Raw genomic sequence first — 72089 nt, forward strand, 5'->3', positions numbered from 1 at the left:
TCTATTGAGGTCTAATAAACTTCATATACACAGGTTATAATTTAAGTTTTGCTATACCCGTGAATAGTCATGTGTGGATAGGACTGCTTTTTAATACACTGTCTAGGTTTGTCATAGCTTTGCAAGCTATGACAAACCTAGACAGTGTATCCGTACAGTCAAAGCTATGGTTTTTCCAGTAGCCATGTATGGATGTGAGAGTTGGACCATAAAGAAGGTTGAGCACCGAAGAATTGATGCTTTTAAACTGTGGTGTTGGAGAAGACTCTTGAGAGTGGAAGATCAAATGAGTCAGTCCTAAAGGAAACCAACCCTGAATATTCATCGGAAAAACTGATACTGAAGTTGAAGCTCCAATACTTTGGCCGAGACTGAGCAACTGAACAACAACAAATACCCATGAAACCTTCACCACCATCAAGATAACCTCTTCGAGGCTGAACTGAGAGCCTCCTGCTTTATACTGTTTCATAACTGTTTAATATCCTATGCCAGGCATTGTGCTGGGTGAGAAAGAAACACGGACTTACCTAGGGCAGGACCTCTTTCCTGGGGAGGTGAGTTCCAGGTCTCAGCTGACACAAGGGAGGTGATACTCCTACTTAAGAGGGCTTCGTAGAGAAGAGGAGGGTTAGAGAAAGTTGGTCAGAGGAGATGGTGGTTTAGCTGTTCTAGACAGATGGAGGTGTATGTTAGGCAGTTGAAGGAAAGGGGTGTGTCAAGCGTAGGACACAGCATAGGCCAAAAGTGGAGGCAGAAGGAGGTGGCATGTTTAGGGAGCAGCTGGTGTACCAGTGTTAGTGCACTGCTGGGGAGGGGGCGAGGCATGGGGTGGGCACGGGTGGTAAAGCTAGAGCTGTTGGTGCCAGAGCAGGAGTGATGAAAGGAGCCACAAGGAGTCTGACTGGATTCTCTGAGCTTCATTCTCTCAGGGCAGAGCCCCCGAGAGCCCTAAGTAAGGAAGTGCCATGATCAGACTCACATCTTAGAGAGTTCATTCTGACAGTCCTCTAGTGTTGCAGGTCAGTTAGAAGACCTTTGCAGAAGTCCCAGTGAGCAGACGGAGAAGGCAATGGCAACCCTCTCCAATACTCTTGCCTGGAAACTCCCATAGACAGAGGAGCCTGGTAGGCTGCAGTCCATGGGGTCACTAAGAGTTAGACACGACTGAGCGACTTCACTTTCACTTTTCACTTTCATGCACTGGAGAAGGAAATGGCAACCCACTCCAATATTCTTGCCTGGAGAATCCCAGGGATGGGGGAGCCTGGTGGGCTGCCGTCTATGGGATCACACAGAGTCGGACACGACTGAAGCGACTTAGCAGCAGCAGCAGCAACAGAGAGCAGAAGCAAATGAATTACAGCATATTATATAAGAATCAAAAGAACTTTGGAGGCAAGAGCCATTTTCATAAACATTATACACATATATATTTAGAGCATTATTTTTATTCACACAATAGCAATGAAAGTCTCCCAAGAATGAGTGTACTCTGGTCCGTGAAGCCCAGAGTTTTGAATGTCCCAGGACCTTTGAGAAGTGATGGAAACTGACATAGTGTAGTGAAGAGGAGCATGAGACAGGTGGGACTCTTAAAGAAGAAGTTCAAACAGCCTACTTTTAGCACTAAATCCAGAATCAACTTCAAATGTAAAGGAGGTAACATGTGTGTCAGAACTATAGTCTGTGATGACAAGTTACAGTTGTTCAGTTGCTAAGTCGTGTCTGATTCTCAGCAACTCAATGGACTGCAGCATAGTAGGCTTCCCTGTCCTTCACTATATCCCAGAGTTTGCTCAAACTCATGTCCATTGAGTCAATGATGACATCCAACCATCTCATCCTCTGTCGCCCCCTTCTCCTCTTGCCCCCAATCTTTCCCAGCATCAGGGTCATCTCCATTGAGTCGGTTCTTCACATCAGGCGGTCAAAGTATCGGAGCTTCAGCTTCAGCACTTCTAATGAATATTCAGGGTTGATTTCCTTCAGAATTGACTGGTTTGATCTCCTTGCTGTCCAAGAGACTCTCAAGAGTCTTCTGCAGCACCACAGTTCAAAGGGATCAACTCTTTGGTGCTCAGCCTTCTTTATGGTCCAACTCTCATATCTGTACATGACTACTGGAAAAACCATAGTTTTGACTATACACACCTTTGTGAGCAAAGTGATGTCTCTGCTTTTTAATATCCTGTCTAGGTTTGTCATAGTTTTTCTTCCAGGTAGCAAGCATCTTAGTTTCATGGCTGTAGTCACCATCCGCAGTAATTTTGGAGCCCAAGAAAATAAAGTCTGTCACTTTTTTCATTTCTTCCCCATCTATTTGTCATAACATGATGGGACCAGATGCCATGATCTTCGTTTGTTGAATGTTGAGTTTTAAGCCAGCTTTTTCACTCTCCTCTTTCACCTTCATCAAGAGGTTCTTTAGTTCCTTTTCGCATTCTGCCATTAGGGTGGTATCATCTGCATATCTGAGGTTGTTGATATTTCTCTGGGCAACCTTGATTCCCTCTGTTGATTCATCCAGCCTGGCATTTTGCATAATGTATGCTGCATATAAGTGAAATAAGCAGGGTGACAATATACAGCCTTGATGTACTCCTTTCCCAATTTTGAACCAGTCTGTTGTTCCATGTCCAGTTCTAACTGTTGCTTCTTGACCTGCATACAGATTTCTCAGGAGGCAGGTAAGATGGTCTGGTATTCTCATCTCTTTAAGAATTTTCCCCAGTTTGTTGTGATACACACAGTCAAAGGCTTTAGTGTAGTCAACGAAGCAGATGTTTTTCTGGAATTCTCTTGCTTTTTCTATGATCCAGCGGATGTTGGCAATTTGATCTCTGGTTCCTCTGCCTTTTCTAAATCCAGCTTGAACATCTGGAAGTTCTCCGTTCATGTACTGTTGAAGCCTAGCTTAAAGGATTTTGAGCATTACTTTGCTAGTATGTGAAATGAGCACAATTGTATGGTAGTTTGACAAGTTACAGTGGTCAGTCAATTTTAAGTTATGTCTGCATTAATTCTATCAACTCATTGATTGATAACATATGACTTTACTGTGGGCATTAATAGCTCATATGAATGTGTTTGTTTTATTCTGTTCACCAGTTAGCCTTGAGAACACAAGAGTAAACCCTAGCTGTATTGATTCAGTGAGGCTGCTTTCACCTGCAAGCAGAGAAATAATTTTTCAAACTGGCCTAAAAGTAAAATCTAAAGCCTTCAGATATGGTCTGATCAGAGCACCAGCTCCATTTCCCCATGATTCTCTCAGTTTTGCCCTGTATGTGTCAGTTCAGCAAAACTGAAGCAGTTCAAGGCCTCATACCTCAACCCCTCTCTCCAGAACTCTCTCCTCCCACAAGTCTCCTACCAACATTTAAGCTTTATTCTAATTGTATCCACTTAGGCCGTGTGCTCACTAAGTCGATCACTGTGGCAAGGGGGCATGGGATTCCACCGAAAGGCTTGAGCCAACCAAGGCCTACATTTGAAGCTGAGGGTCGGGGGGTTGGAACAGTCCCATTCAAAATGCTTGGTTGCTTCATAATGGAAGAGTGGTGGGATATGCAGGGGAAGAAGCCAGAAATGTCTACTCTATGATTAAAAAAAAAAAATTACCTTGGGTAGGGACTTCTCTGGTGGTTCAGTGATTAAGAATCTGCCTTCCAATGTAGGGGATGAAGGTTCGATCCCTGGTCGGGGAACCGAAATCCCACACACCACAGTGAAACTAAGCCAGCACACCATAACTACTGGGCCCACATGCTCTAGAGCCCGTGTTCCACAAGAGAAGCCCACATACTGCAATAAAGACCCAGTGCAGCCAAATTTTTTATTTTTAAATTGCCTTGGGTAATGCAACCACACCTAATGACCAGATGTTAATCAATTTGGTTTACCACATGTCAGGTTTGCTATTAAAAGTGAAACTTAACTGCCATTTGCATCATCCCAAGTCCCAAACACAAGGAAGGACACCAGCTATTAAAGACACTTTATTTGTTATCTTTTATAGTTAACAGTCAAGAACAAATAATAATAATAATAAAAAATAACTTGCAAGGAGACAGAACATTAGACAGAAGCAAGGATACTGTTAACATTAAAGAAAGACTGTGCTCGAGGTGACTGTCCCCATTCTTGGCTGTGTGTATGTTGGTGGCCGCTGCTGATCCTCTGAGGGAAGGCTGATGCTTTCGTGAAGTACCTCTGGAATCTGTATCACAAGGCTTGAGGGACATTTTCAGTCCAGGCCTTCTAGTTGACATTAAGAAGGTCCTGGATTGCCAGTAACTGCTCCTCAAAAACTAAGAGACATGTCTCTTTTTCTGTCCCCTGGGTGTGAGGCCAGGTCACAAACTCCCGGCAGGGGAATGAAATCCCTATATTTGAGGAACAGAAGTAGCGTCTCTGTTTTAACTTGCCAGAGAATGAACTTGAGCACCTTGAAGGATGGTATCTCCTCCCATTGCCTGGGACCTCCATAGCTGGTGTGTAAGAGTCTTCCAAAATTAGGCCACTTATCTGCAGTGTATCAACTCCAAGCAACATTCTTGTAGACTCTTCCAGGAGTGAATAATCCTGGGGAGCTTCCTTCTAGATAGGAAATGGTTATTGTTGCCCCACCAGGAAGAAAAACTAACCACTGTCCTGACTGGAGCAAATCAACTATCTTGCAAATGCTCACAGTATCTATATGCATTTAATTTCATAGGTACTTAGTTAGCAAACAAGCTGTATTCATTGTAAATAGTCACAACTTCCATTCGGAGAGGCTAGATGTTGTATGGAAGAGAAGTACTAAAAGCCAGATCTTCAAGGCTGCTCCCTTCTCCATCAGTCTTTTGAACATTCAAAATAAAAGCTCATATGTTAGGTTGAGGGGCTGTGGATGGATCCAAATTCTTACAAAATTCTAGACAAAATGAGAGAGGGGAGGGAAACTCTTAGAAAGGAAGTATTCCAATAGAAATGTATATGAAAATTTAGTTTCATAAGTGATTAACATTGTTTTAAATATTATTGAATAGTATTATTCAAATAGCTCTTTATGCACTTTGGCTTATTTGATCTTTATCCTCTGAAGTAGGCTTCATTTAGTCCATTTCACAGATGAGTAAACTAACCCAGAGAAGTCAAATAACCTGTCAGAGATCACACAGCTCAGAACAGGAAGGGTCAGACTGTGAACCAGGTCTGTCGGATTCTAAATCCCATGCGTACTCAAGCACTAAAGGCCTTTCTTCAGAGGCAATACTTGAAGTAAGCATTCCACCAGTGTGGAGAAAGGGAGGCTTGAAGTGAGTTCAACGGAAGGTTCACCTCAGGTAGGACCAACAGGCGTCTGTGGGACATCCATTCTCGACTACTGCTGACTGGACCCTGTGTCCAACCCCACATGGTGCACTTTGTGCAAATCACCCCTTCATGCATACATGAAACACTTAGAGTCCATGACTAAAGGAAAATCAACCATGAGATTTTAAAATAAAAACAACTCAGATTTTCCCAGAATATTCAAAGTGCATTAAGACTCTCAAAGGATGACCTGCTCACTTGGGCCACCTGCAGAAGCTGAGCTCAAACCTGGGAAGTGGGGATGTTGTGACCCCTTCCCCGGCCCTTTGCCCAACCTCCTAGGTCCTCCTCCGCAGCCTCTTTATTTTTCTTCTCTCCTGGGAGGCCTCACCCCTCCTTCTTCCTCTTTCTCCCCACTCTTCCTCTTTTAAACAAGTCATTTTTCTCCTTGCCTCTTCTGTTTCCCCTTCCTCTTCTCCAGCCCCTTCTCCTTTTCCTTCTGACTTGTCACCCTCCTTGCAGGAGTTTCCTCTGACAAGCTTTCTCCTTTCAGTATTTCATTTGGTCACACTGAGCAATGCCGGCTACAGTTCTCTAATACAGATCTCACGAGGACAAGCTATTTACCTTGAAAGTCCTCCCAAGGGAAAGAAAATATTACCAGCCTCACTTGTTACTTTAGAAATTGACCAAGTTGCCTTGTGGTCTGGGTGGGGAGGAGAGGAGAGATTTGCCTTTATGTGGGCTGTCTGGAAAGGACCCATGTAAATAGAACCATGCTTACATCCAACAGTCCTTCCCAGGCCAGACCTAGGTTGGGTCCTAGGGCCTTCAGCAGTCTAGGAATTATCATCACAACCACTGGAGTTATAGCCCAAGAAATATATAATTTAAAGAGACCTTAAGGGCATCTGAATTAAGCTTCCCTTTTTACAGCTGAGGAAATAGATGGTGAGAGAAATTAAGTGGTATGTCTAAAGTCACATAGATGGTCAGTGTTAGGGACCAATTGGTGGCTAATTATAATAGCTTCCTGATTAAAAATAAAAAGGTCTACGGGGCAGCCAGGGTTGCTGCTGATATAGTAGCCAGGTCCCAAGTCTGCCCTGGGGCATTTCACTCAACAAAGGCAAATAGAAAGCACACAATACTCACCTAATAGTCTGGTCGGGGAATACCCGGCATTGTGTAGGGGTTCTCTGGCTGGTTGTCTCTGGGCAGGTTCACCCTGATCTTAGGGAAGATGCTCCCCTCTGCTCCTAGATTGCTAAAGCCAGTCTCCTTGAGTCTCAGATTTTGCGAGTCCTTCTCAATCAAGGTCTCTTCTTCCCCATTCTTGCCTTTGTTCTTTAACCTATAATTGGTAACAGAAATTAGGATCTGACAGTGGTGACAAGTTCCTTGAAGCAAATGTTAATATTCTTTTTTCAATATTTAAATTTTTTAAATAATTTCAAATTTACATGTAAGTTACAAAAAAAAAAAAAATTACACAAAGCTCCCATACATCTGTCACCCAGAGTCCCCAACTGTTAACATTCCTGAACCATTTAAGAATAAGCTACAGACCTGATGTCCATTACTGGTAATACTTCAGTACTTCATGCAGTGTAGATTCCCTGACTCTCCTCATAAGCTCCATGTAACCATCAAAACCAGAACATTATCCTGATCCAACATTACCATCTATTAATAATTCTGCCTATTATATTACATTTTGCTAGTAATGTTAGTATTCTTCAGTGTGCCTTTGAATTACTTATGGAAATGATAATAAAAGTTAAAGAAAAAGGATGATTTGTGATACAGTTTTTCATTCAAGCAAAGTCAATTCTATAGTAGCACCCCAATGAATAAGATGAGTTCAAGGCATAAAGGTCTTAAGGAGAAATAGAAGTTTCCCAGGATCTGCTGCGAGCCCTCAAGGACCTCAAATGTAAGCATTCAATGCCAAGTGAAAAGATTTGAGGTGAGGGAGGCACTTGCCTCCGCACCAGTTAACTCTGATCATGACCCTTCTTTCCTTCTGGCCCATAGTCACCCACAGTGTTGCTCTGTTAAAGTGGGTGGTAGGGCCAGAGGCACCCGTAAAGGCCACAGGGCAGTCCCAGGGTGACTCTCAGACACTGGGGTGTCGTACAGGAAGACCCACTCATCTGCTGACCCTGATAGCCAGCCTAGCCCACCACAGAGTTCTTCCCTGTGACAACACTCCTGTCTAAGGTGGCTGAGAAGAGGCTCCCTTCCCTCAGGAATGGACAGGACATTCTAATTCTTGGAGGGCTTCAGGAGTAATGAATCCAAGGCTGAACTAAGAGCAAAACCAGGCTCTGTAGCAGGAAGAGGGAACTGAGAACCAAGGCTGTTTTCCAGGACACAAGCTCTATTTCAGCTCCTGAGGGCCCTGAAGACCATGGCAGTGAGCCAGTCCACCATGGAGGAGGCAGCCTTACTCTGGAGCTGAATGTCCTGGCCCCCCCTCCCCCTTGGAAAGGGAAGGCCATGTTCCCAGTTCCCAGCTTGGCATCCTTGCAATCAAGTCTCTGGGGAAGAGTTAATAACAAAATGGACTGAAAGAGAAAAAAAAGAAGAAGAAACAAAATATTTTAGGAATGAAAACTATTTGTCCTCTCATATTACAGTGCAAGAAAACCTATTTGCCAAAATATAAGCTATGAGCCAAATGCTACTTTTAAAAAGTAGCTTTTCATTTTTTTTTTTAAATCAGAGTGACTCCTCACTTGGCATAACTAGAATGGAATAGAAGATAGCATTCCATCTCTGTTAATGGAGGGAACTTTATCTAAGTGTAGAATGAATGAATGGACCCTACTTAAGTTTTTTAAAAGGGTACTTAAGGCACCAAACTGAAAAAACACCATGCAGAGATAATGTTTCTCCTTAAAACCCAGGAGGCTCAGCTGAGGTATCTTTGTCCTTGTGTTAGTCACTCCATCATGTTCAACTCTGTGACCCCATGGACTGTAGCCTGCCAGGCTCCTCTGTCCATAGGATTCTCCAGACAAGAATACTGCAGTGGGTTGCCACGCCCTTCTCCAGGGGATCTTCCTGCCCCAGGGATCAAACCCAGGTCTCCTGCACTGTAGGCATATTCTTTATCATCTGAGCCACCAGGGGTGTTAGGCTATTTGCAGTGAGATTCTGGGCAGGGGTGACTTGATGAAAATTATATTTGACAATATCAATGGAGTTAAATATTGCCAACAAAATAGTTTTTTGGTTTTTTTTTTTTCTGCGCAAATAAAGGTTTCATCGTCGTCATGTCATGAAGTCCTTCAGTCATGTCCGACTCTTTGCGACTCCATGGACTCCTCAGGTGACGGTCCATGTAGGCAACAGTCCATGGAGTTTTTCAGGCAATAGTACTGGAGTGGGCTGCAATTTCCTTCTCCAGGGGATCTTCCCGACCCAGGGACCGAACCTGGGTCTCCTGCATTGCAGGCAGACGCTTTACCATCTGAGCCACAGGGAAGCCCTAAATAAAGGTTTATTGTAGGGCAACCAAGGAGAATGAGTGGCTCATGCTCAAAAAATCCCAAACTACCCAAAGCATTTTTAATGACATCAGAAAATGGTTGTTATGTCACTTTATAGGCTTCCCTGGTGGCTCAGATGGTGAAGAATCTGCCTACAATGCAGGAGACCTGGGTTCAGTCCCAGGCTTGGGAAGATCCCCTGGAGAAGGGAATAGCTACCCACTCCATTATTCTTTCCTGGAGAATCCCATGGACAGAGGAGCCTGGCGGGCTACAGTCCATGGGGTCACAAGGAGTCAGACACTACTGAGCAACTAACACTGATGTCACATTATAGTATTAAGCAAAAACAAACCTCAACAAAAAATTTAAAAGCACAAAAGATACAAAATTCATTTTAAACAGTAGCCAAAAACCTAGAAGGATGTATTCCAAAATGTTGGTTGTTTCAGGGTGGTGAGTTTTGTGGGTGATTTTTTTATTTTGCTCTCCTACACATGTTCTATTTTCTTTAGTGAATCGTGTGTAGCTTATAGAATCAGAAGAAAGTTCTGATGATAAAAGGTCAATGGTATTAGAGAGGTCTCGCCTTATTTTCCTTCTCTTGCCTGGGAAAAGCTGGGTGTGTTTGGAAACCAGAGTGTAGTGCTGGTGGCTGTGACCCAAGAAATGGACACTTTGTCCCATACCTCATTGAGACGATGAGTGTAATCACCATGCCAAGAATGACGATGCCAGCAATGGTGCCCACGATTGTGAGGATCAGCTGAAATGCTGAAAGGGAAAAGAGAAGAGTAGGAACAGCTTCCCCCAAGCAGAGCCCCCCATCTACTGCACAGGTGCCAAGAACACAATGGGGCTCTGGTCTGTGACCCCCCTTCCAGGGCCAGGATGAGTGGGTGGCTCACTTCCTTTAACCCTCTGTCCATCGTCACCCCCAACAGTGTCTTTAGAACTCAGTTAGAAGAGACAAACTTGCCAGACAAAAGAAGACCATAAAGACAAAGGAGGCCATGGTGGCAGGACCTTCCTGGGCTTCATAGGGAGTGGGATCTCACTTGAGGTCCACTCACCTGAGGTCCTTACCTCTGCTGCCTTGCCTGCTGCCATAACTGATTTTGCTGATAAACTTAGGGGAACTATGTTGGAGTTAAATTTGTCACTAATAGAGGAGCCAGGTAAAGGCTGGATGTAATTGGTGAGGGAAGAGTCTGGAGGTTCATTACCACTCAGTCTCCTCTAGATCTGCTCTGTCTAGTGCTCCTGAGCACTTAAAATGTCATCCTGGTGTAGCATGTCAGTGTAATGTACACAGCAGATTTCAAATACATAGTATGAAAAAACTGCAAAATATCTCTAATAATTCTTATATTGATTGCCTGCTGAAATGATACTATTTCCCATATAGTGAGTGAAATAAAATTTTATTAAAAATCAATTTCACCTATTTCTCTTTACTTTTAAAAATTTACATAGAATTTTTAAAATCTGAAATTAAGTCTGAAGCTCATGTTGTATTTTTATTGGTCAGTGCTGCTCTAGATACCTTTGATTCTTCCTGCTCCATGACTGCCCTTTATGTCACCTCTAACTAACCAGGATGCATGGGGCCATTGATCATTAAGTCTTGAAAAAAGCCTCAAAGGTCATCTGATCCAAATTTCTCATGTTATAGGTGGAGACACTGAAAGCTCAGAAGGAAGAAATGACTTATCAAACCCAGGCTCACAAAAAATACAGTAGAAAAGAAAAGCATTTCTAATCACTAACTTTTGTGGCTGGCTGGGAAACGAACAGAAATATTTCCTTCACCTTGGGTCATTGATCGTTTAGTTCATTATATAAAATTTTAAATATAATACAGTTAGTATTGTCCCAGTCTGGTGAGGGTAGGGGATGGGAGGGAACAAAGAACTGAATTTACAACAACATATTCCCAACTTGGAAAAAGGAAAAAAATTGTTAAAAAACACTAGTAAAACAAAAAGATTATTTGAGTATTTAAATGTCTGGTTTCTAGTTTTGCTCCACTATGAACATAAACATTTTTGGATTATACTGGTCTTTACCTTTTCTAGTAGCAGACAATGAATATTTAATCTAATGCAGGAAATGAATACAATGTTGGGACAAACTTCTTTGGCCTGGGACAAGTCCAGGGGTTCCAGCCTGTCTCTTGGGCTGAGTTCTATTGTTTCCCATAACCGAGAGTCTCATGACCTAAGGGTGGGCATGGACTGGCCTGACCCAGAAGACAAACTCCAGGCAGATTTTTCTCTCTCTTTATGAAAAAAGTCAGAGACTTTGGGGGACTGGACAGAATTTTGAATGTGGTCAATGTCTGTTTCTCAGAAGCTTAATAACAAAGCAAGACTTTTCTACTCACAGTCTTTACAATTGATTCCACTGTAGCCAAACGCACACCTAAAATATAAGAAGGAATAGGAAACTGTGGTAAAGAACCTTATGAAAGCAGGTCAGAGTTCCTACCCGACCTCCATGTCTTCCATGCATCCTTCTTTCATTGTCTCCTCCCCGTTCTGTCTCCTCTTTCTCTTTTCTTCCTTCTGCACCCTGATCTTCCAGGTAAGTACCTTTCATGGCTCTCGGGAAGACTGATATGGCATACAATCCTGTGTGGTTCCATTTGCTACCATCTGAGTGCTCCATCTTCAGAGCACTGGGAGGATTCATCGGTTTGGGTGAAGCTGGTTCCCAGAGGCCTAGCACTTAGTGGGACCCCTCAAGCTGTGAGACCACATGGCTCACTCTGCTACTTATTTGCTGCCGTGTGAGCAGGGACTTGCCATTCATATTCTCTGAGCTTTAGTTTTATCACTTGAAAATGGGGGAATGAATACATTCCTGAAGTTGTTATTTGAGAAGCAATACCTATTGTAGTTCCCAGCACACAGATAAATGTTCAAAAATTGATGATGGTGGTGGTGATGCTCTGTACCTTGTGCCAGTGAACCAACTTCCCAAACCTAAACTCATACATACATTACAAGCTCTGTCCTTTTCACCTAGCCTTAGCGATGAAAAGATGAAAAAGGGGTGATTTCTCTTACTTTTGACAAATCCCGTCACTATCTTCCTTGTAGCCTGGCAGGCATACGCAGCCAGCACTCGTGCTGTTCATCACTAGGCATTGCTTCTTGCTCTGTTCATTGCAGGTTTCAGAACACGTTGGAGGCAAAGCTTCAAAAGAGTGATTTCTGGGTAATTTTCAGAAACAGCCTCTTCAACCCCAAAGTGATACATCGCAGAATATAATTTTTTACATTGCTTTTTCTGGGTGAAACTAGGCGCTCAGTGGTTGTGAAGTGGTACGTGGACCTCCTCACCAGCTCTTACCCAAGGCCCCCTCCAGACCCATAGGACAAAAGCCAAAATTCACATCCCTCAGACTCTAAAATGCACATGGAAGCTTGAGCAGGAAAGTGTGTACTTTGTGAGAATGCAGAAGGAAAGGGGAAGGAGGTGAACCATTTGAAGCAGATGGAACACTTACCAACACACGTAAGCATCTGTGGTTTTGGTCTCACCATCCCCTCTTTGCACTCACATAGTGAACCACTGTCACAATCATTTTGGTCATTTGGTTTTTTACAACCATAGTAATCACACAGATCTTGCTCTGAGAGGCACAAATAATTAAAAGACATACTTAGCAAGACAATATGGATAAGGTAACTTGTGAAAACACCCTGTTCCATTGTGGTCATCACTGCCTTTTAACACATTTTGGGATTCAACCAATGAAAATCCAAGGTTCTGAAATTCAGCTCCCCAGTGGGTCTCTTCTGTAAATATTTCCTTATATTATTCAATTAAAATTAATTCAATCCCATGCAGTAGAACTGTGTTCAAATTCTCTTTTGCATCTAGCTCTTTGCTGGGTTCCACAAAGGACACAGTAGCTGCATAAGTTTTGGACCCCATCTTCAGAGAGTTACATGTTTGTACCCATAGAAAGTTGCAACCAGCAACTTGTAGCACAGACTTTAAGTACAATGGGAATTCAGGGGCTCAGATAGCTAAAGATAACATGGAGAAGGTGGAAATTGGGCTAAGTCTTGAAAGAGAGGAAAGATTTTAATAGTCTGAGGCAAAGTCTAAGTGAAGTAAACAAGGGATGAAAAGAAGGAAAGGATTGTGGTCTGGGAGTGATGGGACTGTACTTGGGCAGGAGAGAGGCAGTGAGGTGAGGTGGAAGAAAATAGAATTCTTGGCTCTGCAGTTGATTGTCTGGAGGCTTTTTGTTCAATCATTTGATTTTTGGGGGTTCAATGTCCCTTCCACCTATGAAATGGGGCTAATGCAAGTGTCTACTATAGGAGACTCAACAAATAATCGTTCCTTTGTTCATTCATTGGTATAGCAGAGTTAGAAGGCTAGGTTAAGGTCACTGACTTTTATCCTACAAGTCTAAGAATCCATTGTAGATTCTGAGCAGAAGCATGGCCTTAAGAAAACCATCTTTTAAGAATGTTAGTCTAGAAACAGATTGGAAGGCATTAGGTACAAAAAGATGAATCTGAGAATAGATTAGGGGGAGAGAATAGGAGCAGGTAGAAGATATGTAGTTACTCTCTTCCATACATCCCAAGCCTGTAACTAAACTTCCTTTATCACCCGCTGTTTGAAAATGCCTCTAAATAAAAACCCAGAGAAAGAGATTTTACAACTGTTGACACAGAAGACAGACTCTGTCTTTGCAGCTGAAATGAGAGAGCAGCAAAAGATGTTTTTCTCTAAAAGTTTTGAGCTCTCCCTTCCATGTGCTGGGCAGCTCGTGCTCCTGTGGCCATCTTTAGCTGGTATCATTTGATAATCTGTTAATGTATCTGACAGCACATGCCTGGTGTCAAACTGGAGAGATACCAAGAGGAGTTGTCAAAAAGAGCAGTTCTTAGAGCTGAGGCTGATGGTTTCAAGTCTGCCAGGCTCAGAGCTAAGACAGTTCAAGTAGAGCCAAATGAGAGAACTGCAAAGGGAACCCTAACTTTATTTTGAAGAACACACTGGATATTTTCATTTGATGACCATTATGAGTGGTCAGTCCCCAAGCTGATCAGGACTCTCAACTTCCTCACACTTGCTAGAAATCTCATCTAGCCAAAAGCAAGGTGTACAGTAAGGTTTCGTCTTGCCCTGCTGACAATTTCATCTTCCAGGTGGGTATAGCTATTCTGACTACATGAATTGCTACTCTGGACCAAATTTTGACCCCCAAGGAGAAATTTATTGGCAGGCAGAAGTGACTGGTTCCTTGGAAGACAAGGACCAAGTGATAGCCAGAAACAGGAGTATGTCTTTGAGAGAGTAAATATTGAAATGTTCAGAAATGCTAAGGTATAGTTCCATGGTATGAGACTCTGGAAAATGAAAACAGTTCAGGAAAGTAAGAAGCTTTGAAAATGTAATCCTATGCATGAGACAAGTGCTTGGGCCTGGTGCACTGGGAAGACCCAGAGGAATCGGGTGGAGAGGGAGGTGAGAGGGGGGATCGGGATGGGGAATACATGTAACTCCATGGCTGATTCATGTCAATGTATGACAAAACCCACTGAAATGTTGTGAGGTAATTAGCCTCCAACTAATAAAAATAAATGAAAAAAAAAAAGAAAATGTAATCCTAACTGTGCAGCTGCAAATGACCCCCAATGAGCTATTTAAAAAAAAAAAAAGTGGGAGAAGGCCAGGTAATTTAAGAAACTGGCACGGTTTGCAAAGGAAGTTCTCAGAGGAGAGACATAAACAAAATATAAAAAGAAAGTCCTGAAACCAAAGGTGGAATATTAAAAGTATGACAGTCCAGAGTCCCAAATGAGTTCAGGCTTGTGACAAGCAAAACCCAAAACAACAACAACAAAAATCCAATTACAAAGAGCAAAGGGTTAAAAATAAAAAATGAGCAAATAAAAAGTGTGTGTGTTTTCCATGTCACAGGGGCTCATAGAAAGGCCAGGCCTGGTTGGTGAGTTTATAAAACAGCAAAAGTGAACTGTTACAGCTCTCCTGTGGGCATGTGCATCTGCCTAAAGGGGAAATTGTGTAGGTAAACTTTCTATAAGCATTTGGAAAGCTGTAACTTGGTATAGAGCTCTCTTGTTTTCCTCCTTTCTTCATCTTCCCCAGTCCAGAGGCTATTTATCCAAGGCTACCTTCGAAGAAGAGGAAGAAACTAGTCAGTTTGATGACTTAGGGGATGGTTATAAATGAGCAGAAGTCAAGTGACTGGGGAAAGGGAGGGAGGAAGAAAGGACAGGTTCAGAGAAAACTCAGAGATGTCTGTGGATTCAATTATCCAGTTCTTCTGGCCCCCTTCACAAGTAAAGTAAAAAATTTACTTATAAAAATTTACTTCTATTTATAATAGAAAATGTAGATAGGTCTTCAGGTAAATGTTGAATAAAATTATTTAATACTTACGGTCATATCCTGAAAAGTTACTTGTTTGTGTAGTAATCGCATTTCTAATGGCATCTGATATGGTTGTCTCATTTTCCTTTGTAGTTTCTGTAAAAATATTTACTACTGCTACGTCAACACCCTGGTTACCAGCACGCATTTCAGATCTTGCTGAAGCGGATGTGCTAAAAATGGAATGAATCCATCACTTGATGAACTGAACTAAATCATCATCAAATTGGTCTTCAGACCTCCCAGACTCTCAAATCTCCTGAGTTAGTCCCAACCCATTGTTTTATATCCACAGTTGAGGCTCAAAGAGGGAGGCCTGGGGTTGATAAGATGGCCATTTATAGACTTAGAGATCTCTATTCAATATGCATTCAGAGGAAATCTAGAACTACAGTAAGGTCCTATTGGAAGACACTTAGAAAAATTGTGGACAATCATTTCTAGGTGCCTGCATTGAACCAGAAGTAGAATCAGTGACATGTGAAATAGTAAGCTGCCATTTTCTGTAGAAAATCAAGAGTAGGTCTCCTGATGAGCTGTAAAATCTGATTTGTGCCTTGAGAGAGATAAAGGGGTATGTGTTCCTTTCTGCACACAGAGAGAGCAATAATCAACCATATTGAGTCTGGATCATTCCCAGAAAGGGCCCAGAAAACCAGCAGGCAGCTTCAAAGTGTGTGTGTGTGACTAGGCTTGGGCACACCTGACCCAGAGGAGAACTGATCCCAAGAAAGGAGGGGCCGTGGGAAGCATCAGATGTGCATGCATGCTAAGTTGCTTCAGTTGTGTCCAACTCTTTGTGACCCTATGTACCATAGCCCACCAGGCTCCTCTGTCCATGGGATTCTCCAGGCAAGAATTTTGGAGTGGGTTGCCATTCCCTTCTCCAGGGGAATCTTTCCAACCAAGAGATGGAAATAGCATCTCTTTAGGTCTCCTGCATTGGCAGGCAGGTTCTTTACCACTAACGCCACCTGGGAAGCCCGGGAAGCATCAGAATGTAATACCAAATCACATCACCTTGCTGCAAGACATCATAAGGGTCTTTCCCTCTCTCTAACTAGCACTACAGTTTCGGGTCCTGAGATCGGCTGTGCCAAGTTCTAATTCTTTCATTTATCAAAAAAAAAAAAAAAGAAAATCAAGTGATACAACCACTGAAAGAGAGAAAAAAAAAAGGACTTTAAAAGACTTCTTCCCACTCTGACTTGTGGCCATGTGTTTTTAAGACTCAGGATATTTTTGCAGTCCTATGTTTTCCTATACTCCATTCTGACTTTTGAATAAATACAGAAGTTTGAAAACACAGTCAACCCTACTTAGATAATGTTTGCAGTTATATGGGTTCTGTGGAACAACCCAGAAAATCCAAAACATGAACCAAATTCTGTTTTTAGGAATGATCACCTCAAAAAAAGGAGTCCAAAAAGCAAAGTGGGCTTTACAATCTTAAAGTTTCATGACTTGTTCATGGTAGCACTCAGAGGTAACAGAGGAAGGTACCAGGCAGTAAGAAAGGGGTACCTGGTACAAACTCTTTGTTATCAGTTGAAAGATGACCAGAGATCTATGGTATAATTTTGCAGTGGGGCTAGGAAAGAAATGCCATCCATAATTCATTCATCATCTGAAGAACCCTACTAGCATACAGTTCAGGAGGCAAGACAATACTCATGGAACAGTTCAAGGAAAGGATGGAGTGGCCGTGTACTCAAGTGACAAAAAGTTGTCATGTACAGAACCAGGGGAGAAGGCAATGGCAACCCACTCCAGTACTCTTGCCTGGAAAATCCCATGGACGGAGGAGCCTGGTAGGCTGCAGTCCATGGGGTCGCTAAGAGTCAGATTCGACTGAATGACTTCACTTTCACTTCTCACTTTCATGCATTGGAGAAGGAAATGGCAACCCACTCCAGTGTTCTTGCCTGGAGAAGCCCAGGGATGGGGGAGCCTGGTGGGCTGCCGTCTGTCGCACAGAGTCGGACATGACTGAAGCGACTTAGCAGGAACAGCAGCAGCATACAGAACCAGAGCACTAGCCTCCAAGTTTAAGAACCCAGAGATCTAGACCCAGGGGAGCTGCCATCTTCTGTGGCCCAAGACCAGTCCTAACTTCCCTCAGCCCGAGTATCCTCTGTCCAAAGAGAAATTGGAGTGTAGGAGGAATTCTGGGGACCCTTCCAATTCCAACATTCAGGCAGTAAATTAAGAGCTTGGGGATTCCGAGGAGAGAGCACTGGTCTGGAGCCTGAGAAATGCCTTCTGAAGTGAGACTGAGGTCCATCTGCCCACCACTGCCCTCAAGCTGGGGGAGTTGCTCCTCTCAGGACACTGAGTTCACAGGTAAGGTGTTGTCACCAAACTCCCCTGGCTCCCTTCAGTAACTCCCTAAAAACGGAAGGAGTGCCACAGTTTCAGAGAACCACTCCCCACCAAATGACTTCATGGGACCAGCTCTACCATCACACTTGCAGGGTCCTCTATTCTGGAAGGCAAACAGATGGGAACTAATACATGTAGAAACTGACTACATGCCAGGTACTTTGCACAGGGAAGCTTTCCAACTACTAGTATCTCATTTGCTCCCCGCAGGGTTCTGGGAAAGTTGATCAGAGTAAACCAGTTATACAGATTAGGTAATAAAAGTTCAGAGAGGTTAAAATACCCACCCAGTCACACAGCAATAAGGTGACAAGGCCGGGATTCAAGGTGAGGTTTACCTACTACCTACTGCTGTCATACCTCGATGTTCCTGCTTTTATCCAGTCATCCTGATGCATGAACTCCCTGTTCATGCAAGCCTAACACCCTTCAATGATGTATAGCCTTCAGTAGTTGTCTGCTGTGTCTCCAGCCTCTAGCCACTGTGTTGGGGCCCAGCCTCTCTACCCGCTGCCTGTACTGTGCCTCCCGTTAGACTGCCTCCTGGCTACCAGTCACATGTGCCCCTTGCTCATCGTCCAGATCGAAATTCACTACTTTTAGGGGGTCTTCTCTTAATTCATCTTTTTCCACAAAGGATTTGACAAAGTTTATGAATACAGATGTGATAATAAAACCACAGAAATATAAATACATTAGAGCTGCTTTTTCTGCACGATTCTGTTTACCTTAGAGAGTTCTTTCCTCAGCCTGCAGCACTTGTGTATCAATATGCTTCAGAGAAGGCCAAGATGGAATCACTAACTTCTTGAGAATCCTCTACCTCTTTGGGTTTCCAAATAGCACACAGCCCTGGTCACTACATGCTGATACACTCACTGCATGCCTGTTCTTACTATAGAAAGAGCTCACAACAGGCCCTTCAGTGACCAGTCATGTGACTGGGGTCATCCTGTCTGCCTCATTTCCCCCTGTGAAGGAAGAGATGGCCATGAACCATTCATTCTCCTCTGGGCCCCCTGGGATGCACATTCCAGGGAATGGCCAGGTGTGGTTTGTAGCCAAGGGATCAAACCGAACAGATTCAGGTGATGTCCTGGACCATGTGAGCAAGTTGCTAAGTAGCCAGTCACAGGGACCATCTTGCTATCCCCAGGCTACACTCTGCCCACCCAGGCCAGGGTCAATGTGCATCTGAGTCAGGGCCCTTTGTGGTACTCAGACTGACCACCTCTTCTTGACTTGTGACTGGCCACCCTAGGACTTCAGTGCCATATGGGGAATGCAAGAGGAGACTAAAAGTTAGGGAACACAGCCTGCTTCCAAAATACTCTGTGGGTCCACAGCAAACTTACCTTACTTTAACAATTACAGTCTGTCCGTAATCAGAAATTTTAAATGTATCTTTAAACTGTGGAAAAGAAGAACAGATTTAATAACAACTACAGCAAGGGGGAAAAGTAATCGTATATCTAGATTTTTACTATAAACCCATTTCTAAACTCATTTATGTAACACAGCAAATTTATTCTTTACATGTGCTCTAACACCTTTCAGCAATTTCTGCTCTAAAATAGGATGATTCTGGTATAAGTCAGAGCTACTCAGGAAAAAGATGGAAATCCGAAGCACTCAGTCAAATCAATACTCTTAAATATAGCGTGACTGACTTGTTTTCTCTTTTCAAATCATGTGAAGTTTTGCATCTTTGTTAGACTTACCTATATGCATACTTCATACACTCATCAATTTACCCAAGGAAGACTAAAATGCTTAACTTCCCAAGGCATTATGCCAGAGACATAGATTACCAAGATGGGCAGACCCAGCCTGTGATCAAGTTACACCATGTGACCTCAGATTACACCATGAAGCTGACAGAGGTAAATGCCAGAGACAATACAATCTACCATGGAAGTTCAAAGAAATGCTCTTCCAGTATCAGAGCACAAGACAGGGCTTCATAAAGGAAACAGGCCATAAAGCATTTCAGTAGGTGGTGTGGGTCCAGGGAGTAGACAGAGGAAGGAATAGCTCACACCAATGCTTGGGAGCAGAGTGGCTCAGAAGACAGCTGAAGCATCAAGTTTTTCCATTTGTCAGCGTTTGCAAAATTTGACTTCCTTGAACCTCACTTTCTCACTGGGAAATTTGAGACAGCAGTAATTCCCACTGAATAGGGCTCTAATGTGTAGAAAATGAGATAGAATACATGATACATAGCTTTGTGAACTGGAAGGGGCTCCAGCACTGGTAGATCTTATTAGGCCTGAGTTGTGTTCTAAGAGCAGACAACTCTAGATACTTGTAAACAAGTGGCCAGAGATGAAGCTGGGACCTCTGGCAGGGATGAGGTGGAGGTAGGGTGGAGGTCCCAGGTAGAAAGTAAGTTATTTGATGCCAAGAATGGGTTCATTTTCTCTTTCTTATGATACCATCCACACCTGCCCGTTCCCAACGTCCATCCCATAGCACTCAGCATAGGGCCATCTCCATGAAACAATCAACGAACACAAGCTGACTGATGATTGAAGAAATTAAATGTGAAATCATAACCTTTGACATGTCTTCCTCTCTTTGGACCCCAGTCTTGATATTTATTACATGAATGTTGGACTGGGTTGGTGCAATTTTTTATAATTCAAGAATTTTATTATTTTTTGCCACACTTTAAAAGATCATGGAAACCAGTGTAATTTTAAGAGATAGTAAAACATTTCTCTTATTCTAGTCAAATTCAAATAAATTTGATACTCTAGTTAAGGCTGAGCAGCTTTGTATCCAGTATATGTCTGTATTCCTTTTAATTCTTTTAAATATCAGGAAGAGCTGGTATTTCTGTAAACCATCAGAGCACTGGAGTCTACTTAGGATCAAGTTCATGGGATGACCTCCAAGGTTCTATCCAGCTCCACTGTTGACCATTGGCCATTTAAATTTCTTAATCTCCAAAAAAAGATTGCAAAATTAGCATCTGCATAGGAAAAAGGTTTTCCTTTTCTTTTTTCCTTATTCCAGGTCACCCTTCAAGGATTTGAGGATATACACTTACTGATCTGAAGGGCCAAAAGGCTGGGCATGGGGGCAGGAATTATGCAAACAGGCCTGCCAGGCCCCACTGCACAACAGAGCCAGCAGGGGAGGAGAAGCAGCCCTGAGGGTCAGGCAGGTCTAGGTTCAAATTCCTCCTCCTCACTCACCAGCTGGGTGACCTTCAGTCAGTTTACTTATCCTTCCTGATCCTTGACTACCTACCCCATCTGCTAAACAGTATCATAGTACCAACTTCCCCATGTGGCTACTTTGAGAATTAGAAATATACGTAAAATGCCAGGTACAGCACAACAGGGAAACTTCAAATCCCTATGCAGCCTGTCCACTTGGATCTAGCTGGGGACAAAATAGACCCTGAGAGGCTTCTCAGGGCCTGAGCTGGCACTGCCCGGGCTACACGGTCTGCTAAGAGGACATTAAAGAAAGTAAACTTTCTTTTCCTATCTCCAGGAGTTGCAAAGGAGTTCTGGCATATCCCTTTCAGATTAAAAGTTTCTCGGATATTATAAAGTGCTTGATCCCCTCCCTGGCACCTCTGGGACCATCAACATCTGACTGACTGAACAAGTCACTAAACTAGTCTCTGAAGACTAGGGGCCTAGATCTGTAGCAGGAAAAGGCTTCTGGACACTCATAAACCCAAATCATGTTGGGAAATGCAGTGGCCACAGTAGCCAGTGCTCAGTAAAGCCACATGAGACAACTGAAGGATTCCCTCGAAATGGAAACATTGGTGTTGCCTATCCTCAATGTGCCAAATATCATCTGAGCAGGAGACTGGAATGTAGATCCAGGGTAAGAAGCTCAGTCACGGCCAGTAGGCCCCTCATGCACAAGAGGTAAGGCAAAGGGGCTCCGGCAAGCCCAGAATACATACAGCAGACACAGCTTTGATCGCTGCAGTGCCAGGCGCCGGCTGTTTGGTCACGAGCGCTTGCTCTCCCTGTAAGATCATCTGGATAATATTTTTTCATGTTTTACCAATTCTAATAACAAAACTCTTTTACAATGATCTAATTTCAAATGGAAACACACAGTCATAGAGCAAAACGTTAATTTTTTTTCAAATTTGTATAAAATGCTTTATTGGTTTCTTTAAAAACACAAAAACCATAAAGCTACCTTCTACTTTAGAGCCTCTAATCTAATCAAGTTTCATTTGAAAACTGAGAAGACAAGATTAAGAGTTTAAGTGTCATGCCAAAAGCACACACAACTAATAAAACATAAAACTCTGACAAACCTCACATTCTTTCTTATGCCGTACTTCAAGGATCTTTGACATCTTTTGATTTTTGACTTAAAAGAGGTGTTTTTCTCCTCTTTACCTAATTTTTAATCTGTCGCTATATGCTGTTATCCTGTACTTTGTGGTCCATTTTCATGGGCACCGTGCTTCCTGGGCCCCCATTAAGACATTAGTTTTTAAAAGTCTTTCTCCACCTAGAGTTCTGAGATATATTTCCAACCTAATATTTTTCCCTTCAAAACTAAATTTTGAGAGACACTGGCTGGACACCCTCTCTGAGACCTTCCAGGCCTTCCTGACATATGTGGCTCCAGAATAGAGATCTCCATCTCCTCATGTCAACACACTCACAGTAATCAACATAAAATGAAGCTGTTGTTCATTTTGACCTTTTTGACAATAGGATAAAGAAGTAACGTTTATTAATTCAGACGCAGTTCCTCTTCCAGACATTAAAGAAGCCAGACTAGTCTAGAAATGTATGCAAATTTGACTATAAATAAAAAACAATACAATTTTTCAATTTTTTTCTCTTCAATTCTATGGAAATCATTTCTTTTAAAACAGCATTAATCAGCCTCTGTAAGAAAGAGTACGGCATGGCTAGAAGTGGCTTCTGAAGGCCCTCAGCCGTGCCAGCAATTACCTCTGGTTATAGGATCACAGGGAGGCCCCCAGATCCTAGAGGAAGAACCCAGGCAACCAGGAAGCAGTGGCACTGGGAATTTGGAATAGCTACTGTTTACAGACCAATAAGGGTGCATTTCACTGTTTGAAACACTGGGATAGCTGTACCAGCCTGTACCACCCAAATGCCAGTCTATACAAGTCAGTGTTAGAATAAAGAATACTTATAGAGGAAGGATGTTTGGAAAATACTTACAAATGTAATAACTAGAATGTATAATTCCTGATACACCACAGAAGATTTATTTTCCAATGCAGCTGTGTATGATATTTTGACCTTAATTGTACCAGGGAATATCTTTCCTGAAATTCAAGCAGAATCTTTCTGTGATATTCAGTGTAAAGAAGGTTCATTTTGCTTAAAGCATAGATTATTTTTTAATTTTAAACATATGACAATACTACAGTAATTCTGGAAATATGAAAAACATTACCCCAAACCCAACCTAACCTATCACAATTATTCTCATTTTGGTATATTTCTCCCAGCTCTTTTGTGTGTGTGTGTATGTGTCTAGTTTATATCATTATAATTGCAAGTTTATATCATGAGTCTTCTTTACTTACTCTTAATAGTAAACATTTTTTCAAATCATTACTCAATCTTCATAATTATCATCTTAAATGCTATATAATATTCTATGAAACACATCTTTCCTTCATTGATGCAGTCACTCTTTGTTTTCAATGCTTTTAATTATTCAAAAGGAAAAAAAGTTTGCCCAAACATCTCAATGCACAACACTTTTCTATATTTGGGGTCATTTACTTAAAGTGGATCCCCAAAATGAGATTACTCATGCTAACAACAGGAACAGCCTTGGAAACAAGATTTGGCCTTGGGGATATCTCTAATCCCTGTGCCAACACAATGCATTCATTTCCAGTGCAGTTGGCAAGAAGGGATATTTCTTTTTCATAAAACAGACAAAAACATATAGCTCAGGAAACAGCCTTGGACTTTTATAGCACCCAGCTGATCTAACCAAAAAAGTGTAGTGTCAATTTGCTCTTAAAGTCCATTTACAGAGCTGAGAAGTTCTTAAGTCTCCAAAAATAAGATTTGGTGTTATGGTACAAGCAAATCCTATAACAAAAAAATCTGAGCCAAAGTCAAAGACCAGGTTCCTGGCTTGTCTGACTCTGTCGTTTTAGGAAATCACCTCATTTTGCATCAGTGTCCCCATGTAACAGCACTGCTTTGTATTTATGCAGTCTTTGTAGTTTTACATACCTACACCTATCATTTTACATACCTACCTTTCTACACCTATCATTTTCATTTTGACCCCATGGCACTGATCCTTCAGAAAGATAAAGTGAAGGGACCCATTCCCTCCCATACCTCTAGAACTAGTTCACATATCTGAATTGGTCCATTTCTTCTCCCACTAGGTTCACTGAGATAAAGACAGAAACTTCTTTTCTGTTTGACTGGCCTTTGTTGCCTCCAAATTTTCCTGTTTAATATTCCAGAAGCTCTTTTTGTCATTATTTTAAGTTTTCTATTCCCTTTAGGCCTGAGATGCATATCTCCATTGTTCATCCTTTGTAACTCACCTTTATTGCATGTGGAAGCATTATAGTAATATCCCTCTGAACACAGGCAAAAATATTCATTATGCAGATTAACATACAAAGAACCATCCTGACAGGAATCCTCTTTGCAAGGTGTGCTGGAACCTGAGATACAGTAGAAAGAGATTAAAAATCCACAAGTGACAATAAATAACACCTGGAAATATACTTTTAAATCTTCATGTCTCCCTCCTGGGCACTTTCTACTACTTGGCTGTGTTACGCCATGGTATACCCTTAGAACAGCTAGAAACAAACACATATTTTCTTATGTCTCTAGGAAGATTGTTGCTAAAATTCTAGAGCCAAGCACTTGTCAACAGTAAAGGTCAGAGGTTGGTGAGTAACAGTCTGCTCAAAAAGAGATTCCAGTGTTCTAATTCCAAGGAGTAAGGAAATACTTTGGATCTGGACTAGCCATTTCCCTCTGTCAAATGAAATAATTCTGATCTTTGATTTCAGAATAGATTGAGTGACTGACAACCTTCAGAGTTGTCTTAAAATTCTTATGGTTCCATAGGTGGAAATAGTTGTTTAAAAAAAAAACTACATATAAGGTACAATGTATATAACATGGTCTCTTTTTTATTAAAGTATAGTTGATTTACAATATTAGTTTCAAGTGTACAGTATAGTGATTCAGTATTTTTGCAGATTATACTACATTAGAAGTTATTATAAGACAATGGTTATAATTCCCTGTGCTATATAATATATCCTTGTTGCTTATCTCTTTTATACATAGTAGTTTGTATCTGCTAATCCCATATTCCTAATTTGTCCCTCTCCTCTTTGGTTTTTACCAGTTTGTTTTCTCTATCTGTGAGTCTAGAGAGGGGGAGATTTAGTTTTTACTACATATAATTTTGCCCCATTTAAGCTCTTTTTTCCATAACTATGGGCCTAATTCACCTTTATTAAAAAATATAATAGTGCTAGTGAGGAATTCTCATATTGGTGGGAATATAAAGTATAGCCGTTTCAGAAGACAGGTTGGCAGTTTCTTACAAAACTAAACTTAATAATATGACCCAGCAAGTGCAAGCCTTAGTATTTACCCAATATAAATGCTAAGTATTCACTTAGTATTTACCAACCTTTTTCCACTCAAAACCCTGCAAATGAATACTTAGAGCAGTTTTATTCATAATTGCAAAAACTTGGAAGCAATCAAGATGCCCTTCAGTAGGTAAGTGAATAAACAAACTGGTACAGCCAGACAAGGGAATATTATTCATGTTCAGGCCTTGAAAATCAACATGGAGGAATCTTACATGCATATTGCTAAATGAAAGCAGACTATCTGAAAAGGCTACATACTGTGTGATTCCAACAACATGACATTCCGAAAAAGACAAAACTATGGCAATAAAAGATCAGCAGTTGCCAAGGGTTAGCAGGGAGGGAGGGGTGAATAGGCAGAGTACAGCAGATTGTTAGGAAGGTGAAAATAGTCTTTACGATGGCTACATATCATTCTACATTTGTCCAAACCTATAGAATATACAACACCAACAGTAAACCCTCATGTAAACTGGACTTTGGGTGATTATGATGTGTCAGTGTAGATTCACCAGTTGTCACAAATGTACCCTCTGATGAGGAAAGTTGATAATAAGGGAGGCTGTGCAGGTATGGGGGCAGGGAAATATGGGAAATCTCTCTACATTTCTTTCAATTTTGCTGTGAATCTAAAACGTCTCTAAGAAATAAATTCTATCTAAAAATAATATTTTTAAGGGTAAAAGAAAAAAAAAAAGAGGCTACCTGGACACGGGAGGCATAGTGCAGTATCTCACAAACAACAATAAGGGTCAGCTCTCTAACAGGGTGTTAACCAATATTCTAAGTAAAGTAAATGGCTTTTTAACAAAGCCTTAACCACATTGCAAGGATGATTTGGAAAATCCTAGGGAAGAAATCAAGTGCAGAGCCATTTTGGATATACCGGTCAGATAACTCCTGGTGTGGCTTTCTCCTTGGCAATAAAGGACAGACTCAGTAGTATTTCCATGTGCCAGGAATAAAGTCACAGGATGTTACAGTGGGAAAAGGATTTTGTGGCTATTTAGTTCAATCGTCTCTTATTACAGGTGAGTATGTTGAAGCCAAAAGAGAATTGGTTTGGCTCATGCCCCACAGTTAGTGTAGGGCCAGAACACAAGAAGGCTGCCTTACTCTGAGAGAGGGTCTAGGGGAGCAGAAATGGCATAGAAAAGCTCCCTTTCCTGACTACAGGGGAACTGATTGTGTAGCTGTGTCCCTCCTTACCTAGCTTTCACAGTGGCCCCTCCAAACATGAAAGAAGATTGGGAAGCAGGTTTCAGTGCAGCCTCTGACTCCATTTCCTTAATCATTCATTTCTTAGATCTACCAAAAAATACTGAGGAAGCCAAAAGAAGAATGTATAGGACGATATCAACTTGCTCTTTGACCCTGGGCAAGTGGCTGCCCTCACTGAGCCTCAGTCTCCCTAACTGAGAATAATAGGGTTTATCTAGATCCTTTAAACATAGGTTTGAGGACTCTTTTAGACCAAGGGTTGGCAAACTATGACTCATAAGCCAATTCTTGCCAGTCCTCCTCTGTTTTTGTAAACTAAGTTTTATCAGTACACAATCAGCACATTCATGTGTATATTGTATATTGGCTGCTTTGATGTTAATATGGCTGAGTGGGGTAGTTGTAACAGAGATCTTATTATGGCCCACAAAACCTAAAATATTTATTAGTTTGCCTTCACTGATAAAGTTTACTGACCTCCATTCTATACCAAACTTTGGGAAATGAAGCAAATGTTTCCTGTTTCAATAACTTAGGCCGGAGGTCAACCTTCATCTCTTAGACAGTATCCCTAAACATCTGTCTTTTGGTCAATGGCCCTGGTAATGTCACATGTTTTCAATAACATTTGGTGAAGAATCAGGGCAGAACTGACTCCTTTCTTCAGTAGACCAAGGATCTAGTAGTGGGACTAGAGATCTCATCAGTGCTTATTAGCATCTGACCTCAGAGAAGCAGAACCTATATCCAAAAATCTCCTAAGAAAAGGGAAGCTACCAAAGTAGCTTTCACAAAATCCAAGTTTATAAAAATATTCCACATCTGGCAAATAGCTTGAGGAAAGAATAGAGTGGAACTGCAGGTAATCTTAGCATGTCTGCCATCACTAATAGCCTGTGTGATCCAGACTTTTTAATTCCAGGGTTTTATATCCAAGGACACCTTGGGTTTCTTTATACACACTTCCCTTCTCTGGTAGAACACACATACCTACCATCCTTCACAATGCTGTGACTCCTTAATGAGGAGCTTTGAGGGACTTGCTCTTACCTGTAGTATGTATGGTAGAAGTAGATGTATTCGAGATGGTAGCAGGAATTGTACTACTTGTGGGAGAAGTAGGTGTACTCGTAGCAATGTTAGGAGTTGTACTCTCTGTGGTAACAGTAGATGTATTTATGACAGTAGAGGTTGTAGTATCTGTGGTAGAAGTAGTTGTATTTGTGACAGTAGGGCTTGTAGTATTTGTGGTAGTAGATGTACCTGTGACAGTAGGGCTTGTAGTATTTGTGGTAGTTGTACCTGCGGCAGTAGGGTTGTAGTATTTGCGGTAGTAGATGTGTAGACAGTAGGTGCTTGTAGTATCTGTGGTACCTAGGGGTTGTAGTATTTGCGGTAGTAGTAGATGTACTTGTGACAGTAGGGGTTGTAGTATCTGTGGTAGTTGTACTTGTGGTGGTAGGAGTTATAGTAGATGTGGTAGAAGTAGGTGTACTTGTGACGGTGGTTGTAGTATCTGTGGTAGGGGTTGTAGTATCTGTGGTAGAAGTAGATGTACTTGTGACAGTAGGGGTTGTAGTATCTGTGGTAGTTGTACTTGTGGTGGTAGGAGTTATAGTAGATGTGGTAGAAGTAGGTGTACTTGTGACGGTGGTTGTAGTATCTGTGGTAGGGGTTGTAGTATCTGTGGTAGAAGTAGATGTACTTGTGACAGTAGGGGTTGTAGTATCTGTGGTAGTTGTACTTGTGGTGGTAGGAGTTATAGTAGATGTGGTAGAAGTAGGTGTACTTGTGATGGTAGTAGCTGTAATATCTGTGGCTGAAGAGTCACTTGAGGCTGCAGGCTGTTGGCCCATGGCTGGAAGAATAAAGATATCAAGTTTCAGAAAACAAAACACTGAACATATAATGGTAGTTGCTATTATTTAAAACTAATTAGTACCTAATCCAGTTTTTCCTGAAAAATAAATGCAGTGGACTATATTAAAAATAAAAATACATGACTACTTCTAAAAAAAACTGACATAAATGAAATTAAAAATTGAACAGACAAAACTGGAAAAATGTTACTGGGGAGTTCTCTGGTGGGTGGCCTAGTGGTTAGGATTCCGGGCTTTCACTGCCGTGGCCTGGGTTCCATTCCTCATCATGGAACTGAGGTCCTACAAGCTGGGCATCATGGCAAAAAAAAAAAAGTTACTGAAAAGTACAATGATGGCAGTTGGCCTGTTAGCTCAGCTGGTTAGAAAAATATGAAGTTAATATCATTTATTGTATTAATTGTTATTAATTATAATTTACTACTATAATTTGAAATATAATTATATATTAATATCAACATATATTATTATGAGATGTAATATCATTTATGTCTGTAGTTGCAGAACTGTCAGTCTGAGTTTAATATTCCTCATAGTTCTCAGTGAGGACAATTGAAAATGCCACCAGGGGACACTGTTTACCACCTTAAGTGGCTTCCTTTTTGTCCTTACAGTTCATAGCAATTACACCAATTTTCCATTACAGGACATATTAGTTGAGGGATGGTAGAGAAGGGGCTATGCTTAAACAATGATGAAAAATACCCCCATTAAGGTATTTAATGTATCAAACTTCTTTCAAGATGTTTTCTAGTGATGTGTACCCAATTCTTAATTCTAGACATAGGAACTTTTTAAAGAGTAAGAAGACATGTTTTAAAATAACTATAATTTTAATTATTTGATGTTCTAATTTAATAATATTAAATATCACTCCCAAAGTTCAATAAATTTCTGTACTAAATACTGCAAAACAAAGCAATGTTTGTAACAGGCATTTTGATGAAGACAAAAGCGCTCAGAGGTCAGTTTCCAAACAAAAGTAGAGTAAGAGAGAAAATATCTTTTATTTTAATGTTTCCAAAATAAAGATTAAATCATAATTTTAATTAATTGCAATTTTAGCTTACAAATATTAGTAAAAATAATTTTTGTATCTCTGAATCTGATTATTTATTAAACCAGCCTATTTCACTTATTCATATATGTCAATAAAAAAAAAGAGTAAGATGAATAGACATGATCTTTGCTTTAAGGGCAATGGTAATCAACAAAGTCACCTTTTTACCACTCTTAAGAATCCCTGGACACATGAAGTAGTAAACTCTTAGTGATCTCATAATCACTTTTCTAGAACCCTTAATTGTCTCCAAGAGCTCTGAGAATGATGGCCAGTTTAAAAGAAATAATTAAAAGTTTTAGTGAGGAAGCTATTCCTAAACCTTCGGATATAGAAAACTGCTGAAGATGCTACCAGATTTCCCCTTGGGTCTGGACACCCCTGGATGGTAGAATCTGGCTCTTCACCTTGAACAGGGCCTGGTTTAACCAGTTGTAGGTGAGTGTTCTCCCAGGAACAAGAGAATAGTTGACCAGCTGGCCACTTTGACTGCTGCTACCCTGCTCCTGCTGCTATTCTCACTTATCAAGGCTTACCTTGTGCCCAACAGTGCCTGTGGAACAGATATAAGCATCAACATTTGACAGAAGTGCCACCAATACTCAGAGGATTAAGGGATTTGCCCAGAGGTAAACACTAATTCCCATGATTAAGGGGCAGAAAACTCTTGATGCCACATTCAGGGATTAAACCAGGTCCATGCTCTGCAATAGGACCCAAATGACATTTGGGGGGTTAAAGAGAAGGAGATTCTAGGGCACTAAGCCCTTGGAACTACTAAATTGCTCTTGTCTGGCCTCAGGACTTTCAAGGGCAAATCTCTGGCTCTCTGAATCCCAAATCCAGGTCCAGAAATTTCTTTTCACTACTGTTCTATCTGCCTTCATCACAGACTGAAATGCCTTGTGCCTTTGAGCCCCTAGGAAACTTCATCCACAACACAGTCCACCTAATGGGGCCGTGGGAATTAGCTTAAGCCTGCTGATTCTATCTCAGAGACAACGAACATGATTAAAGGAATGAAAAAATTTTAAGTGTTCCTTACCTAAGGATGGACAAAGGAGGGCAAGAAGAGCAAGGTGAGCGAAGGCTTTCATTTTGGACGTTCTTGCTAGGTAATCCAGGAAGGAAATGATTTGCCTCCAGCTATCTTTCTTTTAAACTCTCTCTCGGGTCCAAAGTCCAGTAATCAACTGACGTCAAATCCAACAGAGGCAATTACTAGTTAGGGTTTGGTCGTATAACATAGGTCTTTCTCGAGCTTTTGAGATCAAAGAGGTGAACCAGAACTTACGGATTATTTTTTTCTGTCTCATAGTCCAAAATAACTCAGGACAGTCCATCCAAACGTCCTTGGGAGATCATGGGGTGGAGGGGGATATGTTTATGTCTTTATATCCCAAACATCCCCAAGTTATCACATTTTAGGAGGTCACCATTCCTCTAAACACCCAGTAATAGAGTCTGGGCCCCTCGTGCTGCGTTGGAGTGCAGGAAATCCAGTTTCCTCCAGCTGTAGTTCTGAGAATCCCTGAGGTGTCCTCATGTGTTTCCCCAGACTGTTTGTTGCTGAGCTTTTATCACCTTTTGCTGTGGATCACTACTGTGGGTATCTTAGATGACCACTTCCAACAACTGTGTATCATGTCTCCAAGTTTCCCTGTCTCCCCACATATCACTGTAACTGGACATGGCCCCCCACTAATGTTCTCAAAAGCAGTTAATATAATGTTGTAGCATTTAACTTTACTGAGAGCTTGTGGGTGACAGGTCAGGAGGGAAAGAAAGAGAATAACTCAAAAAAGATTACTTGATATCGTGACTCCTGCTTGTTCACAAGCCACATCCCCCCTTGAAGTTCCCCTACTCACATCTTGTTCCTTAACCCCTGACCTCTCATGTTTCAGGAACCAGTTTATCTCTTGGATGAGTCTTTTTTTTTTAAACTTTGCTGACTCTTAAAAAAATATATATATATATATACATATATATATATATATATTTGGCTGTGCCGGGTCTTAGTTGTGACACATGGGATGTGGCTTGTGGGATCTTTAGTTGTGGGTTTCAAACTCAGTTGTGGCATGTGGGATCTAGTTCCCTGACCAGGGATCAAACCTGGGCCCCCTGCATTAGAAGCACAGAGTCTTAGCCACTGGACCACCAGGGAAGTCCTGGATGAGGGTCTTTTTAATCCAATCCTCCCTCTTTAAAAGTCCAGGATCCCAACTCCCTCTGCAATTTGGCCCCAGGCAGAGGAATGAAGCCAGTAACACCTCATGAATATTAGCCAGAATGTTGACTCTAACCTTAGTGAAAGCAAAAATTTTTATGCTATTACACAGCAGGTGAGTTTCCTGTTGTCCCCAAAGTCTTCATTCAGGAATAGGATTTGGGATTAACTCCTACATAGCTGAGAGGCCCATTTAAGTAATTTTTCCAAGCAAAGATACCTCTCAGGCCCATATGTTTTGTGTTATTCTCAGCTTGAATGATTTCTGGAAGCAAGAGTTAAACAAAGGCGTTTTAAAATTCTTTTTAAACTCACTTTATTGAGGTAGATATAATTTACTTTAATACATGAATCCATTTAAAGTATAAAACTCAATGAGCTTTGATAGATGTATATTCATGTGAACCCACTATTACAATCAAGATACAGAATGTTTCTATCACATCCAAAAGTTTCCTCTTGCCCTTTTGCAGTCCATTCTTTCCTCCACCCTCTAACCCAGGCAAGTACAGACCTACTTTCTGTCACTGGAGATTAGTTTGGTTTTTCTGGAATTGTATATAAACAGAGTCATATGACATGTGCTATTTTAGTGTCTGGGTTCTCTCCCTCAGCACACTGTTTGTGAAATTCATCCGTATTACCGTGCATCAGTTCTTCCTCCTTCCCTACTTCTTTTTGCTTTCTTTTACGATTTTATTGAGGTATACTTTATGTAAATGGAACATGTTAAAAGCTTTGACATGTGTGCGTGTATATGCTAACTTGTTTCACTCGTGTCCAACTCTTAGCAACACTATGGACTGTAGCCCACCAGGCTCCTGTATTCATGGGATTCTCCAGGCAAGAACACTGGAGTGGGTTGCCATGACCTCCTCCAGGGGCTCTTTCCAACCCAGAGATTAAACTCATGTCTCTTACATATCCTGCACTGGCAGCCAGGTTCTTTACCACTAGAGCCACCTGGGAAGCCTTTTGACATGTATACACACCCATGAAACCATCAGCATAATCAAGATATCAAATGTTCTTATAATTCCCAAAAGTTTTCTTGTGTTCAACCTTTCCCATACCTGCAATCTAACGTAACCACTGATCTGCTTTCTGTCACTACAGGTTAATTTGTATTTTCTAGAATTTTATACAAACGGAGTCATACATATGTACTGGGTTTGTTGCTGTTGTTCAGTCGCTAAGTTGTGTCCAACTCTTTGTGACCCCCCTGGACTGCAGCATGCACCAGGCTCCCCTGTCCCTCACTATCTCCTGGAGTTTGCTCAAATTGATGTCCATTGAGTCACTGATGCCATCTAACCATCTCATCCTCTGTTGCCCCCTTCTCCTTTTGCCATCAATCTTTCCCAGCATCAGGGTCTTTTCCAATGAGTCAGCTCTTTGCACCAGGAGGCCAAAATATTGGAGCCAAAGTATTGGGTTTGGGAGGGGTTTATTTTTTGATCTAGCTTCTTTGACTCAGCATGGTTATTTTGAGATTCATCCATATTATTGTATATATTTAATAGTTTTGTTTTTTCCTACTTCTGAACAATATTCCATTGTGTAGATATGCTGGACATACCATGGTTTATCTGTTCATCTCTTGATGGACATTTATGTTGTTTCCAGTTTTTGACTATTACAAATAAAGATGTTATGAGTATTTATACACAAGTTTCTGTGTGGTCATATGCTTTCATTTCTCTTGGGTAAATACTTAGGTGTGGAATGGCCACATCATATGATAGGTATATGTTTAGCTTTTAATAAACTCTCAAATTGTTTTCCAAAGTTGTTCCATTTTACATTCCCATCAGTAACATAGACGTTTCAGTTGCTATCCAGCCTTGCCAATACTTGGTTATTACCAGTTTTTATATTAGCCATTCTAAAGTGTATGTAGTGGTATCTCACTTCGGTTTTAATTTGCATTTCCTGATGACAAATGATATGAAGCCTCTTATCATGTGCTTATTAGCTACTCATGTCTCTTAAAAATATTTGCTTCAAATCATTTGTCCATTTTTAGTGGATTGGTTTGTCTCCTTATTTTTGAGTTTTCAGTGTTCTTTATATATGTCTCACAAATATGTTCTCCCTTTCCACCAATTTTACATGGCATTTCTACATAATATATTCACTTTACAAAAGGCTAACCAGGATTTTAAGGAAATTAAGAAAGTAGCCTGAGGTCACATAATTAGCTGCTGCGTCTCAAATCCTGTTTCGTGAACAGGAAGAGCCCACTGCTCTACCTTTTCCTGGGTTCAAGACATCAAGAGAGTAGTATACAGAGTCCTGCTGCCAATGTCTGCTAATGACACTCTACTACAACAGTGTCAGTATCTGCCGTGGCTTTCTACTCCAATTCTCTACTGAGGATACAGGAAAGTGTGACCAGGAAGAAATGGAGATCTGCTAGGCATCTACCTTCCTGACTCTTCCCTGGCAAAACAAAAAGGTCAGGCAGTCCTGAAAGCATGAATCCACAGTCATCCTTTCTTAGGCCTTTTTGAACCCAGGCCACACCAGCCGGCAACACTCCAGGACTACAGAGACAAATCCATAGACCTTCTCAGGAGGGGAAATGCTTCTTGCTCCTTGCTGATATTTTCTTCCATGTGGAGCAGCTCAATAAGTGCCATGCTCCTGGCCTCTCAGAGCCTTTATTCACTCTGCCCCAAGTGAGGTGTACTGACTTATCTCAGAATAATAAATTGGGAATACTCACCTCTGATCCTGCCTTTCCCTTCTGGGAGAGCACCTGGGTACTCAGGACTGTTGTAACTGGGAGGGTCAGGATTCAGTATTAGCCCTAAATCCGGGACTTACCTGGTGGTCCAGTGGTTAAGAATCTGCCTTGCAATGCAGGGGACAGGGTTTGATCTCTGATCAGGGAACCGAGATCCCACATGCTGTGGAGTAACTAAGCCCACTGGCCACAACTACTGAGTTCACATGCCTCAACTAGAGAGCCCACATGCTGCAAACTACAGAGTTCACGCGCTCTGGAGCCTGCAGGCCACAACTAGAGAGAAGCCCAAGCACTGCAACCAAGAGGCCACCCGATGCAACCAAGACTCAACACAGTCATAAATAAATAAATCTTTTAAATAAGGAGGCCCCCAAATCACAATCTCCAAAATAAGCTCCTATTGCAAGTGATATTTGTCTCCATTTGCCATATTCTTATTTCTCACATGATTCAAAACCTGGGCAAGGAAAAGGGGTGATATTAGCACCACACTAGCTATATTTTTTGTATTTACCTATAAGTCGAAAACACAGACTCCACTTTCCCATAAAAACAATGTTTTATGTAGGTGATGTCACAGGATCAGCTAAAAAGAGCTAAGTTTACCTGTAATTACTTGGTTACCACAGAACCATACTTCAGCAGAGGTCTTATCAATGATCTATTGGGTATAGAGACGGACAGGACATGTTCATTAATTTAAAATTATATCTGAATATTCAGACATAGAGTAAACAGAAGAGTGCTGAGTCAAAGACATTTAGGATTTGAATCTGATTTGTCAAGAGGCCCTCTTCAGCTACTTTGATTTCGCAGTATAATGCTCCAAGGCTTTGGGGAATCATTAGAAACCAAAAATCTCTATTAAGATCAAATAACTAGCCCACAGAACTTTTTGTCTACAGAATCAAATGTTGCAAGAAATTTTAACTGCCCTTAACTACTTCTCACCAATTCTAGTCCCTTGATACATAGTCTTCTCAGATTCACTAATACTATCAATATCCTATTTGGATAATAAATAAAGTTGATCAGTTATTTTCCTATTTTAGTAAACCATCCTCAGAGAAATGCCTTGTGGAAAAGCAATATTCCCAACTCAAGTGTTTAATGGTGACGTTTTGACAAAACCATTGCCAATCCTGGCATTCTTATCTATTGAAATTAACTTCTCACCTAATGGATACTTTATAGGAATAAAGTCAGGTGATATCAGATGTCTGGGGCAGTTCTGTATATCTATCAGACACATCAATGAAGCAGTGAACAAGATGGCAATGGTTTCTACTCGCCTGGAGTTTATAGAGGCAAAGGGGTGGGCAGCAAACAATTAATTTTAGAGAGAGATAAATGCTATGAAGAAAATAAAACATAATAGGATAGTGACTGGTGGGTTAGAATGTACTTATTTATATAGGACAGTAAGCAGAATCTTCTCATGGGAGTTGATATCTGAACTCAGACTTGATATTAAGAAAGAGGCTGCCATTCAAACATCGGAGAAGAACTTTGAAGGCAGAAGGAGCAATGAGAACAAGTTTGGTGTTTGAGGAGCCCTGTTGTTTAGAAGGAGATTGGAAGGAGGTGATGTCAGAGAGGCAGACTGTGGCCTGATTCTGCAGGGAGTACAGATCTTATTCTAAGTGCAAAACAGGAAGCCATAGAGATGGCTTATTTTTTTAACAGGTGAATGACAGGGGGGTTCTCTGTGGTCTCCTCTAAGAGAGCCACCTGACTGTCCATCTGCAGTTCATTTCCTCCATGTTCTCACCATGTATGAAATGACTTTGTCTCTATTGGTTTGAGTGTCTGTTGCCCACAAGAGCTTCCCTGCCTCGTTCACTCCTCCATCTCCAGCAGCCAGAACACGGGCACACAGCGGGGGCTCAGCAAATATTTATGGATTAAAGGGAAGAATGGACAAACGTAGTCCGGTTTGTTGAAGGTGCAGGGAGTGCAGAATGCAAGTAAATAAGATACTGTTCTGGGTCTTCAGACTCACCATAATTTATTTTCCAAAAGTTGGCCGACATAATCAAACTATTCAGAAAGGGAAAATAAAATTAGTTAAGAAATGTGGGGAAAGTACTCAACTTTATACTCATTTTAAAGACATGCTGTTAACCAGAACAGAAATGAAATGACATCATGCTTCTGTTTAAAATATTCACATTGATAATAATAATTTCTGGCGAGGGTATAGGTAATTTAACATGCTGGTCAGTTCTACATCCCCCCTCCCCCAAAAGCAATTTAGCAGCCAATATTCAGTTCAGTTGCTCAGTCATGTCCAACTCTTTGTGACCCCATGGACTGCAGCACGCCAGGCTTCCCTGTCCATCACCAACTCCCAGAGTATACTCACACTCATGTCCGTCGAGTCAGTCATGCCATTCAACCATCTCATCCTCTGTTGTCCCCTTCTCTTCCCACCTTCAATCTTTCCCAGCATCAGGGTCTTTTTCAGTGAGTCAGTTCTTCGCATCAGGTGGCCAAAGTATTGGAGTTTCAGCTTCAGTATCAGTCCTTCCAATGAATATTCATGACTGATCTCCTTTAGGATTGATTGGTTGGATCTCCTTGTAGTCCAAGGGACTTTCAAGAGTCTTCTCCTGCACCACAGTTCAAAACCACCAATTCTTTGGTGCTTAGCTTTCTTTATGGTCCAACTCTCACATCCACACATGACTACTGGAAAAATCATAGCTTTGACTAAACAGACCCTTGTTAGCAAAGTGATGTCTCTGTTTTTTAATATGCTGTCTAATATGGTTTGTCATAGCTTTTCTTCCAAGGAGCAAGTGTCTTTTAATTTCATGGCTGCAGTCACCATCTGCAATGATTTTGGAGCCCAAGAAAATAAAGTCTGTCACTGTTTCCATTGTTTCCCCATCTATTGGCCATGAAATGATGGGACTGGATGCCATGATCTTAGTTTTCTGAATGTTACGTTTTAAGCCAACTGTTTCACTTTCATCAAGAGGCTCTTTAGTTCTTCTTCGCTTTCTGACATAAGGGTGGTGTCATCTGCATAGCTGAGGTTATTGATATTTCTCCTGGCAATCTTGATTCCAGCTTGTGCTTCATTGAGTCCAACATTTCTCATGATGTACTCTGCATAGAAGTTAAATAAGCAGGATGACAATATACAGCCTTGATGTACTCCTTTCCCTATTTGGAGCCAGTCTGTTGTTCCATGCCCAATTCTAAATGTTGCTTCCTAACCTGCAAACAGATTTCTCAAAAGGCAGATCAGGTCATCTGGTATTCCTATCTCTTTCAGAATTTTCCACAGTTTTTTTATGACCCACACAGTCAAAAGTTTTGGTGTAGTCAATAAAGCAGAAGTAGATATTTTTCTGGAAATCTCTTGCTTTTTTGATGAGCCAATAGATGTTGGCAATTTGATTTCTGGTTCCTCTGCCTTTTCTAAATCCAGCTTGAACATCTGGAAGTTCACAGTTCATGTACTGTTGAAGCCTGGCTTGGAGAATTTTGAGCATTACTTCACTAGCATGTGAGATGAGTGCAATTGTGTGGCAGTTTGAGCATTCTTTGGCATTGCTTTTCTTTGGGATTGGAATGAAAACTGACCTTTTCCAGTCCGTGGCCACTGCTGAGTTTTCCAAATTTGTTGGCGTATTGAGTGCAGCACTTTCACAGCATCATCTTTTCAGATTTGAAATAGCTCAACTGGAGTTCCATCACCTCCACTAGTTTTGTTCATAGTGATGCTTCCTAAGGCCTACTTGACTTTGCATTCCAGGATATCTGGCTCTAGGTGAGTGATCATATCATCATGATTATCTGGGTCATGAAGATCTTTTTTGTATATTTCTTCTGTGTATTCTTGCCACCTCTTCTTCATATCTCTGCTTCTGTTAGGTCCATACCCAAAAGCAATTCAGCAGCAAATACTAAGAGCCTTCAAAATATCCTTACCTTTTGACTGAGAAATCCACTTCTAGGCATATATCCTAAGGAAATATTTTCAACTGAAGGGAAAATTATATGTGCAAATACATTTGTTGCACTATTATGTTTATTATAAAAAATTAAAAGGAACATTTTATAGTCAAGACCAGAGGAATAGGGACTTCCCCAGTGATCCAATGGTTAAGAATCTGCTTTGCAATGCAGGAGATGCCAGTTCAATCCCTGGTCAGGGAACTAAGATCCCATACGTCTTGGAGCAACTAAAGCCCACACCGCACAACTACTGAGTTTGCCTGCTCCAGAGTCTGTGAGCTGTAACTAGACAGTCCGTGTGCCCCCAGTGAAAGATCCCACAGGATGTAACAAAGATCCTGAGTACTGCAACTAAGACCCATTCCAGACAAATAAATAAAAGAACAGAGCAATAACTGTGGTGACTATCCTTGATGAAGTGAATGATACATTGCATAAGAGAAGCCTAGATACAGCAGTAAAGGAGAGCGTTTCTTCTACTGTGACATGTGGAAAAAAGCAGGGTTCTCCTTCCTACACTGCTGGTGGGAATGTAAATTGGTCTAGCCATTATGGAGAACAATATGGAGTTTCCTTAAAAAACAGAAATAGAATTGCCATATGACCCAACTTGTGGGCATATGTCTGGAAAAAACACTAATTCCAAAAGATTCATGCACCTCCAATGTTCATAGCAGCACTATTTATAATTAAGACTTGGAAGCAGCCTAGATGTCAGCCATCAACAGACGAGTGGATAAAGAAGATGTGCTATACATAGACAATGGAATATTACTAATTACTCAGTAATTAGTGTTTTCTCCAGACATATGCCCACGAGTTGGGTATATTGGAATAATGGAATATTATTATAAAAGTGAAATAATGTCATTTGCAGCGACAAGGATGAACCTAGATATTATTGTACTGAGTGAAATAAGTCAGACAGAGAAAGACAAATATGATATCACATACATGTGGAATCTAAAATGTGACACAAATGGACTTATTTACAAAATAGGAACAGACTCACAGACATAGAGAACAAACTTATGGTTACCAAAGGAGAAAGGGGTGGAGAAGGGATACATTAGGAGTGTGGGATTAATAAACTACTGTATATAAGTTAGATAAACAACAGGTTTTGCTGTACAGCACAGGGAAATATATTCCATATCCTATAATAAACCATAATAGAAAAGAATATGGAAAATATATAAATACACATAAAACTGAATAACTTTGCAATACACCAGAAATTAACACAACATTATAAATCAACTATACTTCATGTACTTCAATAAATTTTTTTTAAATGGCCCCCTCTAGGGCCGCCTGACCCTAAAGGGAAACATGTACCAATTAATGTGCTTTGAATTGTTGGGAGGCAGTATTATGGTTGAGCTCTCTCAAGATTTTCTATTCTCACAGACAGTTGATGTCAAGGACTCAGAGGAAGGTTCCAATGCTGACACATGGGCATTCTATCACTGGAGCTAAGTTTCAAACACCTTGGCCTTCAAAAGAGGGAGACATTAACTTCAGGAGGTTGGCTTGTAAAATTCCACAATTGGTTACCTACTCACCTCACTGAGTTTAGTCAGTTCTCAAAAAAAATTTTTTTTTGCATCATGGAGAGAGTCAAATTTTGTGAACTCCTTAATTCCATTTGATTATCAGTCTTCAGGAAATTCAGCTCTGGGAGAAGTCATACAGAGGGGCTTTCCCAAGGAAGGCTTCTTACCTACTTCCTCCTCTGCTCTTTGATTGTGGGGAGGTTTTATGAAGGCCAGAAATCTCTCTTCTGGTCACACACTGTAATTCAGTTTTCCTTCTAGAGGAAGTGAGTGGTTCTAGACTATAGCACTGCTCTCTGGATGCTATAGCTGGACATGGGCCTGTTGCACTTTGAGAGGAAAATGGTCACAATGAATGGGAGTAGGTTTGCACCTGCCGGCCTTCTCCAGCCAGTTTTTCCTAGAGTGAGAGCTGATACAGTGAGGCCTGTGCTTCTTGGAGTCTGTGATCCGGACCTGCAGCACCAGCATGGCTTGGACCTTTTTAAAAATGCACATTTCAAGTGCTAGCCCAGACTTAACGCATCAGTGATCTGTGTTTTAACAAGACTCCAGGAAACGCTGATGCATGCTCGGGTGTGACAGCCACTGTGCCCATGGTAAACAGATGATTTTAAGTCGTCTGTGGACACAGTACTAGAGAACATTGGTTTACTTAGAGGGGGGAGGTGACTGCATTTTCAAATTTATTTCAGTCATTCTGAATTGTGAAATCTCATCTATTGCTAGCATATCTCTTTCTTGCATTGTTTCCCATTACAAGGAAGAGAATTGCTCAAAGAGCCTTTGACAATCATAGATACCCACCCAGAATCCAATCACACTTTAATTGTGTTTATTTTATGGTGACTTTCTATTCATGGAAAATGAAACTAGTTTTTTTATTTGAGGTGAGGTAAAGTTTATTTTAAAACTAAATTTATTTAGGTCTTGAAAAAAATTAGTCAATTTCAAGAAGACAGATTATGGAAGATAAAAGTAGAGATGATATATGGTTTGTCAAGAACCCACACAACACTAGGACACATCACTGCATGCATGTTGAGGAAGATGGTCTTTAAAAGTAGGGTAGTGGGGGAAGCAAACAGGTAAATAAACTGAAAAGGAAATATGAAACATCAATAACATGACAAATGTCACATGAAAGCAGTAAAAGAGAAGACTGAACCAAGCCTGCATTGGAGCTGAACTCTGAGCTACTTTCTGATAACTGAGTTATTTCCAGATAAGCACCTGTTCCAGGGAAGTTGCCCCCCTAGCTGACTGTCAGTTTAGGGAGAATGTAATGACATTTAACCTGACATTCAAGGCTCAAACTTGACCTTCAACTTTCCCAGTGATCTTTCACCAAACATTCATTTTGGTTGCTGTTTTTCTTCGTCACCTATAAAATGTCTCTTTCAAGAAGGAATCTTTGATCTGGCTTTCTCGGGAACGGTTTTCTTTATGACAAATTTTAAAAAAAACTTGGGGAGGCATTCATTAGCAATCTCCTGAGAGGCTGCATAGCTTCAGGAATCAGTGAGATACTCTGTGGGCCTATTTTACTGAAACGATGAAGAGAATGACGATGCTTGCCAAGGACAATGTGTGTAAGAAATAGGTTTCACACACAGTCTTTGGGGGAAGGGAAATTTGGCGATATGCATTGCAGACCTTTAACAACAGACCTATCGTCCCACCCAGCAATGTTCTATTCTATTCTAAGAATTTATCCTAAGAAACAGTGAGACTTGTGCTCAGAAATAATAGTGGGACTTCCCTGGTTAAGAATCCATCTGCCAGTGAGGGAGATATGGGTTCAATCCTTGGTCCAGGAAGACCCCATGTGCCGAAGAGCAACCAATCCCACGCACCACAACTACTGAAGCCTGAATGTTCTAGAGCCCACGAGTAGCAACTACTGAGCCCATGTGCTGCAACTACTGAAGACTGCTCACCTACAGCCTGTTGCTTACAAATTTTCAACTATGTAAATGTCCAAAACCTAGAGCCTTGTCAAGACAAATTTGGGGAGTTTGTGAGAAGAATACTACATAGTCACTAGGACAAAGGAAATTTTCAACAATACTATATTTACTAAGCATAAATAAACTACAAAACAATATATACAGTGAAGTACTATGCTTGGGTTCATTGAGCCAGTGTCGACTTCAGCTTTTTTCCTCATTCACCAAATACTTTAGAGAATCTACAAATGTCAGATGTTATTTCCGACTCTAGAGGACACAGCAATGAACTGAAATTTACATTTCTGAGGTAACTGTGGAAGTGCTACAAAGGACACACTTGGGGGGTGGTGGGAGCACGTAAAGAGGAAACCTCACCCTGAAACACTTTCTGCGAAGTGCACCCAGTAAGCACAACACCCAGCAGAGGCCAGTGCATGCAAGCATGCAATAAGCAGCCACCAATTGGCAGACTTCCTCTGGGGGCAAATCTCTCCACCCTGGGCAGCAGTCACCATACAGGGCAGGACCAGAAGCCACCTTCCCCTCTGATGTCCTGCTGTGATCCAGGGTCTGCCTCTTCAGGGAGACTCCTCTTTCCTTTATGGTAACTATCTCCTATTAGCCCTGATCCTTCTCCCCAGAAGGCTCCTTGGTGTCTCTGGAAATTGCCGAGATGGGGAGCAGGTGGTAGGAGGTGGGGCTGGGCAGAAATGTCCATAGAACTTCTCTCTGGAAGCGAGCTTGTCCTGGCTCCTGCTGAGTCAAGATGCTTTGTGATCATCTTCCCTGTAACTTGGGCTTCTCAGGTGGCACTAGTGGTAAAGAACCCACCTGCCAGTGTAGGAGACATAAGAGACTTGGGTTCGGGTCAGGAAGATCCCCTGGGGGAGGAGGGCATGGCAACCCACTCCAGTATTCTCACCTGGAGAATCCCATGGACAGAGGAGCCTCGCGGGCTACAGTCCATAGAGTCACAAAGAGTTGGATATGACTGAAGTGACTGAGTATACATACATGTACACACAAATTATGTAACATACATGACATACATGTATGTAACATGTGTTACACACATTAACTCTTTTGCCATCCCTTGAAAAATATTTCCTCAATTTTCAATAATGCCCCCTCTGAGGGTGGTATGAATGTGTGAGTCTGAATTGAAAACTAATTACCAGTTGAGCACAATCTCTGGAAATCTTTTCTCCTCTGAGAAAAACTTAAGTTTTAGTGGAACTATCCTGATGCTCTCGCAGGGCTGGGCCCTCAGGGTGTTGTCCCTCGTGAACCCAGCGTGGAGTGGTGAGAAGAGTAGTTTTCCCCAATATGTCATCCTGGAGAATTAAAAGTGAGCCAGATATCACTTTATCATCACTGAGATGGTTATAATAAAGAAGACAGATAATTGCAAGTGTTGGTGAGGATGTGGGGGAACTGGAATCCTCACATACTGTTGGCAGGGATGTAAAATGGTACAGTCACTTTGGACAAAAGTCTGGTTGCATTTCACACAGAGTTCCCATTTCATGCAGCAATTTACTTCCAGATACATTCCTAAGAGAAGTGAAAAAAATGTCCACATAAAAATTTGTACATGACAGTTCATTTATTATTCACAATAGCCAAAAGATAGAAACAACCTAATTCCATCATCTGATGAATGGTTTAACAGAATGTGGTATATTCATAAATGGAACATTATTCCTCCATAAAAAGGAATAAAGTACAATATGTTTAAAACTTGAAAATAATATGCTAAATGAAACAAACCAGTCACGAAAGACCTCATCTCATATGAAAGCGAAAGTGTTATCGTTCAGTCATGTCTGACTCTTTGCAAACCCATGGACTGTTGCCTGCCAAACTCCTCTGTCCATGGGATTTTCCAGGCAAGAATACTGGAGTGGGTAGCCATTCCTTTCTCGAGGGAATCTTCCCAACCCAGAGATTGAACCCAGGTCTCCTGCATTGCAGGCAGATTCTTTACCATCTGAGCCAACAGAGAAGCCCAGTATAGTTCCATTTATATTAAATGTCCAAAATAGGCAAATAGGATTAGGGGATGATGGTTAAGAAGTATGGGTTTCTTTCTGGGATGATGGAAATGTTCTAAAATTGGTTGTGATGATGCATTGAATTTAAATCAGTGAATTATCTGGTATGTGAATTATATCTCAATAAAGCTGCTACCAAAAAATAAAAAAGCAAGCTGGGATGGACAAGGTGGAATTTCCTCCAGTAATTTTAAAGAGGACTGTCTTTTAAAGGAAATTTCTATTCACCAAAGACCTCCCTCTGCCTACAGATAATCTTTTGTAATGGCCACAACTCTGTATAGTTCAGAAGAGCTATAGAAATATACTTATTAAGAACAACTTAAACTTTAAAAGCATTTACCATGTGCCACTATTCTACACAATTTACTTCACATTAATTTACTCAAAATCATGAAGAAGATTTACCATTATAATATATATATATATTATAGCTAGGAATCTGAAGCATAATTAGGACTGTGACTTGGATCTGGGTCAGCAAACTTTTTCAGTAATGGGCTAGATAGGAAGATCTTGCTTCTCATTTTATATTCTGGCTACATGGGTCATATAGAAACTAGTTTGACAACAATTGTAAACTACACAACACTATTAAATTGCTGTTAAGATGACTTAACCGTAGTATAAAATTTGCTGTTTTACCTTGTTATTGTAAGTTGAATTCATTAAGAAGCATTACCAAGTCTTTAGCAAAAGTTACCTTCAAAAGTCATTCTTGTTTGATAGTTGTTCAGAGTGGTTCTTCTCACTCAGAAAGATTTTAATCTTAGCCTTGTGCTGAAAAATCTGCAATAAAACTTTTTACTACTGCTAGCCATGACACTGCTATAAAGCAGGGTAAGTCAGGATATCAGCTTCTGTGTTAGACAAAAATTCACAGAACCAATAATGGTTAAGTCCATTTACAGTGAATGAAGTTCATTGTTACAGTACTGGCTTCAAAACACATGATATACTCAAATATTTTCCACAAAATATTTACTCATAAATAATATAATGAATAACCATAGCCTTTATTTTTTAAATTAATTTATTTTAATTGGAGGCTTATTACTTTACAATATTGTAGTGATTTTTGCCATATATTCACATGAATCAGCCATAGGTGTACATGTGTCCCCCGTCCTGAACCCCCCCCCCCCACCTCCCTCCCTATCCCATCTCTCAGGGTCATCCCAGTGCACCAACCCTGAGCACCCTGTCTCATGCATCAAACCTGGACAGGCAATCTATTTCACACATGGTAATATACATGTTTCAATGCTATTCTCTCAAATTATCCCACCCTCGCCTTCTCCCACAGAGTCCAAAAGTCTGTTATTTACATCTGTGTCTCTTTTGCTGTCTTGCATATAGGGTCATCATCACCATTTTTCTTATATATGCCTTAATATACTGTATTGGTGTTTTTCTTTCTGACTTACTTTACTCTGTATAATAGGCTCCAGTTTCATCCACCTCATTAGAACTGATTCAAATGCATTCTTTTTAAAGGCTGAGTAATATTCCACAGTGTATATGTACCACAGCTTTTTTATCCATTCATCTGCCAATGGACATCTAGGTTGCTTCCATGTCCTGGCTATTGTAAACAGTACTGTGATGAACACTGGGGTACATATGTCTCTTTCAATTCTGATTTCCTCAGCATGTATGCCCAGTAGTGGGATTGCTGGGTTGTATGGCAGTTCTGTTTCCAGTTTTTTAAGAAATCTCCACACTGTTCTCCATGGTGGCTGTACTAGTTTGCATTCCCACCAACAGTGTAAGAGGGTTCCCTTTTCTCCACACCCTCTCCAGCATTTATCGCTTATAGACTTTTGGATAGCAGCCATTCTGACTGGCGTGTAATGGTACCTCATTGTGGTTTTGATTTGCATTTCTCTGATAATAAGTGATGTTGAGCATATTTTCATGTGTTTGTTAACCATCTATATGTCTTCTTTGGAGAAATTTCTGTTTAGTTCTTTGGCCCATTTTTTGATTGGGTTTATTTTTCTGGAATTGAGCTACAGGAGCTGCTTGTATATTTTTGAGATTAATTCTTTGTCAGTTGCTTCATTTGCTATTATTTTCTCCCATTCTGAAGGCTGTCTTGTCACCTTGTTTATAGCTTCCTTTATTGTGCAAAAACGTTTAAGTTTAATTAGGTCCCATTTGTTTATTTCTGCTTTTATTTCCATTACTCTGGGAGGTGAATCATAGAGGATCCTTCTGTGATTTATGTCAGAGAGTGTTTTGCCTATGTTTTCCTCTAGGAGTTTTAAAGTTTCTGGTCTTACATTTAGATCTTTAATCCATTTTGAGTTTATTTTTGTGTATGGTGTTAGAAAGTGTTCTAGTTTCATTCTTTTACAAGTGGTTGACCACTACTATTCAACATAGTTTTGGAAGCTTTAGCCAGAGCAATCAAAGAAGAAAAAGAAACAAAAGGAATCCATATTGGAAAAGAAGAAGTAAAACTCTCACTGTTTGCAGATGACATGATCCTCTACATAGAAAACCCTAAAGACTCCACCAGAAAATTACTAGAGCTAATCAATGAATATAGTAAAGTTGAAGAATATAAAATTAACACACAGAAATCCCTTGCATTCCTATACACTAACAATGAGAAAATAGAAAGAGAAATTAAGGAAACAATTCCATTCATCATTGCAATGAAAAGAATAAAATATTTAGGAATAAATCTATCTAAAAAAAACAAAACACTTATATATAGAAAACTATAAAACACTGATGAAAGAAATCAAAGATGACACAAATAGATGGAGAAATATACCATGTTCCTGGATTGGAAGAATAGTGAAAATGAGTATACTACCCAAAGCAATCCATAGATTCAATGCAATACCTATCAAGCAAATAATTTCACAATTTGTATGGAAAAACCTCGAATAGACAAAGCAATCTTGAGGAAGAAGAATGGTACAGGAGGAATCAACCTGCCTGACTTCAGACTATACTACAAGGCTGCAGTCATCAAGACAGTAGGTACTGGCACAAAGACAGAAATATAGATCAATGGAACAAAATAGAAAGCCCAGAGATAAATCCACGCACCTATGGACACCTTATCTTTGACATAGGCTTTACATGTGCAACAATTTCATAAGCTTTGCAAATTAACCCAACTATAGTCTTTTCTGCTCCACACATATTTCTACCACCTTCAGTTATAACATACCTGTTCAGTTCCGTTCAGTTCCGTTGCTCAGTTGTGTTCGACTCTTTGTGACCCCATGAACTACAGCACACCAGGCTTCCCTTTCTGTCACCAACTCCCAGAATTTACTCAAACTCACATCCATCGAGTCAGTGATGCCATCCAACCATCTCATCCTCTGTCATCCCCTTCTCCTCCTGCCTTCAATCTTTCCCAGCATCATGGTCTTTTTCAGTGAGTCAGTTCTTTGCATCTGGTGGCCAAAGTATTGGAGTTTCAGCTTCAGCATCAGTCCTTCCAATGAATATATTCAGGACTGATTTCCTTTAGGATGGACTGGTTGGATCTCCTTGCAGTCCAAGGGACTCTCAAGAGTCTTCTCCTGCACCACAGTTCAAAACCATCAATTCTTCGGCACTCAGCTTTCTTTATGGTCCAACTCTCACATCCATACATGACTACTGGAAAAACCATAGCTTTGACTAGACAGCTTTGCTTTGTTGGCAAAGTGATATCTCTGCTTTTTAATATGCTGTCTAGGTTGGTCATAACTTTTCTTCCAAGGAGCAAGTGTCTTTTAATTTCATGGCTGCAGTCACCATCTGCAGTGATTTTGGAGCCCAAGAAAATAGTCTGTCACTGTTTCCATGTTTCCCCATCTATTGGCCATGAAGTGATGGGACTGGATGCCATGATTTTAGTTTTCTGAATGTTAAGTTTTAAGCCAACTGTTTCACTCTCCTCTTTCACTTTCTTCAAGAGGCTTTTTAGTTCTTCTTTGCTTTCTGCCATAAGGGTGGTGTCATCTGCATATCTGAGGTTATTGATATTTCTCCTGGCAATCTTGATTCCAGCCTGTGCTTCATAGAGCCTGGCATTTCCCATGATGTACTCTGCATAGAAGTTAAATAAGCAGGGTGAAAAAATACAGCCTTGACATACTCCTTTCCCTATTTGGAGCCAGTCTGTTGTTCCATGCCCAATTCTAACTGTTGCTTCCTGACCTGCAAACAGATTTCTCAAAAGGCAGGTCAGGTCGTCTGGTATTCCTATCTCTTTAAGAATTTTCCACAGTTTGTTGTGATCTACACAGTCAAATGTTTTGGCATAGTCAATAAAGCAGAAGTAGATATTTTTCTGGAAATCTCTTGCTTTTTTGATGATCAAATAGATGTTGGCAATTTGATCTCTGGTTCCTCTGCCTTTTCTAAATCCAGCTTGAACATCTGGAAGTTCACAGTTCATGTACTGTTGAAGCCTGGCTTGGAGAATTTTGAGCATTACTTCACTAGCTTGTGAGATGAGTGCAATTGTGTGGCAGTTTGAGCATTCTTTGGCATTGCTTTTCTTTGGGATTGGAATGAAAACTGACCTTTTCCAGTCCATGGCCACTGCTGAGTTTTCCAAATTTGTTGGCGTATTGAGTGCAGCACTTTCACAGCATCATCTTTTCAGATTTGAAATAGCTCAACTGGAGTTCCATCACCTCCACTAGCTTTGTTCATAATGATGCTTCCTAAGGCCTATTTGACTTTGCATTCCAGGATGTCTAGCTATAGGTGAGTGATCATATCATCATGATTATCTGGGTCATGAAGATCTTTTTTGTATATTTCTTCTGTGTATTCTTGCCATTTCTTATTAATATCTTCTGCTTCTGTTAGATCCATACCATTTCTGTCCTTTATTGTGCCCAGCTTTGCATCAAATGTTCCCTAATTTTCTTGAAGAGATCTCTAGTCTTTCCCATTGTTTTCCTCTATTTCTTTGCACTGATCACTGAGGAAGGCTTTCTTATCTCTCCTAGCTATTCTTTGGGACTCTGCATTCAAATGGCTGTATTTTTCCTTTTCTCCTTTGCCTTTCACTTCTCTTCTCTTCACAGCTATTTGTAAGGCCTCCTTACAACCATTTTGCCTTTTTGCATTTCTTCTTCTTGGGGATGGTCTTGATCCCTGTCTCCTGTACAATGTCACGAACCTCCATGCATAGTTCTTTAGGCACTCTGTCTATCAGATCTAATCCCTTGAATCTATTTCTCACTTTCACTGTATAATCGAAAGGGATTTGATTCAGGTCATACCTGAATTGTCTAGTGGTTTTCCCTGCTTTCTTCAATTTAAGTCTGAATTTGGCAATAAGGAGTTCATGATCTGAGCCACAGTCAGCTCCCGGTCTTGTTTTTGCTGACTGTATAGAGCTTCTCCATCTTTGACTGCAAAGAATATAATCAATCTGATTTTGGTATTGACCCTCTGGTGATGTCCATGTGTAGAGTCTTCTCTTGTGTTGTTGGAAGAGGGTGTTTGCTATGACCAGTGCATTCTCTTGGCAAAACTCTATTAGTCTTTGCCCTGCTTCATTCTGTACTCCAAGGCCAAATTTGCCTGTTACTCCAGGTACTTCTTGACTTCCTACTTTTGCATTCCAGTCCCCTATAATGACTGGATGTTAGTCATTGGGTGTTAGTTCTAGAAGGTCTTGTAGGTCTTCATAGAACCGTTCAACTTCAGCTTCTTCAGCATTAGTGGTTGGGGCATAGACATGGATTAATGTGATATTAAAGGGTTTGCCTTGGAAACGAACAGAGATCATTCTGTCATTTTTGAGATTGTACCCAAGTATTGCACGTCTGACTCTTTTTTTGACTATGATGGCTACTCCATTGCTTCTAAGGGATTCTTGCCCACAGTAGTAGATGTAATGGTCATCTGAGTTAAATTCATCCATTCCAGTCCATTTTAGTTTGCTGATTCCTAGAATGTCAATGTTCACTCTTGCCATCTGCTGTTTGACCACTTCCAATTTGCCTTGATTCATGGATCTAACGTTCCAGGTTCCTATGCAATATTGCTCTTTACAGCATCAATTATTGCTCCACACATCAACATAAAATTGATTTAAAAATTTACTGAGCATGGCCCTGCCCATCAGAACAAGGCCTAGTTTCCCCCTCAGTCAGTCCAGAGAAGTTTCCATAAGCCTCTTATCCTTCTCCATCAGAGGGCAGACAAAATGAAAACCACAATCACAGAAAACTAATCAATCTGATCACATGGACCACAGCCTTGTCTAATTCAATGAAACTATGAGCCATGCCGTGTAGGGTCACCCAAGATGGACAGGTCATGGTGGAGAGTTCTGACAAAAGATGGTCCACTGGAGAAGGGAGTGGCAAACCACTTCAGTATTCTTGTTTTGAGAACCCCATGAACAGTATGAAAAGGCAAAAAGATAGGCCACTGAAAGATGAACTCCCCAGGTCGGTAGGTGCCCAATATGCTACTAGAGATCAATGGAGAAATAACTCCAAAAAGACTGAAGAGACGGAGCCAAAGCAAAACAACACCCAGTTGTGGATGTGACTGGTGATGGAAGTAAAGTCTGATGCTGTAAAGAGCAATAACATACTTGAGGAGATCCTTATTTGGTTCATACTAAAAATAGGTTTTTCACAATTACCTTGAAAATTTTTTTAAAAAACAGCTTTATTGAGATTCAACTCATCTATCATATAATTCACCCATTTAAAGTGTATAATTTCATTTTGAAAATATTATTTCTTGCAGGTTGTGCCATAGAAGCTATTCATAGAGCCTAATTATTCAGTTATTTCAAACTTGTAACTGACTCCTTGAATAAACCACAACTGAGTAGTATTGGTAACATCCATCAACTCATCAAGATTCAAGAGAAAACACTCAAAGTTATTTGCCTTGCTTATTAATTGACTATGACATTGCTCCCAATGTTCTCAACTCTCTGAACAACTGTTCTGGCTAAAACAGTCTTAAATAAGCTTCTTTCTTCTGAGTGCATTTCTCTGGCTGCTACAATCAAACACAACTTAATTAACTTATCCCTAAATGGCCTTCCTTGCCTGGCTAACACATGAGCCACTTGAAAACTTGCTTTGATTGCAGACTCATTTTCATTATTTAATTTTATGAAGAAATTTTGCCATAATGAGATAATTCATTTAAAATTTTCTATTTTTCCTGATGGTTGCTTTCCTGTGAGTTGGGAATACTAGGATATATCCTTAGTCTGGTAAATTAACACAATCTGCTATTTTAGCCCACCAATAGTGTCATTGTATAATAAATAATGCCTTGTCATTGAATTTGATAACAAAATAATCCATAATCCATACTCCAAAATAATCCACACTGGGATTTTAAAGTATGGCATTTGAAGTCAACTTTTCTCCCCCTTTTTTTTTTGACATGATGAATATGCTTTGGTGATTTTAAAATGAAACTGTTGAAGTGTTGGTATGTCCTTAGGGAACAGAGATGGGACACAAAACTCATTTCCCATTGCTAATACAAAGTCTGCTATTAGGTGAAGCCAATAGAGGGGAGTAGGAAAAGCCTGACCTCACTTCCTCCCATGGACACATCAAAATTACTATTTGCAAAGCAACTATTGATTAGAATAACTTTAAAACCAGCAGAAATTATTTTCTATAATTAAAGATATAAAGAAGAAACCAAAATGATATAGGTAGGAGGGGCAGGGATGCAGCATACTTAAGATTCACACTCTTGGAGAGACAACTCACAAACAGGAGGATAAACACAATGTTCAAGATTCTTCCCAAGGAGCAAGGAGTCTGAGCCCTACACTGGGTTCCCCAGCCTAGGGGTCTGGCACTGGGAAGATGAATTCCCAGAATGTCTGGCTTTGAAGACCAGCAGAACTTATATTTAGGAGAGCTGGAGGGCTCAACAAAACAGAAATTCCACTTTTAAAGGTCTCACACAAAATCTCACATGCTCCAAGTCCCAGTACAGAGGAAATACATTGAAAGGGACCCGGGTCAGACACACTTGTTGATCTTACAGTACCTCCCAGAGAGGCAGAAAGCAAAGGGGAAATGCTCTGGGTATACAGATGCTGGCAGAAGCCATTTTGGGGAACTCCTTCTACCAGGAGGACACTGGTGTGGCAAGTGCCATATTGGTGTCCTCTCTCTAGCTTACTAACATCACAGCTTTACCTGCCTACCAGTGGACAGACACAGCCCCAGGACCCAGCCCTGCCCATCCACTGGCCAGAACCACCCTTGGAACTCCTTGGACCCTGTAGTCAGCTGCCCCAGGAATCAGTCTCACTCACCAATGGGCCAGCAGCCTCTGCATGAGGCAAGGCCTGGCAGCCAACCAAGCTAAGGGCCAGGCTTGCCTACCATGTGCCCATAGCAGTTGGTCTCTCTACAACAGAATAGCTCCTGCAGCCCACATAGAAGGCACCCCTAGAGCATGTAACTCTAATGATCAGAGGGAAATGTCTTGCTGGGCCCCATAGGATGTCTCCTACATAAGGTCACTTCTCCAAGACTGAAAAGTGATCAGTCTAATACACACAAACACAGAGAATTAGGCAAAATGAGGAAACAGAGGAATAGGTTGCAAATGAGAAAAAAACAAGACAAAACCTCAGTAAAAGAACTAAGTTAAGAGGAGATATGCAATCTACCTGATATAGAGTTCAATCTAATGATCATAAAGATGTTCAGTGAACTCAGGAGAATAATGGATGAACACAGTGAGATTTCAACAGAGTTAAAAGATACAAAGTAGAAACAAACAGAGCTGAAGAATATAACTGAAATAAAAAACATACTAGAAGGAATCAACAGTAGATTAGATGCTACAGAGAAACAGATCAGTGGAAGACAGTAGTGGAAATAAAAAAAGAATTCTTAAAAAATGAGGAGTGTGGACTTCTTTGGTGGCTCAGTGGTAAAGAATCTGCCTGCCAAAGCAGGAAACACAGGTTTGACCCCTGATCTGGGAAGATCCCACATACCAAGGGGCCAACTAAGCCCAAGTGCCACAACTACTGAACTGACGCTCTAGAGCCCAGGAGCCTCAACTACTTTGAGCCCCTAGAGCCTGTGCTCTGTGACAAGAGAAGCCACATCAATGAGAAGCTTGTGCACCACAACTAGAGAGCAGCTCCCACTTGCTGCAGCTAGAGAAAAGCCCATGCATAGCACAGCCAAAAAGAAAAACAAACATTTTTAAAAAATGAGGAACGTTTAAGAAATCTCTGGGACAACATAAAGCATACTAAAATTTGTATTATAGAGGTCCCAGAAGGAGAAAAGAGACAGAAGGGGACAGAGAACTTATCTGAAGAAATAATAACTGAAAACTTCCCTAAACTGGGAAAGGAAAAACAAAATTCAGGTCTAACAAGCAGAGAGTCCTCAACAAGATGAATCCAAATTGGTCTACACCAACACATACTATAATTAAAATGGCAAAAATTAAAGATGTAGATAGAATATTAAAAGCAGCAAAAGGAAAGCAACTACTCATGTATAAGGAAACTCTCCTACGACAATAAGCTGACTTTTCAGCAGGAACTTTGCAGGCCAGAAGGAAGTGGCACAGTATATTTAAAGTGACGAAAGAAAAAAACCTATAACCAAGAATATTCTACCTGGAAGGGTTACTATTCAAATTTGAAGGATAGACAAAGAGTTTTACAGATAAGCAAAACCTAAAAGAGTTCATTGCCACTAAGCTGGATTTGCAGGAAAAGTTAAAGGGACTTCTCTAAGTAGAAAAGACCACAACCAGAAATTTGAAAATTACAAAGGGAAAAAATCTCATTGGTAAAGACAAACATAGAGTAAAGGTGGTAGACCAACCGCTCATAAAGCTAGTAGGAAGATTAAAAAACAAAAGTAGTAAGATCATTTATATACCAATACATAGTAAAGGGATATACAAAATAAAAAAATGTTAAATGTGACACCAAATTATTCAATGTTGTGGGGAAGGAGTGAAAATGCAGGGTTGTTAGAATGTATTTGAACCTAAGAGATCATCAACTTAAAAAACTATGTTGTTATATATAACCTTATGGCAATTGCTAATCAAAAATATATAATAGATACACACACACAAGAGAAAGGAATCCAAACATAACACTAAAGGTAGTCATCAAGTCACAAGGGAAAAGAGCAAAAAAAGAAAGGAACAAAAAACAACAAAAAGAAAAAGAAAAAATGGACACAACGGCAATAAGTACATATCCATCAATGATTACTTTAAATATAAATAGACTAAATGCTCCAGTCAAAAAACGGAGAGTAGTTGAAAGAATGGGAAAGAAGAACCATTTGTTGTCTACAAGAGATTTACTTCTGATCTAAAGACAAACAGACAAAGTGAGGGGACAGAAAAGGTATTCTATGCAAATGGAAACTAAAATAAAGCTGGTAGCAATATTTATGTCAGTCAAAATAGGCTTTTAAACAAAGACTGTAACAAGTGACAAAGGACAATACATAAGACAAAGGGACTGATCCAATAAGAAGGTATAATCATTATAAATATATATGACCCAACAAAAGAGCACCTAAAATACATACAACAAATATTAGTAAACCCAAAGGGAAAAACTGGCAGTAGCACAGTAATAATAATGAACTTTTAACATCCCACTTACATCAACGGGCAGATCATCCAGACAGAAAATCATTAAGGAAACTGGCCTTAAATGGCACATTAGACCAGATGGATTTTATATATTGTTGTTGTTTAGTTACTTCCATCCAAAAGAAACATAATAGGAAAGAGTTGAGGGGGGCTGGATCAAGATGGTGGAATAGAAAGATTTGGAGCTCACCTCCTCCCACAAATACAGCAAAAATACATCTACATGTGGGAACAATTCTCACAGAATAACTGCTGAATGCTGGCAGAAGATCTCATGAAACCAAAATCACAAGAAAGATCATGTAACCAAGAAGGATGAAATAAAGGAAAAAAGAAAAATGGGATAAGACCAGCAACCCTGGGAGGGAGCTGTGAAAGAGGAAAGGTTTCTTTGTCCTGGAAACCTCCTTCAACAACTGGGAGATCAGCTGGGACAGAAATGGAATTTCAGAGGCTCAGAGAAGAGCACAGCTTCTGGCAGGCAAAGAGAGAGAGACCAGTGTAGGGGATCCTGGTCACCTCCTTGCACCCCCAGCCCAAGAAACAAACCTGCTACTGTGTGTAGGGGCTGGGTGCTAAAACTTGGGTTTCAAAGGACAAACCTGGGGACAGAACTGGGGTTGGCTATGCAGAGATAGCCTGAAAAGGCTGGAATGTGGTCCAAGCAGCAACTGGGGATGTGCACATGAAGGAGCTTGGGTCTGCCATTGAAGCCTCATTGTTAATGTGCATACTTGAAGGGAGAGGCAGGGCCCATCATAGCAGCCTCATTCTTATGGTGGGTACAGCTCCACCTTTACAAGCTCTGAGAGCATGCAAGCATTGGCAGGTTGGCCATACATATAGCTGGGGCTAAAATCCAAGCTGATCCTCAAAGGCCACATGACTTCAAAAGCGGGGCTAAAATCTGAGCTGTGTCCCAGCAGCTGTGTGATCTGCAGATTTATGTGCCACTGGCAGCTTTGTAAACTTAGGGGGATATCCAAGCAGATTACTGGAGCTCCAGTGGGTAGGTCGGGTCTGGCAATAGCGGCTGAAGGCTCTGTGGGAACATGTAGAGGTAGGGCTGAGGTCTGGGCTAACTCAATCGCTCCCGTGGTGAGTTCAGACGTATGACTACAGCAGTCCTGGTGCCTGACCTCAGCGGTTCTGCACCAGTGGGTCCACACTACTGGCTTTGTGAGCTCAGTGCCTAAGAGACACCCAGGCCAACCACCTGAAGTTCCATGGTTGAAGTGGGGCTGGGGGCAGTGCCCCAAACTGTATTTTATGAGCCTGCACAATGGGTGACAGGCGACACCATGGAGGGCACTTCCCAGAATGTAGTTTCTACAGAGGAATCCTCAGTGGCTCATCTCCCAGTGGGAGTGCTCTAGTCCTGCCTACTGCACACTGCAGTTCAGAAACAGATCTGGGGGATGTCTCCTCCAACAACTGGGGAGCAGATCCTGCCCCTGATAGGGCTGTGACAACCACAGACCAAAGAGGAGGTCCCATTCAACGTCCAGTGCAGGTTCTGGTCACCACAACAACATCACACTCCCCTGTCAGGGGGATAATGGCCAACATACACTGAGGAAAGATGTGGCAGGCATCCATACTAAAAACAGCCCTCACACAAAAAACATGAGACTCACGGAGGCTACACAGAGACATTCTCACATTAAAAAACCCTTCAGGACCACAGTAGATAACTGTTTCTCCTAAATTCATAGAGCCAAAGAAGTATAAGTAAAATGAAGAAGCAGAGGAACCACTCCCAATTAAAAGGTCAGGAGAACTTCCCTGAAAGAACAACAAAACAGACCTCTCCAGTCTACTATACCCCAAGTTAAAAAGGAAGTAGTGAAAATACCAATCTTATTAAGAAAGACTATCCATAAAAATGAAGATTACTGTAAAAAGGAACTAGAAATTATAAAGAGACAATTCAGTTTGGTTTAGTTGCTCAATCAGTCATGTTTGACTCTTTGTGACCCCGTGGACTGCAGCATGCCAGCCTTCCCTGTCCATCACCAATCCCCAGAGCTTGCTCAAACTCATGTCCATCGAGTCAGTGATGCCATCCAACCATCTCACCCTCTGTTATCCCCTTCTCCTCCTGTCTTCAAACTTTCCCAGCATCATGGTCTTTTCCAATGAGTCAATTCTTTGCATCAGGTGGCCAAAGTATTGGAGTTTCAGCTTCAGCATCAGTCCTTCCAATGAATATTCAGGACTGATTTCCTTTAGGATGGACTGGTTGGATCTCCTTGCAGTCCAAGGGACTCTTAATGGTCCAACTCTCACATCCATACATGGCTACTGCAAAAACCATAGCTTTGACTAGATGGACCTCGGTCAGCAAAGTAATGTCTCCGGTTTTCAATATGCTAAGTTGGTCATAGCTTTTCTTCCAAAGAGCAAGCGTGTTTTAATTTTGTGGCTGCAGTCACCATCTGCAGTGATTTTGGAGCCCAAGAAAATGAAGTCTGTCACTGTTTCCATTGTTTCCCCATCTATTTGCCATGAAGTGATGGAACCAGATGCCATGATCTTCACTTTTTGAATGTTGAATTTTAAGCCAGCTTTTTCACTCTCCTCTTTCACTTTCCTCAAGAGGCTCTTTAGTTCTTCTTTGCTTTCTGCCATAAGGGTGGTGTCATCTGCATATCTGAGGTTATTGATATTTCTCCCGGTAATCTTGATTCCAGCTTGTGCTTCATCCAGCCCAGCATTTCCCATGATGTACCCTGCATAGAAGTTAAATAAGCCTGGTGACAAAATACAGCCTTGACGTACTCCTTTCCCGATTTTGATCCAGTCTGTTGTTCCATGTCCAGTTCTAACTGTTGCATCTTGACCTGCATACAGATTTCTCAGGAGGCAGGTAAAGTGATTTGGTATTCCCATCTCTTGAAGAATTTTCCACAGTTTGTTGTAATCCACACAGTCAAAGGTTTTGGTGTAGTCAATAAAGCAGAAGTAGATATTTTTCAGGAACTCTCTTGCTTTTTTGATGATCCAACGGCTGTTGACAATTTGATCTCTGGTTCCTCTGCCTTTTCTAAATTCAGCTTGAACCTCTGGAAGTTCTCAGTACATGTACTGTTCACATGCTTTGTGGAAAAATCACCTGTTGAGACAAATGCTGAGCTAAAGGCAGTAAATAGCAAACTGGGTGATGCAGAATAGTGAAGAAGTGAACTGGAAGGTAGAATAATGGAAATCAGTTGATCAAAACAGCAGACAAAGACACACACACAAAATGAAAGCAATATGTGAGACCTATGGGAATATAAAGCATCCCAATCTATGAACTATAGGGATCCCAAAAGGAGAAAAAAGAGAAAAAGGGGTAAAAAATGTATTTTTTTAAATTGTGGCTGAAAATTTCCCAAACCTAAAGAAGAAAAGAGATAACCAGGTATAGGAGGAACAGAGGGTCCCCAACAAGATGAACCCAAGGAGATCTATACCAAGACATATTATAACTAAAATGGCAAAAGTTAGGGATGAAGAGAGGATTCTAAAGGCAACAAGAGAAAAACAAAGTTAATTACAAGGAAACCTCCATAAGCTGATTGCTCTCTAAAAACATTGCAAGCCAGAAGGGTGTAACAAGATATATTTGAAGTCCTGAAATGGAAAAGCTTATAACTTAGGATACTCTACCCAGCAAGATTATCATTTAAAATAGAAGTAGTGATAAAGAATTTCTCAGATAACCAAAAACTAAAAGAATACAGCAAGACTAAACCTTTTAGTTTATTCTTTTAAAATAAAAGAAATATTGAAAGTTCTTTTCTAAACATAGAAGCAAGAATCTATAGGAAAGAGAAGATCATGATTGGAAAGTAGATCATTTAAATTAGCCAGTACACAGATTTTTTTAAAAATTTGTAAAAGCAATGATAATTACAATGAACAGCAAAAGGATAAACATGAAGTTGTAAAAGAGGACATAAAAATCATAAAATGTTGGGGGGAGAGTAAGAAAATATAGATTTTTTTAAAAAGAATCTGTTTGAGCCTATATGATTACCAGTCTAAAGCAAATAGATACAGTAATGCCTTAACATACTTGAAAAACAGGGTAACAAAAAATAAAAACACACAGTTCAGTTCAGTCACTCAATCATGTCCAACTCTTTGCAACCCCATGGACAGGAAGCATACCAGGCTTCCTGTTTGAGCTTACTCAAACTCATGTCCACCAGGTCGGTGATTCCATCCAACCATCTCATCCTCTGTCGTCCCCTTCTCCTCCCGCCTTCAATCTTTCCCAGGATCAAGGTCTTTTCAAATGAGTCAGTTCTTTGCATCATGTGGCCAACAGATTCACAAAACCAAAAAAGAGAGACCATAGCATAATATAAAAGAAAAACCTCAAACTACAAAAGGAAAAACAAAAAAGAAAAAGAAAAGTACAAAGAAGAAATATAAAAGCAACTAGAAAACAAGGTTTCAAGTGGCAATAAATACATATCTATCAATACATATCAATTACCTTAAATGTCAATGAACTAAATGACAATCAAAAAAAGAGAGTGGCAGATTAAATTTTTAAAAAAGAGCCTACAATAAGCTGCCTACAAGAAACCCACTTTAGGGCAAAGGACACACATAGATTGAAAGTGAAAGGATGGAAAAAGATATTTCATGCAAATGGAAATGACAAGAAATTAGTAGTAATACTCATGTTAGATAAAACAGACTTTAAAAGCAAAGCTATAAATAAAGGTAAAGAAGGACACTATATAATGATAAGAGGATCAATACAAGAAGAGGATATTAAACTCATTGATATATATGCACCCAATATAGGAAGAAGTACCTAAATACACACAAAAAATACTAACAAACATATAGGGAGAAATTGATGAGAATACAATAATATTAAGAGACAATAACACCTCACTCACATCAATAGACAGATCTTTCAGAGGGAAAATCAATCAGGCAACGAAATCCTAATAATACAACAGAACAGTTAGACTTGATATTTTCAGTGTATTACATCCAAAAAACCCAGAATGCATATTCTTTGCCAGTGCACATAGAACATTTTCTAGGATTGACCACATACCACGACAAAAAACAAGCATCAACAAATTTAAGAGGATAGAAATTATTTCAAGCATCTTTCCTGATGGCATGAAACTATAAATCAGTCACAGAAAAAGAAAAGAGGTATAGAGACTAAACAACATGGTATTAAAAATGTAATGGATCAATAAAATCAAAGAGGAGACAAAAATACCTTGAGACAAACGACAATAAAAACATAACCACACAAAATCTATAGGATGCAGCAAAAGCAATTTTTAGAGATAAGTTCATAGCAATGCAGGCTTTTCTCAAAAAACAAGAAAAATCTCAAATAAAAACATAAACTACTACTAAAAAGAATTAGAAAGAAAAGAACAAGGCCTAAAGTCAGCAGAGGGAAGAAAATATTTAAGATCAAAAAGGAAATAAAATAGAGGTTTTAAAAATAGAAAAAAATTCAATAAAATGAAGAGCTGTTTCTTTGAAAGGGTAAACAAAATTGACAAAATTCTGGCCAGGCTCACCATGAAAATAAAAAGGCTGATAGGCACATGAAAAGATGTTCAGCATTGCTAATTATTAGAGAAATGCAAATAAGAACTACAATAAGGTACCACTTCACATCAGTCAAACTGGCCATCATTAAAAAATCTACAAATAACAAATGTTGGGGAGGAAGAAAAGGGAACCTTTCTACACTGTTGATGAGAATGTAAATTTGTGCAGCCACTATGGAAAACAGTATGGAGGGTCCTCAAAAAACTAAAAAAGAGAGTTGCATATGATCCAGAAATCCCATTCCTGGGCATATATATGGATAAAACTCCAATTTGAAAAGATATGTGCACCCCAGTGTTCATAGCAGCACTATTTACAATCGCCAAGACATGGAAGCAACTTAACTATCCATCAACAGATGAATGGAAAAAGAAGATGTGGTATATGAACACAATGGACTACTATTCACTCATAAAAAAGAATGAAATAATGCCATTTGAAATAACATAAATGGATCTAGAGATTATCTCATTACATGAAGTAAGTCAGAAAGAGAAAGACAAATATCATATGATATCACTTATATGTGAACTATAAAAGGTAATACAAAATAACTTACTTATGAAATAGAAATAGACCCACAGACATAGAAAACAAACTTACAGTTACCAAAGGGGAAAGGAGTAGGGGAGTTTGAGATTAGCATATGCAAACTACTATATATAAAATAGATAAACAACAAGTATAACACAAGGAACTATATTCAATATCCTGTAATAAACCATAAGGGAAAAGTCTATGAAACAGAATATATATACAGAGAGAGAATAGAAAAAAAAAATGTAACTGAATCACTTTGCTGTACAACAGAAACTAGCTCAATATTGTACATCAACTATATTTCAACAAAAACAAAAATGAAAGGAACAGAATAACACATTCTTCTCAAGTGCATATAGAATATTCTCTAGGATAGGCTACTTGCAAGGCTACAAAACAAGTGCTGATAAATTTAAGAAGACTGAAATCATAATAAACATCTTTTCCAACCACAACAGTATGAGATTAGGAATCAACCATAAGAAAAAACTCCAAAAGAACATAAACATATGGTGCTTAAACAAGATGCTATTAAATAATGATTGGGTCACTGAAGAAATGAGGAAATCAATAAACACCTGGAGACAAATTAAAATGCAACACAATGATCCAAAATTTGTGGAATGCAGAGAAACCAGTTCTAAGGGGGAAGTTAATAGTGATATAAGCCTACCTCAAGAAACAAGCAAAAATCTCAAGCAACCTAACCTTACGTCTAAAGTAACCAGAAAAAGAAGAAACAAAACTCAAATTTTATAGAAGGAAAGAAACAATAAACATCAAACAGAAATAAATAAAATAGATACTAAAAAGACAATATAAAAGGTCACTGAAATTAAGAGCTGGTTCTTTGAAAATATAAACAAAAATTGATAAACATTTAGACAGACTCATGAGGCAAAAAAGGGCCCAAATCAATAAAATTTGATATGAAAAAGAAGTTACAACTGACACTGCAGAAATGCAGAGATTTATTATGAACACTCTATGATAATAGAGTGACAACCTAGAAGAAATGGAGAAATTTCTGAAAATGTACACTCTAACAGGAAGAAATAGAAAATATGAATCAATCAATTATCAGTCATAAAATAGAATCAGTAATTTTTTTAAAAAGCCCAACAAACAAATGTCCAATATCAGGTGACTTCACAGGTAAATTCTACAAAATATTTAGAGAAGAATTGACACTCATCCCTCTCAAACTATATAAGTCTTGAAATGGAGGGAATGCTTCCAAACATTCTATGAGGCTAGCAATGCCCTGATAATAAAATCAGACAAAGATACCACACACACAAAAAGAAAATTACAAATATCACTGATATTTACAAAGGTCTTCAATGGAATATTAGCAAAAAGAATTCAATAATACATTAAAAGAATCATACAAAAAAAAAAAAAAAGAATCATACACCATGATTAAGTGTGATTTTCCCAGGGATGCAAGGATGGTTCAATATCTTTAAATCAATCAATGTGATACACTATATTAACAAACTGAAGAATAATATATGATCATCTCAATAGATACAGAAAAAGTTTTTGACAAAATTCAACAACCTTTTATGATAAAAAAAAAACTCTAAATCAAGTGGGTATAGAGGGAACATATCTCAACATAATAAATCCTGTATATGACACCCTAGAGCCACTCAGTAGTGAAAAGCTGAAAGCCTTTCCACTAAATCAGAAACAAGACAAAGATACTCACTTTTGCCATCTTTATTCAATAGTGAAAATTCTAGCCACAGCAATCAGACAAGAAAAATAAGAGGAATTCAATTTGGAAGGAAGAAGTAAAACTGTCACTGTTTGCAGATGATATTATAATACATAGAAAATCTTAAAGATGTTATCAAAAAACTATTAGAAATAAAAAAATTCACTAAGTTTCAGGATACAGAATTAATACACAGATATCTATTATCTTTCTTCCTTTTATTTGTTGAGTGGTATTTCACTGTATAGTTGTTCCATAATTCATCAGGTGAAGGGCTTTCTAGACTATCTTTCAATTTTTGGGTCTACAAATGCCTGCTTGAGCCTTGTTTGCTATGAGAGATCTTTGCTAAGAGTTCCTGTTCAGTTACATGTCATAGCTATATATTTTTCTATTGTCAGCCAGTCTTAATCCTGCAGCTCCCAGAGGGGGCAGGTCTCCAGGAATTTTAACTTTAACTGGATGATTCATCCACCCACTTACCAATTCTTTGTTTAGTGAATGCCTACTAGGTGCCAGGCACTAATTCTTACCCTACAGAGCTTACACTTTGTAACCAATTAATCCCTTTATGATAGGGGGAGCAGGTGGGAGAAGGAGGGAAGGAGAAATGACAGCGAAGCTTTGATGGCAAGTCCAAGTTACTAGTGAGTCAGCTTTGAAGTGATACATTAATCCTGTAATTGCTTGTTTTTCTTTTGGTGACAGGATGGCCCTATTGAAGAGAACCTGTTATGTTTCTTTGTAGTTCACAGAGTGTTTTCATATGAATTCACCCTTTTCATCCTCACAACAACTCTGGAAGGCAACACAAGTGGGGATCCCACTTCCCTGATCATGTCAGGACACTGAGGCTCAGGGAGATGAGCAGACTCTTAGGCCTGACATCACAATCTGGGAAAAACAGCCAGGAAACTATTAGGGAGTGTCTCGTACCAGCTGGTTAGAGCCTAAGCCTTCTGATAATGCTGTAAGTTTTTATGAGGTCAATAAATATCCACCTGCATTTCTTTCTCCTGGCATCTCTCTCTTGTACCTTGCTGATCTGAAGTTCACATGTGCTGCATCAGGTGTCTTCATGTCATTCAATTTTGAGGGTTTAAAGTTGTCCTGACTGAGCAATATCCAAGACAGGAGGACTCTGAATAATGTAATCTCTATATTGTGCCCCTTACCTTTCATTACTTCTCAAACAATTGGAAAATGAGTGTGTCTTGCTGGAGTTCTTTAAGTCCAAGGGTCTAAAACTATGTTTTAGATTTTTACTTAATGGCAAATCAAGTTCTGTTGTGGAGGTTCAAGATTGTCAGATGACCAGTCTTGCATTGGTTGTTGCAATGACCAACATTCAGGTAGGACAAGCACTCAGGCCAGCTTTTAGGTGGACAGCAGAAAGTCCTGCCATTTTTAGTCCTAAACAGTTCCCAGGGGTGAGTGGGCATGGAAATGCTATGTTGTTTGCAGCATTATTTACAATAGAGAAAATATGGAAGCAACTTAAGTGTCCAATTGATATATGAATAGATAAAGAAGATGTGGTGTATATATATACAGTGGATTATTATTCAGCCATAAAAAAGAAATGTTGACATTTGTGACAACATGGACAGATCTAGAGGAAATTATGCTAAGTGAAATAAGCAATACAAAGACAAATATCACATCATCTCACTTACATCAAAAAAGCAATCACACAAATAAAACAAAATGAAAAGAGACTCATAGATACAGAGACTGAATAGGTGGTTGCCAGAAAGGAATAGGATGGACCATGACGGACACAGGTGAAAGGGATTAAGAGTTGCAAAACTTCAGTCACAAAATAAGTAAGTCACAAGGATATAACATACAGCATAAGGAATATGGTTAATAACATTGTATCAATAACTTTGTATGAGGACAAATGATTGCTAGACTTATGGTTATCATTTTACCATGACTTAGCTAAGTCATTTCAGCTGTGTCTGACTGTTTGCAACCCCATGGACTGTAGCTCGCCAGGCTCCTCTGTCCATGGGATTCGCCAGGCAAGAACATTGAAGTGGGTTGCCATGCCCTCCTCCAGGAGACCTTTCCAACCCAGGGATCAAACCCACATCTTCTGTGAATCCCGCATTGCAGGCAGATTCTTTACTGCAGAGCCACTGGGGAATGCAAACGTCAAATCATTATGAGATACACCTGAAACTAACATAAGCTGGTACATCAATTATATTTCACAAAATGTCATGGTATTACTACATATGGCATCTGAAACACTACTGGGTTATAACTGGATCACTATGGTGTTTAGTGTGCTGAGTAGCAGTGTGAAGTGATCAGAGTGTTGTCATGTCACCATAACCTCTTATGAGTAATCGACCCTGCAACTGCAGCATGTAAGCAGCTATAGACAACATACAAACAGATGAAGGCGGCTGTGTTCCAATAAGACCCTGTGACACCGAAATTTGGATTCCACATAATCTTTACATCTCACAAAATATGATTCTTCTTTTAATTTTTTCCAGTTTAAAAAAAAATGTAAAAATCACTCTTAGCTTGTGGGCCCTACAAAATAGGCAGCTGACTGACTTCGCCTAGGGCTGTAGTTGGCCAACCCGTGCTCATGAGTGCAGCCAGCCCACTGGGAACAGGTCCTCCCTCACAAGGTAGGAGCATGACATATCCAAAAGCATTCTGAAGACAGAGGGACGAGTGCTCATTTTCAACCTCCTGGAAGGACCATGAGACCTGACCTCAATGAGGAGGGCACCAACCACCATCTTCCGGAATTCTTTCCTGGTGCTGAGCTGAAATTACATCCACTGTCTCTCTTAATTTAATTCTGTGAAGTCAAGTCTATGGGCAAGTTTCTACAGACCAAACACTTGGATCTTAGAGAAGTTACATAACAAAGGGATATTTGGCAGTCCAGAGATTGAATTCCAAGTTTTAAAGGTCATGCTCAACTCACCTTATCATACTGTTTTTATTTCATCCAGATATTTGTCCAGGCCTTCCGCCTTCACCCACCCATGCTGTCCAACTAGGCCATCTCACAGAATCCCTGCTGACTCTGCCACCACTATGGAGCTCTGCCTTGTCAGTCACCATGGCTGGGCTCACTGTCCCCCATACACTTCTGCAGTTCACATGCTCTGCTGACACAGACTTTTGAAGACAACAAGTGCCCTGGAAATCTTAATGAGCTGGATGCCTAGACCTTGGACCCTTATCCCAAGAACTGGCTGTGCCACTTTGGGAAAATTTTCTCTCTGGTCTTCAGTTTCCTTATACGTAAAATCAGAGTGGAGCATGAGTGATACCACCATTTCCTGAGTTCCTTCCCAGTTTTAACTTTCTATGAGTTAACTGGCTTTCCATCATGTTTTATTACCCCCATATTACCACATCCCTCAGTTAGTAATAGTTACGGAAAGCAATTACTGTTGATAGGCCCAGAGAGGCATGGACTCTGAATCTTGCTTTAAGGTATGTGACACGAGAGTCCTTTAATAAATATAGCACTCCTGAAATGCAGACTGGTTGGCACATACACAAGGATATCTATGAATAAATCAACTGAACCAAAACACCAACTTCAGCCAAATGCACAGACTGAAGAGGGTAGAGAATGGGGCATTATGGAGTGGGAAGCAGCTGAAATGACAGCCAATTTTATAAATATCTATGAGGCGTCTACTGCATGAGTGTTCGCCATACGGGGTAGAGGAGGATGTAAACAGAGACAAGTAAAGTCGCGGCCCTTGAGGGGTTCACAGTCCAGCGGGTAATGACTGAAGTGCTAATAATAGAAACTTAGGCTAACAGAAATGTAGAAATCAATGGCAATGAAGTCAGGGGGCCTTTGATCTGCCTTCCTCTGTAGAGAAGTGGGCTGAGAAAACTTCCTTTATTGTGATACCTATTAATCAAAGGACAGAGAGCCTCAGGGGACATTAATGGCCTCAAAGTTCCACTTTTCCTGAAGGTTAAACAGCTTAGTTCTTTGGATACAAGTACTAAGGGGTAATAAGGGAGCAAGAAGGATGTGCCTTTCTCCTGTTTTGTCTTTGTATTATATTGTTTTCTTGGTATAAATTCCAAGGAATAAAATTACTAATTTAAGAGTAAAAATTTTAAGGCTTCTTGAAATCATTGGCCAAATTATGTTCTTAAAGATTTATATTAATTTACTGTCCAGTAGTTTTCTTTTCACCCAAGAGCACAAAGTATTTTCACTAGTAAAAAGTAGGCTTTATTCCTACCATTCAGTTCAGTTCAGTCGCTCAGTCGTGTCCGACTCTTCGCGACCCCATGAATTGCAGCACGCCAGGCCTCCCTGTCCATCACAAACTCCCGGAGTTTACTCAAACTCATGACCATCGAGTCGGTGATGCCATCCAGCCATCTCATCCTCTGTCATCCCCTTCTCCTCCTGCCCCCAATACCTCCCAGCATCAGGGTCTTTTTCAATGAGTAGCTCTTCGCATCAGGTGGCCAAAGTGTTGGAGTTTCAGCCTCAGCATCAGTCCTTCCAATGAACACCCAGGACTGATCTCCCTTAGGATGGACTGGTTGGATCTCCTTGCAGTCCAAGGGACTCTCAAGAGTCTTCTCCAACACCACAATTCAAAAGCAGCAATTTTTTGGCGCTCAGCTTTCTTCACAGTCCAACTCTCACATCCATACATGACTACTGGAAAAACCATAGCCTTGACCAGACAGACCTTTGTTGACAAAGTAATGTCTCTGCTTTTTAATATGCTATCTAGGTTGGTCATAATTTTTCTTCCAAGGAGTAAGCGTCTTTTAATTTCATGGCTGCAGTCACCATCTGCAGTGATTTTGGAGCCCCCAAAAATAAAGTCTAACACTGTTTCTACTACCATGGTAGGTGGGAAATGCTATCTCAGTATTTAAATTCTCATTTCTTTGACCACTAATGAGATTGAACATTCTCCATATGTTTGTTAGGTTATTTGTAGTTCCTGTCTATGATTTTTGTCTATTGTTTCAGGGGGAGGGTTATTCATAATGTTCTAATGAAAATGTATGAGTTTTTTACATATTTTTGTGGGTTAAAGATATTAACTGTTATCAGCCCTTCATTTTCACCCAGTTCTTCCTTCTTCTAAGTCCAGACCCACAGGCATCATTTGTGGTAAAGTCCTCCAGCTGATATTCTCTCTTCTGGTGCCACCTGCCCAAACCTCAATTCTGGGTCCACTTGTTGGCCCCTTCTCTGCTCTAATACCATTTGCTGAGTTCTGCTAGAGAAAAATTATTGTCAGGGTTGCTACTACCACAAGACTATTGTTCTCCCTCTCTGTCCAATGCTACCCCATGTCCTGAATCATCTTCCTGTCATTTCCCAAACAGCCACTTCAGATGGTTTTTCAATTCCCATCACACACTTTTGTTCTCTTTCAGGAGAAGACCTGGTTTTCTTTCCAACCAAGACATAATTGACAAATAATACTGTATTTGTTTTAGGTTACAATATAATGGTTTGACATACATTTTGATTGTGAAATGACTGCTATGATAAATTTAGTTAACATCCATCACCACACATAATTACAAAATGATGATTTTTCTTGCAGTGAGAACTTGGACTTACTCTCTTAGCAACTTTTGTTAGAATCTCTCTCTCATTATAATGTGATTCTCAACTATTTTCACTGTTTAGGAGGTTGTCAGGAATATAATAATAGAAAAGTAACCTGGCAGTGTATGAAATCAGCTATATAAATCATGAAATCCAAGTCATAATTCCATAAATTTGTTCTCCAGATTGAACTCCGAAATGTTTTATGTTTACCAAACATGTAAGACTTACTACATGTAAAATACTGGTGTAAATGTTTTATAGATAATGACCCACTGCATCCTTAAGACAACTCTAAGGGGTAGATTCCATTATGATTTTATGTGAGGAGCTGAGGCACAGAATGATTAAAAATAACTTTCCCAGGACCTGAAACTAACACATTGTCAATCAACCATCCTTCAGTTAAAAAATAATAAGAACATAAATTGCAGCAAGACCTTTGCCCCATCACCTCCTAGAGAACGAAAATTAAAAAAATAAACAAATGGTACTTAATTTAAAGCTTTTCATAGCAAAGGAAACCATAAACAAAATGATGACAATTTGCAGGGAGGGTTGTCTGGGAGAAAATATTTGCAAACGAAGCAACTGACAAGAGATTAATCTCCAAAATATACAAATAGCTCATGTAACTCAATATAAAAAAACCAAACAACCCAATCCCAAAAATGCGTGAAAGATCAAAATAGACATTTTCCAAAGAAGACATATGGGTGGCCAAAAAGCATATGAAAAGATGCTCAACATCACTCATTATTGGAGAAATGCAAATCAAAACTACAATGAAGTTATTACAGGTCAGAATGACCATCATCAAAAAAAATCTACAAACAATAGATGCTGGAGAGGGTGTGGAGAAAAGGGAATCCTCCTACACTGTTGGTGGAAATGTAAATTGGTACAGCTACTCTGGAGAATAGTATGGAAGTTCCTTAAAAAACTAAAAATAGGACTACCATATGATCCAGCAATCCTACTCTTGGGCATATATCCAGAGAAAGCCATAATTTGAAAAGATACAGGCACACCAATGTTTATTGCAGCACTGTTTATAATAGCCAGGACATGGAAGCAACTTAAATGTCCATCAACAGATGAATGGATAAAGAAGATACGGTACATAATACATGGGATATTTCTCAGTCAGAAAAAAAGAATGAAATAATGCCATTTGCAGTAACATGAACTTAGAGATTGTCATAGGGAGTGAAGTAAGTCAGATGAAGATAAATATCATATATCGCTTACATGTAGAATCTAAAAAAATGGTACAAATGAACTTATCTACAAAATAGAAATAGAGTTACAGATGTAGAAAATAAACTTATGGCTGCCAAGGGGAAAGAGAGCGAGGGGTAAATTGGAAAATTGGGATTGACATATACACACTGCTGCTGCTGCTAAGTCGCTTTAGTTGTGTCTGACTCTGTGTGACCCCATAGATGGCAGCCCACCCAGGATAGGCTCTGCCATCCCTGGGATTTTCCAGGTGAGAACACTGGAGTGGGTGGCCATTGCCTTCTCCGATACACACCACTATATGTATAAAATAGACAACTAATAAAGACCTATTAAACAGCACAGGAAACTCTACTCAATACTTCATAATGGTCTACATGGAAAAAGATTATAAAAAAATATGGATATATGGATATGTATAACAGATTCACTTTGCTATATAACTGAAACTAACATTGTAAATCAACTATACTCCAATAAAAATTAGAAAAATAATAACATGTCCAGGGTCATAGAGCTAGTAAGTGAGGATTGACCCCAGGAAGTCTGCATGAGTGGTCAGGGTCATCTCCCCTGTCTTACCATCTTGTCAACCTCTATCCTCCCCCTCCACATCTGCAAGGATGGCTAGAGAAAAGTTTGCAGAGACAAGCAAGAACCTCTTTCTACTCACATTTTTTCCAAGAACTCCTGGGAGGTTGGTTGTGTCTCACCCAAAGCAGAGGATCCTGTGTCCCCAGTCACTGGTGTCTCTCAGTACCTGAAGTCCACCCTGCCTTCATGCAAGCTCTCCTCCTTAGCCTCAACCCCTCATCTCTCCTGCTTAACTCTGCTCAAATCTATCCCTATACAGCCCTAACTTAAATCCAGTTCCTCCACCCTCCAAATTCCTCACCTCCCCCAAAATGATTCTTATCCAAGAAGAATGAAATAACTGGGTTGAAAATAGGGAGGAACTTTCTAGCAATTGGAGTTATTGAGATATGCAGGGGGCTTCCTCCAAGCAAATGAGCTCCCTGTTTCTGGGACATCTACTTAGATGAGTAGGACTTCCCTGGTGGCTCAGACAGTAAAGTGTCTGCCTACAATGCGGGAGACCTGTGTTCAACCCCTGGGTTGGGAAGATCTCCTGGAGAAGGAAATGGCAACCCACTCCAGTATTCCTGTCTGGAAAATTCCATGGATGGAGGAACCTGGTAGGCTACAGTTCATGGGGTCGCAAAGAGTCGGAAGTGACTGAGCAACTTCACTTCACTCAGATGAGACGAATTGAAGTTTTGTTATTATTATTTTTTAAGAATAGTTGTAATAAACAATGGCTAAAATCATTTCCAAACCTGAGATTCTGGGTTTCCATATTTTATGTTTTCTAGCACTGTTTTGTCTTTAATATTTATTAAAGCAAAAGGTCTCCATTCTGATGTCCTGAACCATCTCTCTTCAACTGTATTAGTTCTACCTTTAATACTGATGCTTATCCCAAAGACACATCCACTTCACTTGGAGAGGGGTCTCTATATCTACCTTCCCCCATAACCACCCTCTTCAAAAATCCTGAACCCAACTTCCTCTCACGCTAAGGCTCATTTTGGACATATTTTTATTATGTCCAGGCTAATACCAACTGTTGATAGCTCTGCCTCAGACACTGAATGCCACTGATTTCTAAGAAGCTGAATTCATAGATCTTCATCATTCAAGGTCTTCCTTTAGGTCCAGGGTTTTAATTGACATAGGTCCTGAGGGCAGATTGAAGGCACAAAGGCAGGAGTCACACAGGTAAACGCTTAATTTTCAGTTCAGATCAGTCGCTCAGTCATGTCCGACTCTTTGTGACCCCATGGACTGCAGCACGCCAGGCTTCCCTGTCCATCACCAACTCCCGGAGCTTGCTCAAACTCATGTCCATCAAGTTGGTGATGCCATCCAACCATCTCATCCTCTGTCGTCCCTTTCTCCTCCTGCCATCAATCTTTCCCAGCATCAGGCAGGGTTTTTTCCAATAAGTCAGTGCTTCGCATCAGATGACCAAAATATTGGAGTTTCAGCTTCAACATCAGTCTTTCCAATGAACACTCAGGACTGATCTCCTTTAGGATGGACTGGTTGGATCTCCTTGGTGTCCAAGGGACTCTCAAGAGTATTTTCCAACACCACAGTTCAAAGCATCAGTTCCTCAGTGCTCAACTTTCTTTATGGTCCAACTCTCACATCCATACATGACTACTGGAAAAACCATAGCTTTGACTAGATGGACCTTGGTCAGCAAAGTAATGTCTCTGCTTTTTAATATGCTGTCTAAGTTGGTCACAGCTTTTCTTCCAAGGAGCAAGCATCTTTTAATTTCATGGCTGTTGTCACCATCTGCAGTGATTTTGGAGCCCAAGAAAATAAAGTCTGTCACTGTTTCCATTGTTTCCCCATCTATTTGCTATGAAGTGATGGGATCGGATGCCATGATCTTTTTTTTTTTTTTTTTGAATGTTGAGTTTTAAGCCAGCTTTTTCACTCTTTCACTTTCATTAAGAGGCTCTTCAGTTCCTCTTCATTTTCTGCCATAAGGGTGGTGGCATCTGTATTAAATTACTCAGCCTCCTGGAGGTTCAGTTTACCCATCTGTGATGTGGAGATAATGGCCTCCTTCCAGAGATAATAAATTGCAAACTATGGTTATTTTTACAACAAACTATTTTTAGAATGACATGTTTTCTATTATAAGACTATATTTTTAGTAATATATTACAAAGAAAATTTTAAAATAAAATGAGGGGAAAAACCTATAGTCCTTCTATACCCTAATACTGTTGATATTTTGGTATATTTTCAAACTTCTATCTTATATTTTTTCCTTATTTTT

At 40.2% G+C, this 72089-nt stretch overlaps 1 protein-coding gene, 1 long non-coding RNA gene and 1 other non-coding gene across 3 annotated transcripts; 1 reads left to right on the forward strand and 2 right to left on the reverse strand.

Annotated features, from left to right (window-relative positions):
- Positions 1–3988: 3988 nt before the first annotated feature.
- Positions 3989–28319, reverse strand: MUC13 (mucin 13, cell surface associated). Its single transcript, XM_043473381.1, has 12 exons — positions 28208–28319; positions 27727–27765; positions 24163–24285; positions 22799–22905; positions 18968–19023; positions 15240–15403; positions 12316–12441; positions 11873–12002; positions 11188–11225; positions 9491–9575; positions 6460–6658; positions 3989–4921 (listed from the first exon to the last, which is right to left on the reverse strand). The coding sequence occupies exons 1-11, from the start codon at positions 28317–28319 to the stop codon at positions 6460–6462; spliced, it is 1179 nt and encodes a 392-aa protein (XP_043329316.1). The 3' UTR covers positions 3989–4921.
- Positions 28320–31500: 3181 nt separating this feature from the next.
- On the reverse strand, positions 31501–31573 carry TRNAR-UCU. Its single transcript has one exon. It is a non-coding gene; the product is annotated as a tRNA-Arg (tRNA).
- Positions 31574–60107: 28534 nt separating this feature from the next.
- LOC122445201 lies at positions 60108–68857 on the forward strand. The gene is made up of 3 exons (XR_006270473.1): positions 60108–60242; positions 64312–64318; positions 68840–68857. It is a non-coding gene; the product is annotated as an uncharacterized LOC122445201 (long non-coding RNA).
- The last annotated feature ends 3232 nt before the right edge of the window (positions 68858–72089 follow it).

Source organism: Cervus canadensis, chromosome 7 (genome assembly GCF_019320065.1).
Source record: "Cervus canadensis isolate Bull #8, Minnesota chromosome 7, ASM1932006v1, whole genome shotgun sequence".
In the NCBI taxonomy this organism is placed as follows: Eukaryota; Metazoa; Chordata; class Mammalia; order Artiodactyla; family Cervidae; genus Cervus; species Cervus canadensis.

Excerpts from the sequence above, each read along its gene's own strand:
- MUC13 (XM_043473381.1), bottom strand. The coding sequence starts at position 28,319 with ATGGGCCAACAGCCTGCAGCCTCAAGTGACTCTTCAGCCACAGATATT. Across the intron at positions 12,442-15,239 it reads TAACTTTTCAGGATATGACC|AGCAAGATCTGTGTGATTAC; the intron begins GTAAGTATTAAA and ends TGTGCCTCTCAG. Across the intron at positions 11,226-11,872 it reads AGTGACGGGATTTGTCAAAA|GTGTGCGTTTGGCTACAGTG; the intron begins GTAAGAGAAATC and ends CTTATATTTTAG.